Source organism: Armigeres subalbatus, chromosome 2, assembly GCF_024139115.2.
Source record: "Armigeres subalbatus isolate Guangzhou_Male chromosome 2, GZ_Asu_2, whole genome shotgun sequence".
Classification (NCBI taxonomy): Eukaryota; Metazoa; Arthropoda; class Insecta; order Diptera; family Culicidae; genus Armigeres; species Armigeres subalbatus.
This window is the reverse complement of record NC_085140.1, coordinates 300,319,152-300,391,032: the sequence shown is the minus strand read 5'-3', so window position 1 is coordinate 300,391,032 and position 71,881 is coordinate 300,319,152. Positions and strand designations below refer to the sequence as shown.

Here is a 71,881-nt window from a genome sequence, read left to right as displayed (position 1 = left end):
ATGACTACTGATACCCCGCGGCGTGGCAGAGGAGTGTGGGTGAGCATCCAAGTCAGTCTCTCATGGTACGAAAGGAATGAGTTGAGTCGAGTTGAGCTAGTCTCATATGGCATGAACGAGGTGAGTCAGACTCACATGGTATGTCAGAAGTGGGAACCTAAGCGAAATGTCCCACAAGGGATGCCAGAGGGAGTGTTAGGTCGAATGACTCGAGTAGTATGTGTCAGCGCGAACTGAATGAAAAAGGTGAGCAGTCTCACATGGCATGAGAAGGGTGGGCACAAGTGTCAGACCCACACGGCATGATAGAGGTGAGCACACAAGTCAGATTCATAGAAGCGTTAGCGTGTGTGCAAGCATGGAGTGCATGAGCGTGAATCAAGGGTTTGGGTGGGCATACAAGTTAGACCCACATGGCATGAGAAGGGTGGGCACACAAGTCAGACCCACACGGCATGACAGAGGTGCAACAGAGTATGTAGGGTGTGTTTGAGGGTGCGATAGAGCGAGCACCCAAGTCAGACTCGCATGGGACGGGTGCCTGTGTGAGCGAGAATGAGCGAGTACGTTTAGTACTGCCATCCCCCAGAAGTAGTACTGAGAGGTAGTTCCTGGGGGAAACGATGGTGGAGTCCAAGGGAGTTTAGTCGGTATTACCGGTATGGTCGAGTCCGACACTCCAGTACACTTCCGTGTGGTAGTTTGGCAACTACGATGCACGTGTACTGGGTTAGTGTGTAAATGCATTCTCCCTTGTAAAAAAAACACCGACGTCCACGATGTTGGTCGATGTATGACGCCAAGCTGGAAAAGGCAGTCGGGACGGCCAAGTGCGAACCCGTGAGATCTGTGGTGCCAAAGTCTACCCAGACTAAGGCTCAAGTATTCGCGGGCACGTCGGGGTGACGGAGCAGACACAAAAACGAGGGAGACAGTCTCCAGGAGATGAGCTCCCTGGGGGCCGCTCCAAAACGCGGAGGGCTACTACCCCGAACAAGGGCCAGGTACCTCCAAAACCGGGGGAGTAGGGACCTGGAAGGGTCCGTCCACCCAGGAAAGACGGTGGTAAGGCGTTACGGCAGGCTGAGAGCTCTCAGCCGCCCCAGACCAGGGAAATAGAGGGAAATGATGCCTCCTGGACCCTGGTCAAGAACAAGAGGAAACCGAAGACGTCAAGGGCCGAAAAGAAGGCCCAGGCGAATGAGGGTAGCAAGAAGCCTAGGGTAGGCGCCAATCGCTCCAGGGGCGACGCCCTAGTCATCAAGACGGACAAGGCTAAGTACTCGGACGTCTTGAAGGCAATGAGGAGTGACGTCAAGTTAGGTGAACTCGGCGCCGACGTCCCAGCAAACCAGCAATCGTATATGAATGTACAAAATAAGTTACATATATTCACAGATCAAATCGTAATCATATATAGATTTATCAGAAGTTGTGAAAAATTGTAGAAAGGTTACATATAATGCAAACATACAATCTAATTGCAATCTTTATCATTAGTTGTAAATATGCTAAGTTAAACTCAGAACGAAATCATATATCGTGCATAATTGAACAATTGTATATATGCGCATATGAAATTACATTGCAATTAATATTTGATTGTATAGTCTTTTGGAATAATGATTGCAAATATACAAACATCGTTTCTGGTGTTCGTTGAGTCTTTCATAAAACATTTTTATTAGAAAATGCCCTCGTTCGTCATGGAAAACAAATTGAAAACGAAAAAGCTGTACCCATAGGCGTTTCATACAAAGATATTCTGCGGCTAACCGCAAGTCAGATTAATCTGGATATGGCTTCCATATACAGATAAGTCTGACTTGCAGTATTCTTTTGTAAAAGGAAATCTTTCCGCACCCATGGATAATGCCACCATTTGTAGTCTATCATCACAATTTAATATAACAACTTTTTTAGAATGCCTTTTATGGAACAGACAAGCGACGAATATCCGACAAATTGTTTAAATTAATCAACATGCATTTCAACGATAAATTTCTTGTACTTATATCCTTTGTATACATACACGCACTCTAAAATATAGAATTTGATATTAAACAGCACTTGTAGTCACTTAATTTGAAATTTTCTCGCATAACAACAACAAGATGAAATTCAACTACTGGAGAGTGCACTATTAGTCGGCTTCAACCAACCAGTTTTTTTAAAAATTAGATTTATTATAGCAGCGATGTCTATAATATATAAAATAATCTGTGATATCGTGTTTATGGAAATGAGCTTTTGGGAAAATTTAAATATATCAGCAATATTGTATATTACCTTTTAGAGATCATATAGGGGAGAACGGTCCAAAATGCACCCCTTAAGCTTTTTCGATGTTTTCGCCCATATAAACAAAAATACCCAACGATTTCAACGTATGAATGCAAAATTTACAAACCCAGCTACATTTCACAATGATCTCCTATTCAAAACAATAAGGTTTTCGTGACTTTCTAACGCATTTAAAAAATGTTTTAAAAATAGGCCTGGGGCAAAACGCACGAATGGTGGTCTAAAATGACTCATTTGCATGCAAAATGATGGTGAACGCATGGTTGTTTGTTTTTTCTTAATGCATTGAGCTAAAATCTTACGGATGTGGTGGAAGAATAGCAAATCGTTAATTTTAAGTGAATATGAAGGGATTTAGCTTAATTTTTCCAATGGAGCTCAGTGATGGATAACTAATTATGAATTGTAATTGTAATATTCGTTCATAAGTGTACCACAACAGATTATATTAGTGATTTTATGAGTGAGGCCATTTTGCCCCAGGGTGTATTTTGGACCGTTCTCCCCTACACGTCAACATGAAATTGTATATGTGCTCAATTAAATCGCATATGCTGCTTCAAGAAATCATTGCTGAGGATGTTGTACAAGATGTAATACAATGTCTTTTCCAAATTGTATTTGCAGATGCAATAGTATCATTAAGTATAAATAATCGCTTAACAGCTGTGTACATATGGAGGAACAGATAGCTTCTAGACTATGAACTAGAAGGTCAATTGATCGAAACTGGAAGCTAGAGGTTAAATTTATAACATAAATATATGCATCAACTGATAAGCGACTAACAGCATTTTAACATGATGATAGAATCCAGTTCCGACCTAATAAATATTTTTGCTGTAAATACAATGACACGTTAGTTTATATTAATATAGTCGATATATTTTGATGCACGAATATTTGAAACTTTTCTTGCCTCTTCTAAATTTGAAAGTTGTAACAGGCCAGATATATAACTTTATAACTGAACATGTGCGATCTCTGATAAAAACAAGCATGATTGTTCAAAGATTCAATTGAAATCGGGATACGTCGTATAACTCGTTATGCAATAATATTGATTTGTACGTATATGGCCTCCACTTTTGTTCACATAGAGGGAATCTATGCATTTTATACAATCAAGATACATCGTATATGAGTGCATTAAACAGAACTGAAAGTTTATTATGTGAATCAATTTGTTGGCTGGGGTACGTCGAATAAGGCGTATCCGGATGGGCGAGATGATCCTCGAGCTAAAGCGGGCGTCTCGCAAAAGGGCGCCGCCTACAAGAAGTTGGCGGAGAAAGTCCTAGGCGAGACGGTCAAAGTGAGGGCACTCACGACGGAGGTGAATCTAAGGGTTAAAGACCTGGACGAGATCACCGAAGTCGAAAAGCTAGTCACGGCACTGCGGCGACAGTGTGAAGTGGAAGCGCCCACCACAGCCGTTCGGCTACGGAAAGGTCCGGCAGGGACGCAGGTAGCATTGGTTCGGCTATCTGCAGCGGACGCCTCCAAGGTAGTCAAGTTAGGGAGCGTCAAGGTGGGGTGGTCGGTATGCCCTGTATGGGCATATATGAGCAACCCGAAGTTTGTTTCAAGTGCCTGGAACTGGGCCACAAGCAATGGGACTGCAAAGGCCCTGACAGAAGCAAGCTCTGTCGACGCTGCGAATTGGAGGGACATAAGGCACAATGCTGCACGAACCATCCCAACTGTTTGCTCTGTTCGCACGCACAGAAGAGGAGCGCGTGGAACGACGGGTGGCGTTCGTGGCTGCTAGAGCCGCTCTGAAGACTAAGATTAGATCAAGTAAAAAAGCCTGCTTCGAGGGCCTGTGTCAAAGTGCCAACGCGAATCCATGGGGTGACGCCTATAGGGTCGTAATGGCCAAGACACGTGGGGCGATGGCCTCTACAGAGCGGTCTCCAGAGATGTTGGAGAGGATCATCGCGGGGATCTTCCCACGTCATGACCCAAGTCCCTGGCCTCCCTTTGTGGAGCTGCCAGGGGCCAGGGTGGCCGACGAGGGAAGAGTAACTGTGGTGGAACTTGCGGGGATTGCACAGTCCCTTAGTGTAGGTAAAGCGACAGGACTGGATGGTATTCCGAACCTGGCCATCAAAGCGGCCATTGCTGAGGCTCCCGAGATGTTCAGATCTGTCATGCAGAGATGCCTGGACGAGGGAGTCTTCCCTGAAGCATGGAAAAGGCAGAGCTTGGTCCTATTGCCAAAGGCGGGAAAACCAACGGGGGATCCGTCGGCATATATACCACTATGCCTACTTGATACGGCGGGGAAGGTGCTCGAGAAGATCATCCTCAACAGGTTGTTGATACGCACGGAGGGTGCGGATGGTCTATCGAGTAACCAGTTTGGCTTCCGAAAGGGTAAGTCGACCGGAGACACTATCTTGTCGGTTACCAAATTCGCGGAGATAGCTATCCAGCGTAAGAGGAGGGGAGTTCGCTATTGTGCAGTAGTGACTCTCGACGTGAGGAATGCATTCAATAGTGCCAGTTGGGCAGCTATTGCAAATGCGCTCGTGCGTCTTGGAATTCCCGAGTACCTGTACAAGATTCTCGGAAGCTACTTCCAGAATCGAGTACTGGTATACGACACGGAGGCGGGTCGGAAGTGCGTTGACATAACCTCAGGGGTTCCGCAAGGTTCCATACTGGGTCCGGTGTTATGGAACGTCATGTACGACGGTGTCTTGAGGTTGAAGTTCCCGGTGGGCGTGGTAATCGTCGGCTTCGCTGACGATATTACGCTGGAGGTCTACGGCGAATCGATCGAAGAGGTGGAGTTGATTGTTAACAACCGAAAGTCGGAGCAACAAGCGGTGATAAGAGCAAGCAACTGCACGGTCACTTCTGAACGCTCCATCAAACTCTTGGGGGTAATGATCGACGATATGCTCACCTTTGGTAGCCACGTCAATTACGCCTGCAAGCGTGCCTCCACAGCTATAGTGGCATTGTCCCGGATGATGTCCAATAGCTCTGCGGTTTATGCCAGCAAGCGCAAGCTTCTGGCTAACGTTGCTCTGTCCATACTGAGGTATGGGGGGCCAGCTTGGGGCACGGCCCTGCGGATTAACTGCTACAGAACGAAGTTAGAAAGTACGTATAGGCTCATGTGCCTAAGAGTTGCGAGCGCGTACCGTACCGTGTCGCACGATGCACTTTGCGTCATCATCGGTATGATGCCTATTGACATCGTTATCGGTGAAGACATAGAGTGCTTCGAAATGCGCATCCGTAGGACTGTCAAGTCGGCCTCAATGGTCAAATGGCAGCATGCGTGGGACAGTTCCACTAAGGGTAGATGGACACATCCCGAGCAGCACAAGTCAGACTGATGGTTGCAGCAACTTGATAGTGACCAAATCTAGTCGCATATCCGTTGCAGTAATCTATGTGGGACATGTGTGCTACTTGGGATAGGTTGATACCGGAGATAGGTACGTGGGTCAAGAGACGCCATGGGGAAATCACTTTCCACCTGACCCAGGTCCTTACAGGCCATGGTTGCTTCAGACAGTACCTACACTGGTTCGGACACTCGGCCTCGCCCGAGTGTCCGGTGTGCGTAGGTTTAGAGGAAACAGCGGAACACGTGTTGTTCGTGTGCCCGCGTTTTCGCACAATGCGCGACCACATGCTTGCCACATGTGGTCTGGACACTACCCCGGACAACCTAGTCCGGAGGATGTGTAAAGATGAAGTTGGCTGGAACGCCGTTTTATCGGCTATCGTCCAAATCGTCTCGGAGCTACACAGAAGGTGGCGCGGGGACTCGAGGAATGGCTAGTTCAGGCGCAAATAAGAGGTGGTCCAAGGGTTCGGAGTCGGCTTCATGGGTCATACCGGTGCCCTATGGTCGAACTCGATCCTTTTATCGAACAAGTGGCCGCGTGAAGAACAACATGGTATCGTCGCTTTCGCGGCGTCGGTCAACCGGGCGGGTTCCGAGCCCAAGGACGGAAAGGGGTCCTCGTCAAGGCTGGGGCAGGCTATCGCAGAGAGGTCAATTTGGGGTGCACGCGGCATCATCATTCTTGATACCAGTCGTGCAGAGGGAAGCAGGCGCGAATTCGACCCTTTCCACCTTCCGAGGACATAGGGCGTGGTAAGGCCACCTGGAAAGCCGGCAATGCGCTGGCACGATACCATGGTGTTCTTCTAAAAAAGCGAGTCACGATGTTCGATGCTGCAAGGACACGCAGCTAACCTCGAGGGTGCGTTATGCACTGGCCCCCCTTTGAAGCATTACTTTCTGGTTGTACCGAAGGGACGATGGGCTTGGCGGCAATGGAAACGGTTTAGCGGGTCGGGGATGCAGTCCTGCCTCCCTCGTTTGCACGTTGCTTGGTCGTTGCTTTGCTCGTTTGCTTGGAGGTGGCCCCTAACCCCGCACTTCCTGGACAACCCAGGATGTCTGTTGAGCTGATTCCCACTCCATTGTTTAGGAAGAAAAAAAAACTCCGACGTCCACGGTTCGAACCCAGTCTGCCGCACTTCTTTTTTTTATGAAAATCATCATTCATAACGCAACATATTGAAATTCATACCAATTTATTGTGGCAATTTTCCATAAGGCGTTTTATTGAAAATCGTACGTCCATTTTCCTCAAGGATACCCTCGAACTGTTTCTTATAGAAATAGAAAGTACCTACCTATCTGTTTTGTGCTCGTATGTTCGTATTGCCCCTACTTCCCCTATAGTCATTGGCGTAAATAAAGGGGGGCCTAGCCCTCGCCAGACCCACTTAAATTATAAAACTCTCACAATGATTAAGATTGCATTAAATGTATTATGGACCCCACAATTTCAACAAAAATCATCTTTGATTCTACCTTTATTATGTGAAGTATTTTCCTGGACTTTTCAACTCACCGTCTCACAATGTAATTTTTTTTCTTTCTGCATATGTTTTTTTATTCATATGGACCAGGATGTCGCAAAGTGCTCTGAAAAATCGGAATATCATACAATTATCATGAAATTGGGAAGAAAGTACGTACCCTTTATGAAAACGTTTTCAAAGCTTTCCGCATACCATACAAACGTAAATAAAAAGATCCAAAAACTGCAGAGCTTCCATGCGTTGGATATTGAAAAGTATCGTTCTGTTATTTCTGGATAATCGCGCCAGATTTTTTGCAACTACAAGGTAGTGATCCGAGTCAATGGTCGGGCCCCTGAAGAACCTTACACCTATAAAGTCCGAGAAATACCGTCCGTCGATCAGCACGTGGTCTATCTGTGAGCAACTGTCGCCACTCGGGTGTTGTCAGGTGTTGCTTATCAGGGTTGCGTTACCTACATCGCGTGGAAGGTGCGGCCTTCTCGATGCAGCACAGTGTGCAGTTTTGATCAGAATCCCTCGCTGGCGGTCGGGCGATTATTAGCCGCCCCTAACATAGGAAATAGACGCTATTGTGAGCTGCTACTAATATACAGACTCCGTTCCCTGTCAGCATACGACCATAGCTCCCGCCGCGGATCGATCTTCCCTAAGGTTGCTCGTATTTCGGCCAGCACTACAAGGAGGTGGTGATAAATGTTGGTGGGTAACAGACCAAGGACAGCGAAATGGGGTCTATTTTAGTCCTTCAGGCACAAATAGCAATCATTATGCGTTACGCATAAAAAGTGAAATTATAGACACTTTTGTACGATCCAAGATGAAGGTCACATTTCTCTCAATTTCAATAGGTACATAAAACTAAGACTGCTATCGCAGCTGAGCATTTATTTTCTATTTTATTCTTTTCACCCACTCTAGCGTTTTGCAAAATTATCATTCATAGCCCCACCGGATCGCTGGATATTATTTCTGTTCGACTTGATACGTTTCTCGACCGTTTCATTGTTGGCAGCATGTTTGAACTGTTTGTTGACGAAATCCTTGTCGTACTTTCTCGCATGATCCTTCTGGTCTTGCCTTCGTTCTTCGTCTTCGTATCGTTTCACATTTTTCTTGCGCTCCTTGTCCCTCCAGCTGGCATTGTCTAGCATTGCATTGCGCTGGGCTTCCATTTCCTGTTCGGTAAGCGGCTTCTTCCGTTCCGGTCTGGTGTATGACGGTTTCTGACTCGACTGATGAGCTTTGATTTCCTCTCGCTTGTACAGGCGTACCTCATCTCGCTTAGATAATTCCAACTTTTTGCCGGATGCGGAGACTAAGCCGAAATTCTTGGCCGCAGGCGGATGTCTTCCGTCATCAGAGTCATATTTCTGACGGTTAGTAGCAGAATCAGAGCTGGAGCTTGATGGCGAGGGCGATTTACGACGATGTTCTCGATCTTTAGAACGAGAACGATTACGTTTAAAATCAGGGGAACGTCCGCGTTCACGACTCCGTATCCGGTGTTTACCTTCTCTATCTGCCACATAATGTTTACGGCTATGTTCCGGACTTTTTGAGACATTTCTGTACCTTCTGTCTCGGCTGTCGCGGTTTCTGTCGTGACTTCTTGATCTACTTCGACGTTTCGCAGCATACGCAGGCCTCCTATCCTTTGTAACAGACTTTTGTTTTTTAGTCTGAGAGTCGCAATCAGAATCTGAATCGGAGTACTCGGAGCTATTACTTTTACGTTTCTTTTTCTTGGACTTTTTATGCTTGGCCATTTTGTTGAGCTCCTTAGACAACTTTTGGTATTTCATGGTCAAAAGCTTGTCTAAACCGACTTCTTCGCCTTTTTCTTGCCCCATGGCATTCTGAACTTTCTTATATTTTTCGGCTAGAAGCTTATCAAGATCTTTGCTTTCATCATCTGAATCTGACCCTGCGCTAGACTCAGAATGCTTTTTATTTTTCTTGGATTTTTCTAAAATATAAATAGTACAGAAATGTTAGCAGATCTTTGCAATCATAAGGAAGTGTATAATATTGCATTAAACTGTATAATAAGGCAATTTCATTTTCAACAAAAATTACTCACTTTTTTTCTCCTTCTTCTCTTTCTTCTTGCTTTTTCGATTTTTGATACTTTTGTCGCTCTTCAGCAGCCGGTGGAGTTCCTTTAACTTGACCGGATTTTCGAGAATTTTTTGCCTGCTCTCAATTTCTTTCTGCTTAATGGCCATCAGTGGATCCTCCATCAGTTTGCGGGTAATATCAACTTGGTCCGTTCCCTCCAGGCCCTTGTACTGCCGGATCGAAAACGGGATGCACTCATGCTCTACGTGGTTCTTGGGTTGCGTTATTCCAACACTCGGACCCGCTTTCTCCTGTGCGTCCAACTGTTCGAAGTTTTTGTCTACCGTACGACCGAGCAAATACTCCTCCCGATTGACCTGCGGTCCTTTGTACATCCATTCCAGCTTACGATCGCCATCGGTGTCTGCTATCAGGCCGGATTTCTTGGCGATGCTTTTCAACTCCTCCCGATTGCGCTCCTCGTTTAGTTCATGTTGCAGTTCAGCCAGTTTCCGTTTTTCAGCTGCATCCGCTTGTTCTGCTTTCCAGACGCGTTCCTGGTTCTTGAATGTATTTGGGTGCCAAGATTTTTTGGTGTTCTGTTTGTGACGACGGAAAGATACGCTTTATTTTGAGAAAATTCATACATACATTATAAATTATTTATTATCCTAGAGATATACATACCAAATCACCCCCACCCATGGTGTGCACTTTTTGAGAAATCGAAATTAAGTTATTGTAACAAATTTTCCTAATTTCCTTGATTTGCTTGAGAAATTATCACAATATTTTGTTTTGTTGTCGCGCAAGCAAACTCCGACAGTATATTGCGAGAAGATTGAAAAATTGGAAAAATTCGAACCGGGATCCGACGGTCGACTGTCGGAAAGGTCGGAAAGCTGTTCCGCAAATAACGTCAAATCACTTGTTGCACGGTAAAAAATTTTGGTTTATTTTTTCGGTGTGAATGTTAACAATTGATTATTAAAATCAACGGGAATATGCATCTTTAAACGAGTGTTACAAGCCGCTATATTTTTGAAACAAGTTTTATGATACTTTGAAGGCATTTTGTCATATATTGTCGATGCAGATAAAATTAAGAACATGTATGAACTTGTCTCAACTACGTCGCTCGACTGAAACGTCGCTGGTCACTCCAAAAAGAAAGGTTGAGGATGTTTATTTGAATTCATCACGATTTGACAGTTGTAGGGAAACTTGAATAAATTTTAAGTTTTTCCCATACAAATTTCCATATAAACATAAATTGACTTCGCGCCACCCCTAAATGGCCACCGAATTGCCTGAATTTTTGCCAGGACTCCTATATTATCCAAATAATGCTAATAGACATATGGGAGTAGGAATTTTCGAACATTTTTGAAATTTGAACTGCCCTACTGTGAAGCTATATCTTAGAGCAAGATTACCGGTGGGGAGTTTAAGCCGTTTGGCAGCGCAGTATCATTACTTGACACTTTACCGGTCGCTACTAAATGCGCTGCTATGACAGTAGCGCGACTGACAGGTGACCAAATTTGGTAGCGCGATAAAAGCGCTGCTATTTGATGAATTGTCAAACGTCACCGGTACGGAATACAGTAACCAAGTTGAAAGCCGAAAATAGTGACCGATACGGAAACGAGTGACGAAACTAAAATGAAATCGCTGCGCGGGTGATTAAAATGCTCGCGACCGATAATGATGCTCGCGATCGTAATAATGATTCTGACCATATAACATGTTGTTTTTTATTATGCGGGCAGTAAGTGCTCCAGCGACGCAGGCAAATTCAATGCGTCGCTACAGCACCAAACTGGAAAGCGCTCGCTGGTTGAGCGACGCGACGGTCCAGCGATGACCCGCATAGACAATATTTATTGTCAGATTATCTGGATGTGATACACTGCGCGGCGTTTGTAATGTTCCCAAATGGGTACTTGCACAAAACTTCACGCGGCGAATGACTGTCGAAAGGTACGGCCACGCCAAACGATACACCGCAATGCTATTCACCCATAAGAATCAAGTAAACGGGGTGCAGAAAGCGCAGCGGTACCTTTCATGAAGGGTTCGCCGCGTGCAATTTTGAGAAAATCAGGCAATATGTGATTTTGAAACATTTAAACTAAAATATCTTTTGGGAGCCCCGACGGAAAAGCTTTCTTGGCAGTGTCACATGAAATGGCCTATTGCACTTAGAGATGTCGCAAATTGATCGATTATTTCGATTAATCGATTAATCGTTGTGATAATCGATTAATTTTGAATCGATTATTACCCAACGACTAATCGATTCAATAATCGAGAAGAATCAACAGTAATCGATTATTTACTAATCGATTAATCGGGATTTTACGACATCATAAGGATGTCGCAAATTAAGCGATTACTTCGATTAATCGATTCATCGTTGTGATAATCCATTAATTTTTAATCGATTACTACCCAACGATTAATCGATTCAATAATCGATAGAATCGAGAGTAATCGATTAGTTACTAATCGATTAATCGAGATTTTACGACATCTCTAATTGCACTTTTACTTAGCGATGTCGCAAATTAATCGATTACTTCGATTAATCGATTCATCGTTGTGATAATCGATTAATTTTGAATCGATTACTACCCAATGATTAATCGATTCAATAATCGAGAAGAATCGAAAGAAATCGACTAGTTACTAATCGATTAATCTGGATTTTACGACATCATAAGTATGTCGATTACTTCGATTAATCGATTCATCGTTTTGATAATCGATTAATTTTGAATCGATTTCTACCCAACGATTAATCAATTCTATAATCGACAAGAATCGATAGTAATCGATTAGTTACTAATCGATTAATCGGGATTTTATGACATCTCTACTTTTACTCCGACAATCTGCCAAAACGGTCGACCGGACCGATTTTATACAGGTTCGATGGATTTTATACAGGTTCGGGCGAGACAGCACAAACGTGTTCGTGAAATATCGGAATCAGTAACAGTGTTCGTTTCGCACGACGACGGCGATGGCTTGGGTGCCGAAAACAAAAGAACGGTGACGTCAATCTCACACCTCATGAATGAAATTTGGTGTGAGTTTGACGTCACCAATCAGCTGATCATAAATGTTTAACCCTGGCTTACACTTTTTGAGCTGTTAATACGAACAAAAGGCACGCTCAACCGGACCTGTATAAAATAAATGGCATTGCGACCGGACGAGCAGGACGAGCGACAGTGCCGACAGTCGAAATTCAGTAACATTTTGGTACTGTTAAAAGAAGGTTGAGGAAAGTTAGCTCTTCGGTGGTTTCCGCCGAGATTTGTAGTTCTGTTTCCGATTAATTAAAGAGGTATATAATATAGGTGATGCTCAACTTTCTAACTGCAGAAAGTTATATACAACATCATTATTAGTCACTCGAACCGATTAACTTCGCATTTGCCTTGATCAAAGGTCATTGAAACGAGAGCAAAATAAAATCATTGCATCCCCTTTGTTGCAGTTTTTTTTGCACAAAATGGCCTGTTCCAAGACGATTCAAGGCTCAGCTGTTTTGTTTAGGAGTTCGGGTGTTTTGAACAGTTGCATCAGCCAACGGGCAAGGTAAGTACGACATTTTTTTTGCGAATGTCCCAATCATGTGTGCTGGAAACGACCTTATACCGGCATTCAAGGTCATCGTTATCTCGAAGACCTCCCAGTGCCGCCTAATCTGAAATAAATAAAAACTAGAAGCATTATGAGATTGACCTTTAATTTTAATGGTTTTTCGAAGCAGAATTTCACCATTTACTCTGGCTTCACCCTTACGGATGCTTACCTGGCAATCTATTGTTTGATAGGTATGAGAAAAACAGAACAAATGACAGGCATTTAACGCATCGATTATCTAACATTTCAATTCTCAGAGTTGATTGTTTGTTGAATAAATCTAAAAATAGCCCATACGAAAGTGGAAAGTTTGAATAAACAAGGCGTAAATTGAGTGAAGACAAGATTCGATCATATCTAATACAAACGAAAGAATAAAGTAATCTTAAACAAATTCTTCATTTAAATTTCAAATCAAATGCACCAGCTGAATCGAACTGAATTTTTTAGCGAAAGTTCAGCTTCAAAACATATTTCTGTCTGTTTTAACTTCTATGTTTGTCTCGGTTCATCCACTAGGCAAAAAGGAATATGTATTGTGATGGCTATGTAATAATTAATATTTTATGCATTTTTGGAGATGGCGTCGAGAGCTCTCTTGCAATAACCGTGGACGTTTGTCTAATATATGAAGGTATAGTGAAGAGAAAAACAGACTGATAGACAAACATCGATCTGTTTATTTTATTTTATTTTGGCATACACGCTCAAATTACATATTGCTTGTACATATCCTGAACAATAATTAACAACCTGCCGATTCTATCGTTCCAGCTCATGGTGGGGTGCCGTGCAGATGGGTCCGCCGGACGTGATCCTCGGCGTGACCGAAGCGTACAAAAAAGATACCAATCCGAAGAAGATCAACCTCGGCGTGGGCGCCTACCGTGATGACAGCGGAAAACCTTTTGTGCTGCCCAGTGTCCGCAAGGCCGAACAACGCATGATGGACAAACAGCTGGACAAAGAGTACTCGCCCATCAGTGGAACGGCAGACTTCTGCAAGCACAGTATTACGCTTGCCCTGGGAGACGACAATCAACAGGTGGCCAACGGACAGAATGCCACCGTACAGGCCATCAGTGGAACCGGTGCTTTGCGCATTGGAGGAGCCTTCCTGAGTGGGTTCTTTCCGGGAACGAAGGACATCTATCTGCCAACTCCATCTTGGGGCAACCATGGGCCTATCTTCCGCCACTCGGGGCTGAACGTAAAAGCCTACCGTTACTACGACCCGAGTACGTGCGGATTCGATTTCAAGGGGGCGCTAGAGGATCTGTCGGTAAGTCCATTTTGGTATACTTTCTTTATCTGGATAAGCAACGACAGTAATTAGTTGGGTAAATATCCCTACGAGTCGTAATTTTTGCCTTGTTAAGATAAGAACAAACTGGTTGTATGTCAATTAGCAGAGATGTGATAATTTGAGTTGCGAAGTAAACAGATATGGCCAATTTCATTCGTATTCTGGAGCATTTGAAAAGCTCAAGACAGTTTACTTATTCTGTCCTATTATGAGATACATACTCGAATTATATAGGTAAGGACAAAGGAGCGAGAATACAGTTGCTGCGCAAACCGGCAGGGAGGGGGGAGGGGTGGGTTTGGGTTTGGTGGTGTAGTGGAATGTTCAATACTATCTAGAATACAATTTCTAAGAGCATCTGAGCTCACCAGGGACACAAAATATAGAGTCGATGATAAGATTCGAAGAAAAACAAACTATTAGTGCTTACTATCGATCATTGATGACGCAGTTCAATAGCATGAATAACAAATGCATGTTGCCAATCGTTGAATGAATGCTGTTCTCAATTGTTCGTCGTTGTTGTTGGTATTTATTTTTGTTATCAAGTTGTTGATAATGATGGAAAACTATTATTCAATAGCTAGTCGTACTCCCAGTATACGCATGTCAATCCCATTAGGGTTTTATTTTATTAGTTATCTTCCTTATTAGTGAGTGTTTCTCAGGCCTGATAGCGAGTCACTTTTTAGTGACTTGGTCACTATTTTGAGGCTAGTCACTAAAAAGTCACTATTTGCATCCAAAAGTCACTAAAGTCACTATTTTTCGGAAAATGTTCACTAAAGTCACTATTTTTGCACCGCCTATTGGAAAAAGATCAAAATAAAAATCATTTGTACCTACTTTTATTATCAAACGAATCAAATGTAAATCTGGTAGCAATGTATAAATTTGAAGTATAATGCCAAGTGTACACCCAAAATGGGATGTCAAAAATGTCCTCGATTGAATCGCTAGAAATTAAGACTTTGATCCACAAACCCTCAAAAAAATTTCCCTCAAATAATAAGGTCCATAAAAACGTTCCTACAGATTTTTTACTGCACGAAGCCACAACTCGTAAATCAAATTATTGTATTGCAAACAAAATATCAGTTAAGTTAGACCTTGTATGCGAGAAACAGAAATGTTAAATTCGTTGAAATATTAATCGATAAAGATTCTTAAACTTAAAGTAATTTGGAGCTCAGAAAATAGTTCCAACGAGTTCCACCCTAAAACATCAACAGAATCGTTGTTTTCGGTGTACCCTATGAAATCATGTCACTATCCGCAACTTTGTGAGTTTCAATCAGTTGAAGTTGCATTAAATTAACTTCCTATTAAGAACTCTTACAGAGACCGAGTTACTTTTCACACGAAGTTCATACAAATACCCATAAAAAACAATCGAAAGGATTGGCCGACCCTACCTAAGCAAAGACTGTTTTGATGTCTTAGCAATACCGTTCTTTTACCTCATACAACAGTTAAACAATATAGCTAGCCGATTTCATCTTAAAATTTTAAAAAAATCTCAATTATATTGATAATAACATTAAAAAATGGAATGTGTTACGTTGCCGGAAAACTCATGAGGCAAACCGCCTTTTAGTTGGCAGCTCTTAGGGAACAACGCAACACGGATCGGCGGATCAGCATTTTGGTATGAGCCGTGCATGGAGACGCGTATTGCATTGTCAACTCCTTCACCCACTTTAAGCTCCTACTGTTATTGGAAAAATCGTATTTTAAAAATTTCTTCATTATTTTAATTTCTTTAAGTTTTTTAACTACTAAAGATTTAAGAGCTTTTTTGAGTTCAAATAATTCTCTGTCTAGGAATCAATTAGATCATTGTTTTTGCAGTTTCACGGAAAACTTCGAGCTCATATTATTATATTAAACATTATTACCACAATGCTGTAATTGCTTCAAAATCGTTGCTGAAATTATAAACTTGTAACTCACTAACTTCCCCAATATCCAACTTCGTGGTACTTATGAGGGTGTCGCTAAGGCGTTGGCCTCTTGCTAATTTCCATACTTTTCAAGGTTATCGTGAAGATAGGCGTCGTAGTAATCTTCATGCTCTTAATTTTTTTAGTTTTTGTCTTTTCTTGATTTATGATAGCATTCTAGATAAGAATTAAGGATGAATATGAGTATCGCTACATAGTTTTTAGTCTACGAATTACACCGTAACAATGCTAATGCAACTTGTAGCTCACTATCTGGCTATAAACTTTATACAAAAGTCACTATTTGGTCACTTTTCCTGAAACTAAAAGTCACTATTTGGTCACTTTTTTTTAGTAATCGTTGGTCACTAAGTCACTATTTTGAATGGCATTCATCGCTACCAGGCCTGGTTTCTGCATCCAAGTTCCGACAACAATTTTCACTCGCTGATAGTGCAAAAACCTATCAAACAACACACAATCAAGAAAACGCAATTGCGATTGTGGGCATTGTAGATGATCAAATACAACACACCGGCGGTGTGTCATCTATCTCTTTCCGTTCTTCGAAAAAATATGATTGAGGTAGTGCAACACCGAGAAATACCACGAATACTCATTCAAAAAATACGGATTCATGTAGTGGTTTGATGCCAATCTTTGTTCCCCCTTAATACCGTGACATGCCTGATTCCGCACATCGCCTATTACCGTGACTAACTGAAACTGGTTATCACCACCATCACATCCAAATTTATCGGAAAAAGCAAAAAAAAAAAAACGGGAATTTGAAAATAAAATTTCAGTGGCCACCTTGGAATCACTACTGATCGTTTTCTGATTCTTCTCGATCGCCTTAGTAAGCCAAAAAGCGCTACCAGCAATCTTTCACTAATTTAGCATTTGATGAACATATTGTATGTTTTGTTGATCTCATCTGGTAACAGCCAGACATCATTTAACTCCTCCATGGTTGGTATCTCGCAGCATTACTCCAGTCTTCGTCAGCCAGCACCAACCGACCACTCTCGGCTTCAGCAACAATCAGTAGCAGCCGACAAGTCTTAACTTGAATCGATGATGTTTGTAGATTGGTTGACTTCCGTGCATTTTTTACCAACAGCGGCACGAACAATCAATTTATTCGACCAACAATATCCCACACGAACGACCGAAGCGCCAACTTGAGCACCAACCATCAATAAGGGTCTTCCACGAAAGGCTGAATCACATAAGGCTGAAAACTCGTAAGGCTGAACACGACAGGCTGAAAAGTAAAAATCTCACATGAGGCTGAAATAACAAAAGGCTGAAGCTCGAAAGGCTAAAAAATCGTGAGAAACCAATATTAGTGGAAGAATTCACATTTGACGTTAAAAGGGGCACAAACTAAAATGATCCGCAACCTTCTTGAGACTTCTGGATGTCTTTCAATTTTTATACGGAATTCTTATTTTGTAGTCTATACAGCTCATAAAATTTTGAGGTACTGTCGTCGGGGGTGACAATGGGTCAAATGGGGGTGAGAATGGGTCACTGAATGAATGCTTGTAGAATGCTTTGAATGTATCTGAGGGCAAGAAGACTAAAATATAAGAGACCTTTTTGAATGATTTTTCTCTACGACCTCCAGACTGCCGGTGAGAGCGATGACCCATTGTCACTCCCGATGGCGGTAACATAGAACATCCTTCCTTCTTCCTTGTTTCTTATTGCTGCATCCTTATTTCTTCTTTCATCTTTATCTTACTTTTTCCTTCTTCCTTCTTCTATGTTCTTTCTTCAATCTTTCATATTTTTTCCTTCCCCTTTCTTCCGTCTTCTTTCTCTCTTCTTCCTTCTTCTTTCCTCCTTCCTTTGTCTCTGTAAATTTTTATTCTTTATACTTTATTCTTTATTTTTTATTCTTTATTTTTTATTTTTTATTCTTTATTCTTTATTTTTTTCTTTATTTTTTTTATTTTTTTTTTGGGGTATCCAGCTGGAGCTACCTGGTAGCTTAAATTGTCAAGACTGGACCCGAACAAAAGTTTTGCTTCTACTAGGACCAATACTTAGAAGAACCAGAGTCTATTATATAGAGTTGCGCAAAGAGGATCTTCTTATTCTTATTCTGAATGATGCTCTTGTTATTATGTTGAAAACTTTCATTTTTGTTCAACCCTTCAAGTGACTTCACGGGAGTGATCACTTCTAAAGCTTTTTAATTCGATAACCAAAGTCACCTACAGAGTGCAAACACGTGAGTTTCTTGTTGCAACTTTATTGGGGGGTGTATTGAAGTTTTTTGAAGCTGTTTCTAGAACAAATCTAATACATTTCAATTCATGAGTTTTAATTCGCCATAATAATCATCAGGCGATAACAATACTTCCGCCTCACCAACAATCATTAAATTTTGTTTACTTTGCTCGATAGGTAGACGGTTTGACAGTTCAATAGGTAGATTTGGCTTCACTCTTTGCGTAACTCTATATATCGACACGGTTGTTTCATAAGGGCCAATGTCGCAAACGTAAACAATGCCTTTTCCTGCAAATTCCTCAACAACTAGGACCGCTCCCAGCTAACAGCCACTTGGAACTGGTGGCGCTCCGCGCCTTCTATCGAACGGAAGTGGAAAATACCACCAGAAGTCTCTAATCTTCCTGAAATCAGCAGAAGAAGTCAATGTTTACGTTTGCGACATTCGCCCTCTTGAAACAACAATGTCGATATATATAATAGACTCTGGTTCAAACAAAGCAGCAACCGAAGCGTTTTCTTGGGGGCGGAGTCAATGTTTGTCAAACTGCTTGACTGGTGTGTACGTTACATTAGTAACGATTTTGCAATGATTCGGATAGGTGATAGTTGTCGCTTAATTTCCAAGCATTATCTGTGAAGAATACATTTTGCATATGATTCCAGAGGGTAGGGTAGAATACGGCATTGGCAGGGTGCGACAGTTGTTGGCATCCTCAACAATATTTGCGTTTTCCAGCAAACATACACTATTTATGAACATAATTTTGATTCATTCAAATAATTTCAAGTCTAAGCTTTCATTTGAATAAGTTGTTTGTGTAAAAGTAGCAAGATTTGATGAGTTAATCACCGAAAAAAAAAATTGCACCTTCGAAATCCTTGCCATTATTGCATTGCCAAAGAAAGCAGCTGTTACTTACTTTTTTGGATGGCCTGTTTCTCCTCTTTATTGCGTTTGTCACGACAAATAAAGTACGTACACAACTTTTTACACTTTATCACCACTTGATTATTACCACAAAGAGCAAATTTATGCAATATTTGCTCTATGTTTCACTAAATAAAATCGGTACTGTTCGTTTTCTTTGACAGCAGCACACTTCGGAATAGAGCGAGAGAATGTGTTTGTGAGTATATCAAACACACGCTAAAAGATACCACGCACAATTCTATGTGATTTGATTTTAGCAAAAATACGAACAAAGTATCCGGCGATGGCATTTATTTAACAAAAAAACTGTTAATATACAAATGTTTCTATTCGGATTTTTACGCAGACCATGGATTATATTAAAAGTCTCGAGCAACATATGATTAGGGCCGAAAAACCAACAAAGCTGAACCGAGAAAAATGAGGTTCGAATTTTCTATGACTAATTTAATTCATTTATTGAAGTAGAAACTCATTTTATTGCCAAAACCATGTCAATACTATACGTAAATGGTTATATTATAACAGCAGATCAAGATTAATTGAAAAACCACTCGAAATCTACAAAATTTCAGCTAAAACAAAAGTCGCGCCGTTTACTTGCATCACCGGCAACACGTCTGGTTTTTAAGCCGTTTGCTCAAAGCTACAAACACCATCGGATTTGTTTAGATTTGTTAGCCAGAGCAGTTCTGCTATGCGATATATAGAAAACCTAGTAAGAATATACATTTTAAAATAACTTGAAGCTGGTTTTTCTGAATAAGCAATATAAAGTGAACGGCCTAAAACTAAAGCAAACATTCCGCATGGTAGTTAAGGGCGGCAACAAAGGACTTAAAACCCACTATGGTGCAAATGGTTCATGAGACGTTCTCTCAAAATAGCAATAAATGTGTTTCTTAAGAGATATCAAGTTCGGAGTTTTAACTAGCATGAAGAATAATTTACAAAGCAATCGTTCATGCCAGAAAATCAAAAATCATGGTTTTGGTTTATAAGCCGTCATCATATGTTACGCGAGAAGTGATAGCAACACCGTAGTGTTTTAACCCTTATGTGGCTGACAGGACCGTTTTCCTTTTGCAACTTCAATACTTTCCAAGCTCATCAAAAAAATTATAATCCTTCCCGTTCCTACATAGCGCCTTTCAACCATAAATAATTGCCTACTTTTAGGGTATTATCTGTTATTCAACTGTGAAACGTAGTGTAATCAAGATTTTTTTATGCTAGATTTATCAAGATTTTTTTTGCGCTATTCAAATTAATTCATGAAAAAAATGTTACTTAGGTCCTTTTGAAAAGTTAAGCGAGAAATGTATACTTTTTACCCCAACAGTTCTTTGCATGAATTTGCTTTTAAAAATTTGTAAGTTTTTTGAACTTAATTTATTTTAATAAGAAAACACAGGGCAGTGACACATTAAAAAGTATTTTTATTTGAGTATATTCATATTTCTTGGTGACCTAAACACTAAACAGATTCCATTGAGATGGCGCCTGCTTTTGCTTCATTGAGGCAGGTCGTTGCGGCCAAAAAATTGCACGTCGGAAAGCAGATTGGTGAAAATCGCGGCCGTGACATTTATTATTTTCTTAAACTTCTTTGGGCTTCAGTACAGGGGCGCTTAACCAATACTTAACGGTGTCCTTGGCTGTTTTCGACTGTAGTCCTGTTTTCAAACCGGATGCGACTGGAACGACTTCCAGAGAATTCTAGCGCTGTAACGGAACGAGTCCAGGTTGTTGCCGGCGTTTGAGCAGGAAAGCGTTAAGATGACAAATGGCCAACCAGTTAAGAAGAGACTATGAGGGGGCAAAAACATTTTCGATTACCCACTGTTGGCTGGTGGTGTGCAGCTGTAGTTCTGAAGGCATGATTCCTGATTCAACAGAACAACAATGTAAATGATCTGATTTTTGGGAACATTTAAAACATATAACATACCTGCTTGATACGCCAAACTGTCTGCACTACTTTTGATTTCTACAAATGACTGATTGCTAAAGTTGAGCTCAAAGAAATTTTCTTTTCTTTTTAGAGACTTCTTTTTACTCATTTTAAATTCCATTCGTATTCCACAAAAAGCGTAAAAAATACTCCCCCGCCTGTAGCTAAAAGTACGCATATTTTGACGTATAGGCAATATTCTCAAAAGTGATTGAAAAATACTCCTAAAATGAGTATTCTGGTATTACCGTGTACCAGTTAAGCTGTATACCTGTGTTTTAGTGTAATTATTAATTATTTTTATCATTCAATTTGGCGAATGTCTTAGACTGCCAAGAATAGGTATTTTCCCCTAGTTAATGTTGGAAGGATACGAAAGACAGGGTGTGTTATAAAGATGGTTTTCTTTAGTTTCGGTTTGTACAGAAGACGGGGAGCGAATCGTGGGTGCACCAAGTGCAAAATAACTTGGTAAGTGTTGATCGCAGCCAAGTTTGGAGAGATACGAACCGAGTATTTTGCGTCAAATTTTTGAATTAGCGTTATCTGTTTAATGGGGATCAGTACAAAAGGCCGAATCACAAAAGGCCGAACCACAGAAGGCCGAATCACAAAAGGCCGAAAATGTTCTAGCATACCACAAAAGGCCGAAAACCCAGAAGGCCGAACCACGAAAGGCCGAATGATATAAAAGGCCGAATCTCAAAAGGCCGAATAACACAAAAGGCCGAATCATTACAAAATGTTTCAATCTTTCAATTAAGAGAACTTGGAATATTCACAAATTTACGTTTACTTTTATTATGCTGCCCCATTAAGAAAAACTTGTCCACGTATTTTGCAACTACAAAATACCAACAACAAGTTGAGGTATTTAACGTCAGTTCAACGTCGAAGCTCAACCTTTCAATTGAAAGAAGTTGTATGACGGTGTTTACAGAGTCAATTTGATTCCTTATATATTGCATAATAGATCAATCTTCATTGCAGTAATGAAAGCATGAACATACGTATAAATATTATCACTTTAAAGTAACGGAGTAATCCAAGAGCTCTCTTTTTTCTTCCTTTGTTGACGTAGTAATCATTATCAGTAGTATTGGGAAAAGTTAAATTCCCAAATCGTGCCCCTGGAGCCGATGTTCTGATACTACTCATGATCTAATTGCGACATCAGAAGCTAAACAAAATAGACTTTTTCAATTCTTATGCTTTTGACCAAAAGCTGTATAACTTGCGGTAACGCGGTGTTCCTCAATGCATATCATTTTCTCCCAATTTAAGAGAAACGAAACTGACTTCACAAGACTTCACTGAGAAATCACAAAATAATCCGAATATTCTAAATTATATTAAGTATTTGAATAAAAAAAAGTCTGAATAAAATCGGCAGACCAACAAAGTGGACCGGAGCGAGCGCGCGCGCGCTCCGGTCCACTTTGTTGGTCTGCCGATTTTATTCGGCCTTTTGTGATTCGGCCTTATGTGATTTCGGCCTTTTGTGGTTTCGGCCTTTTGTGCATTCGGCCTTTTTTGCTTTCGGCCTTTTTTGCTTTCGGCCTTTTGTAATTCGGCCATTCGTGATTCGGCCTTTCGTAGTAGACCCGTTTAATGTAAGCTATTAAAATGAATGAAACGGATTTAATCCTATTATGTAGACGTGTAGATTTTAAACCATTTTCTCTTTTCTTCACAGAAAATTCCAGAGCGATCCATTGTTCTATTGCACGCTTGTGCCCACAACCCGACCGGTGTCGACCCCAAACCGGAACAATGGGCGGAGATATCCGCCGTGGTCAAAAAACGCAATCTCTTCCCCTTCTTCGATATGGCTTACCAGGGCTTCGCCAGCGGCGATGTCGCTAAGGATGCCTTCGCCGTACGTGCCTTCCTGAAGGACGGCCATCAAATTGCGCTGGCCCAGAGCTACGCCAAGAACATGGGCTTGTACGGTGAGCGAGCGGGAGCGTTCTCGTTGATCTGCGCCGACAAAGACGAAGCCGCCCGCACCATGTCGCAGATCAAGATTTTGATCCGTCCGATGTATTCCAATCCGCCGATCAATGGCGCCCGGCTGGTTTCGGAAATCTTGGGCGATGCCAGCCTGAAGAAGGAATGGCTCGGCGATGTCAAACTGATGGCCGATCGGATCATTTCGGTACGCTCGAAACTGCAGGACAATCTAAAGAAGCTTGGCTCTTCCCGCAGCTGGCAACATATCACCGACCAGATCGGCATGTTCTGCTTCACCGGAATGGACCAGAAGCAGTGCGAACAATTAACAAAGGAGTTTAGCGTGTATTTAACGAAGGATGGTCGTATTTCGATGGCGGGTGTAACGACGAAGAATGTCGACTATCTGGCCGAGGCCATCCACGCCGTGACCAAGTAAATGTTAGGAATAACTAAAAATCTTTTCACTTTAAGGTCCCTCCTCATTGTTGAACAGCTAGGAAGGGATCCATTTAGATGGAGGCATTTAAAACCAAATTTCAATCAAAGTCTGTGGCAGAGCTTTTCTTTTTTGTTTTCAATAATAATTAAGCCGTACATTGTATTTATATTTACTATGATTAGAGTGCACGAACACGATAAAAATATTCTCAAAAAGTTGCTAGAAATATACATCACTTCTGCTAAACAAAAATAGGAAAAAGAGAAGAAAAAAACTAGGTAATTATTTTTTGAGAAACTTTCCTTTCTATTCTATTGTGTACCCATTATGTGATAGCTGAGGCTGAAAGTAGGCCAAATCGACTAGTCGAGTCGTAAGAATAATATACATCCACTATCTTGGCCAACATACCTAGGTCTGTTATAACTGTCGAGGATTTCGCGATTTTACTATTCCAGTCGCGAAATTGTGATTCCATCAAATATTCTTCTTCTTCAATGGCTCTACATTCCAACTGGAACTTGGCCTACTTTTCAACTTAGTATTCTATTAGCATTTTTCAGTTATTAATTGAAAGCTTTTCTATGATGTTGAACTTTATAATACTAAAAACCACCTAAATAAAGTTATAAAAAAAATGAAAGCTTTTCTATGCCCGCCATTGCACGATTGGCCACGCCGGGAGGAAAAAAAAATTTCACTTTGAAGATGATATTTTAGGAATAAAGTGTCTTCAGCAAAGTCAAAGCTTATTATTCAAGCTTTATGTTCCGTACGGAATTATTTTACCGTGTACGCCACAGTTGAGTCAGCCAATGCAAACGTAATGTATATGCGTTTCAACATGAAGCGAGAAGTATTCGAGACGAGCCAGCCTAGGGCTGCAAGTCTCGTTAATAAAGATACAAAAAAAATGAAGCGAGAAGGACGAGAAAGGAAATTTTAAAAACGGTGCAAAAGCGCGCACAAGGAAAAGTTACCGAAAAAGTGAATTCAAAATGTGTTGTATGGTGGACTTCTAGTGCGAAGGTTTTTTTTACAACTCTTACTTATGGTTCGTTGTTAGAATTCCACTAATAACGGAGTTATAGCGCTAGTTGCAGTAACTTAAACTAAATGATTGGAGTTTTGCTATTATTTAGTCTAAGTTACTGATACTATAATGATTAATTATTTTAGAGCGTCTTAGGGGAAATGCTACAAGGTTAAAAGACTATTATTCTTCCATTTACTTCCACTATTCACTTTTTATGTATCAACAAACAGATACGTATTTCGTTTCCTACTTGGAAACTTCTTCTGTCGATAACAAAACACTGAAGAAGTTTCCAAGAAGGAAACGAAATACGTATCTGTTTGTTGATACATAAAAAGTGAATAGTGGAAGTAAATGGAAGAATAATAGTCTTTTAACACTGATACTATAGTTATAACTCCGTTACTAGTGGAATTCAAACAACGAACCATAAGACAGAGTTGCAGAAAAACTTACGCCCTAGAAGTCCACCATACAACACATTTTGAAATTCAGCTTCTGGAATGAGTTATCGACAAACTACTAAATTATTGAACGCGAATTACTAAGTGATCGATAACATCCTTGTCTGAAATCAGGGAAGTTGCAAGAATATCGTCGCACGATCGCCTTTCTAAAGTCGCAATGTCAAGTGCTGGAGAGGTGCGAAGCTGCTTGCTTGCAGTCATCAACTAGATGGTGCTGTCTCTTGGCTTGATGGTGCTTGAGGTGCAAATAATAAACGATCAGCACGTGCGCGGTACTGGACTGGAATGCTCATACAAGCTCGCTTGTGTTGTGTACCGCCAGCGTGGTATTTTCGTTTGTGTTGTACAAAATACAACAGCGCGCGTACTCGAGTGCGTACGCTCGAGTGAGTTTCTCTAGGCGCGTGTTTGATAATGATTTCATCAATTTAAAGTGAGCTGCTGAGCTGGGGTTCTTTAAAAAAAGATCAATGGTTCATCAGCTCAATGTAAGGAAGTGAATCTGTCGAACAGCTCCTGAGCGGAGCGCCCATCTCTATACACTGAACTCGATTTTTTTTCCGACCGAACACTATTTTGAGGCTTTTGCAATAGGGTGATACACACCCGCTTGAAACGTGAAGCAACAAAAGTTGGACTGGTGGTGAATGCGTCAAAGACAAAGTACATGCTTGTGGGCGGTACCTAGCGCGACAGGGCCTACCTGGGCAGCAGTGTTACGATAGACGGGGATACCCTCGAGGTGGTCGAGGAATTCGTCTACCTTGGATCTTTGCTAACGACTGATAACAATGTTAGTCGTAAAATACGACGGCGCAGTCGCAGTCGGGCCTACTACGGGCTCCAGAAGAAACTTCGGTCAAAAAAGATTCGCCACCGCACCAAATGTGTTATGTAGGTACAAGACGCTAATACGACCGGTAGGCATCTACGGACACGAAACATGGACAATGCTCGAGGAGGACTTGCAAGCACTCGGAGTATTCGAGAGATGGGTGCTTAGGATCATCTTTGGCGGCGTGCAAGAAGACGGCGCGGCGAATAATGAACCACGAGCTCGCCCAGCTCTACGGCGAACCCAGTATCCAAAAGGTAGCTAAAGCCGGAAGGGTACGATGGGCAGGACATGTTGTAAGAATGCCGAACAGCAACCATGCAAAGATGGTGTCCGCTTCCGATCCGGCAGGAACGAGCGGCGTGGAGCACAGCGAGCAAGGTGGGCAGACCAGGTGCAAAACGACTTGGCGAGCGTGGGGCGCATTCGAGGGTGGAGAGATGCGGCTTCGAACCGTGTATTGTGGCGTCAAATTGTTGATTCAGTATTATCTGTTTTAGATGTAAACTAAATAAATGAAATCAAATGAAAAGGGTGGTCCCACTACATTTTGAGATAAAAATTTTAACTTCTATATTTTTTATTTTTTCACTCGGTTATGTAACCAAAACATGCATTTGTCTATGCTCCAAAACTGTGTAAAAGATGTATCGATAAAAATTAAAACCTAAAAGCAATCAAAATATTGATTTTTGTGGGTCACCCCAATATTATTATTTGAAATTATCATACAAAATGATACAAACGACGTACAATAATGTTTTTCTCAGCAAAGTGCCTCAAAATTAAATAAGAAACAACTTTCTGAAGATACTTTGTTCCTAAAATATCATCTTCAAGGTGAAAATATTTTTTTCCTCCTAATTTCCCGGCGTGGCCCATCGTGCAGTGGACCGGTGGAGAATTTTCGGATCACGAAAAGTTTCCTCCTTACCGAGGCGGAAATCGAACCCACGCTCCATAGCCCATGCGTCTAGACGATTGACGTCGCTAACCGCACAGCCACGAAGCGGTGATATTTTGTTCGTAAAAGGAAAATGGAAATCATTTCACATCTATTGATACGTACATCCTCATCCTCAGTTATGGTGTTGAGAGATATCCGATACGAATTGTGATTGATTAAATCTGTTAATCGAAAGCTTGGACAGAAAAATGGGAAAATTTTCGTTGGCGTGAATAAAATTTTCTGGAATGTCTCGTCGATAATAAAAAATACCACTGATTATCATTAATTAAAATTTTATTTCTTTTCAAAAAGATCAATCTAATGTACAATAATATCCACTTGCCTTTACTATAATGGTTTCATACATCTTTTTTTTATATCATCCACCTCTACTTGTAGAGTTTTGTCACAATATATAAATATTTTATCCCGAAATATTACTTTACATATAATGCTTTTGCTTTCATTGTTTGGTTTTTGAAATTTGTATTCGTAACCTGTAACTGGTGAGCTTTTTTGATATAATCATCACCGGTTTTTTTTTGTGTTCACGAGGCATCAAACGATGTTTCTAGGTCCTGAAAAGGGGGGTTTCCAAAAACGATTGATTCAAAAATGTTCTCATCTGCTATTGTACAATTTTGTGTAGGTGTGTGGATGTTTGAAGCAAAACTAGATGCTGATCCGTTCGTGTATTTGTTTCTATTTCATGTTGAAAATTAAAACTTTTCTTACGTCTAAAGACCTTACGCTTATATAAAAACATGTGTACATAAACTTGTCGCTGTTCCTTAATTCAAACTTTTTCAATAGACTTCACTGCGAGGAAGCTATTCCCTCATTGCCTAAATTGTACGCCCAACTGTAGTTTGGGTTTTTGTCCTCTGCATAAAATTTTGCAGCTCTTTTTTTCGACAGCTACTTCGCTACTCTACGCAACGTTATGAACATCCGCAAAAATCACAATGAATCAATTAATAATATGTCTAGAATTTATTAATTTTGTCTCGATTCTCGGTTTGCAGTTTGCGAAAGGTGTGCGTGGAAAATGAAATTTCCAAACCGACGACGACGCCCACAGTTTTGTTTCTAAGTAGTGTAATAATGATACTTCGTATGAGATTTTTTTTTTGCTAATTACAACCGACAATGTTCGAATAACTGACACAAAGCGTGGTACTACTTCGGATTATGCGTGCGGGCTTGATGGATTTCTTGCCCAATTCATACCGCTAAATTGATACCTAGGAGTAAGTATGTATATATGCACTTGTTGACATCTACGGGTGTATTGCGCTTAACTACAGCTTTTTGTTACGCTATTTTGGTGCTTATATTTCCTCTACTATTTACAAGAAATTTACAATTCAGTTTTTTCTTAACTTATTTTCCCAACATTTTAAACTACAGTACTATAACGCGCGATCATTCCGACTGGGAGAAACCAATGAAGTTGTTATGCGTAAAATGTTGAAATCTATGTGTGAACGAAGTATAGGATAAATGTAATTTAAAAAATAAAACGTCCTTCGACCAACAAAGTTTTTCGACAACAAATTTCTCCAAGTTTATTTGAATCGAGGAATCTGAAACAGTCAGAATAAGGTACCTACCGTGTTGTATCTTTCTATCAACAAAAGAACAAAGTCGAGATTTATGCAAATCACGGCTACCTCATTTGATACTCATCATACCATGCGGCATAACGAGTTGGATAGCCATTTACTCTTCTGAGTAATAAGACGCAAATGCCTGTCTTAAAACAAGGAATCATATATAATCTTCTTCTTATTGTTAGCATCACCATTGGGACAGTGTAATACTCTGTAATGAGGCACTTCCACAGTTATTAATCACGAAGTAGTTTCAATTCCTGATATTTAGAAACGCTCCTAAGTAAAATAACCGATTTAGATGTACAGCAAAATCATCACCCCTATTCCTGTTTACGGACGAACGAACGCATCGTTTCCCCATTTGATTTTGCTGGCGTAAAAGAGAATGCGCATCAGCTTTCGTTCGAAAGAGCGTTCGTACATAAACAGAAATAAGTTTTTTATTAAAATATGTAATCCATCAAACGGATCAAATATTAAAAACAGGACCCCCAGTAAGTTAACCGATTTTATACTGTACACTTTTTTATTGTAAATCCGATGGTTTGAATATCTTAAAAATGGTTCAAAGGTCGGAGAAAAAAATGAAATATCGTGAAACGGAACGTCTATAGATCCAAAACAAAACATCAAAAAGTGTAACCATAATACCCAATTCATCTCATGAGCGATAGAGCGAACAAAAACCAGTGAATTTAAATTTTAGCATCGATCACATCGGATCGAATTATCCCGAGCTTTAGATTCGCTCAAAGCCAATCTCCTGTCATCTCTGGGAACCTGGACCCGGCAATTTTTCCGTGTTCCATCGAACGCACAAGAACGCTGCACTTATAAGTATCAATTTCCATCCCAAGTTTCTGCTATCCATTCGTCCAGTTTTCTCCTGGGATGCACATTGCAGCCGTTCCGGTCCTGTGTTTGAGTTTGGAGATGAGTCCTTCCACAATCGATTTTCTAGCAAGTACGACTCCTCTTCTAACAATTCCTGCCGTGAACCATTTCTTGGTTCCAGTTGCTACAAAGAACCGTTTAGTTACCGACTATCGGATTCCCGGTGCCTATGCCTAAAACAACCCTTTCGATAATCTTCCCGCCAACAAGCATCAACCATCCCTCTTGGCACGGGTCGTCGGAACTGACGATTAACTCCACGACAAGGATGTCAATTATCAACTGTTCACCGGGATGAACGGGATGCTAGCGCAATGGAAGCCCTCAGTCTGCACATTAGAGTCGAGCCACTCCTGCCAACGCTCCGCGCAGTCATCCAGGTCCTGTGGTTGAGTCGGAAGTGACACGGAAGGCTTCCAAACCGTTATTGCAGACAGGTTCAATATCGCCTCTAACAATTTTCTTCCGGTAACGAAAGAATTTAAGACAAAATTTTCAAAACGACTTATTCGCTTTTGTAAACAAATATTCAATCGACGATTTGACGAATCTGATAGCTCTCCCACGCAAACCAACACCATCAATAGGTAGGTGAAAGTTTCCGCTTCCTGTTGATGGTGTCGGTTTGCTTGTGAGAGCTGTCAGATTCGTCAAATCGTCGTTTGAATCTTTGTTTACAAAAGCAGATAAGTCGTTTTGAAAATTTTGTCTTGAATTATCTGCCGGTATCCAGCCAGTAGACACTGATTCCAGCCCCGAGCAGCCTACCATTATATCGACACAGTTGTTTCATAAGGGCCAATGTCGCAAACGTAAACAATGCCTTTTCCTGCAAATTCCTCAACAACTAGGACCGCTTCCAGCTAACAACCACTTGGAACTGGTGGCGCTCCGCGCCTTCTATCGAACGAAAGTGGAAAATACCGCCAGAAGTCTCTAATCTTCCTGAAATCAGCAGAAGTCAATGTTTACGTTTGCGACATTCGCCCTTTTGAAACAACAATGTCGATATCATCCAACGTTTCTAGCGATTGCCTACCGATCAGTGCAGCCACTTCGTCCAGTGAACTACCTGCTCAAGCCTTGCGTATCTACTACCAAAATGTGCACGGGCTTCGTACTAAGGTGGACTCGCGGAGGAATTTTGATAGCAGTTTCAATCCAATGGACGTTGATTCTACATTGACAAGCACAGCATTGGAGTAATTAAGGATTAGAATTTCTTCGACACATCGATTGGTTACCATTGGAGTAATTTATCTACCTCCAGACCATCGTTGTGACATGAATTGCATTCAGTATCACCTGATCTGTCTTAGTTCCAACCTAGATTTAAATGACTTCGTCTTCCAACTAGGAGACTATATTCAACCGAGCTTAAAATGAGTTGCATCGAAAGACGGGTTTCTGCAAGTGAATCTTCAATCTGTTTTGTCCGCCAGTAGCTCTGCATTGGTCGATGGTTTTTCGTTGAATGGCTTAACTCAGCTCGATAGAGTTTCCTATAAAAATGATCGGTTTCTAGATCTCGTCCTCGTCAATAATGATGCAGCTAAATCAAATTGCACTGTTTCCGAAGCCATCGAACCTCTCATCTCCATGGATCCCACTCTGGACATAGTCATCAATCTTCCGGGCCTGATTGCGTTTGACGATGCTCCTGATGTTTATCGAATGACCGAATACCGCCGAGCTGATTATGATAGTATTTATCTGGTATTTATGATGCTATCTCATGTATTGACTGGACACACATCAAACTATAATACGTCTGTGTAGATGACGCTGTTAATTATTTCAGCCGCCAAACTCGTCGAATAATTGCGGAGCACGTGCTCATGTGTCGTCCGAAGCATATGCCTTCCTGGTCAAACAGTCATCTGCGTCGGTTAAAGTGATGTAGGGCAAAATCATTGCAATAGTACTGCAGAATCGCACGCTGATTATGAAGCAGGAGTACTGCATATGCATACTAGACCTGTGCGTCGATTGAAAATTTGTCGGCGGCGGCGTGATAGATCATTTTCAGCCAGTGGCGGCAGCGCGGCGGCGTGGGTCGGCGTGAGCTTATTTCAAGCATTAGAAATTTTCCGAAATTCTTCCACACATTCCTCCGTAAATTCCACCAGGAAGTGCTGTGAACTGCTCCAGGAATTGCTCCGAAAGTCCCTCCTGGAATTCCTCCGGAAGTTCATCCAGGAATTCCTCCGAAACTTTTTCCAGGAATTCCTCTGGAAGTTCTTTCAGGATTCCAAGAATTCCTCCGCAAGTTTCTCCAGGAATTTCTCCGGAAGTTCCTCCAGGAAGTATCTCCAGGAATTCCTCCCAAAGTTCCTCCAGGAATTCTTCCGGAAGTTTCTGCAGGAATTCCTCCGAATGTTCATCAAGGAATTTCTCCGAAAGGTCCTCCAAGAATTTCTCCGGAAGTTCATCGGTAAGTTCCTCCAGGAATTCCTCCCGAAGTTCCTCAGCAAGTTCCTCCAGGAATTCCCCCGCAAGTTCCTCCGGAAGTTCCTCCGAATGTTCCTCCAGGAATTCTTTAGACAGTTCCTCTGGTCCGGAAGTTCCACCAGGAATTCTTGCAGAAGTTCTTCCAGGAGTTCATCCGGAAGTTTCCTCCTCATAATACCTCCGGAAGTTCCTTGAGAAATTTCTCCGAAAGTTCCTATAGGAGTTCCTCCGGAAGTTCTTCTAGGAGCTCCACTGGAGTTCCTTTGGAGGTTCCTCCAGGAGTTCCTGCGGAAATTCCTCCAGGAGTTCCTGCGGAAATTCCTCCAGGAGTTCCTATGTAAATTCCTTCAGAGTTCCTGCGGAAGTTCCTCCAATAATTTCTCTGGTAATTCTTCCAAGAATTCCTCTGGAAGTTCCTCCATTCGTCCGGAAGTTCCTCCAGGATTTTCTCCGGAAGCGCCGCTTGAGAATTTTCCCGGTAATTCCTTTGAAAAAATGTCAGGAGTTCCTTCGGAAATTTCTATCTGAATGATTTAGGATGTTTGCCCAAGAAAACCCCGAGAAGTCCAGTAACTTCTTAAAGAATAACTCATAGAATTTTTCTGAAATTCTTTCTGGAGTTTCTAAAAAAACTCCCGAAAGAAAATTTTATAAATTATTATAAATTATAAATTACTTCGCAAAATGTACATAAATTACCACGAGGGCTCTTCAGATATTTCTTCTGAATTGCATCTGAAATTTAGAAAATTGTCCAGGATTTCATGAAGAACTTTTTATGGAAATTAGCTTGTGAAATCTAGATCTAGAAAATCTTACGCGCATTGCTCTGGAAATTCTTCCAGAAATTCCTACCCCAAAATTCAGCCAGGGATTCTCCCGGAAGGTCGTTTGCAAATAAATTATTCTGGAAATAATTTCTCCGGAAATTTGTTAAGAAATTCTTCGGATTTTTTTCCAAGAACTCCTTCTCAAATTCCTTCAAGAGTTTCCCAAGCAATTCCCACAGAAACTTCTCCAGATTTTCTCCAAGAACTCGCCCAGAAAACCTTCCAGGGTTTTTTTTTCGGAAAATTCCCTTGAAAACTCCTCCGAAATACCATGAGGAAAATACTCCGAAAATTCTGCCGCTTTTTCTTCACACTTCTTTAGAAATTCTTCAAGAATTCTCTCAAAAATACCTACAAGAATATCCGCGAAATTTCACTAGAGAATTCGCAAAGGAACTTCTCCGGGAATTTCTCTTTCATTTGAAACTCAGAAGAAATTTTTATAAAAAATCGTTTCCAGATTTCCCGATGGGCTTACAGGAGAAATTTCCGAAGTAATTCCTAACAGAGTTTCTGTGGAAATTTATGAAGTAGACGTATTAGTAAAGAATTTCAAAAACAGATTGTCGATTAACCAAATTGTTTTTTAATGAAGTTCTGAAATATCTCCAAACTGAAATATTCTAGTACGTAGAAATTCTAGGAGCAATTCCTTGAATTCCTGAAGAACAATTCCCTTATTTTTCTGAAATATTAAATGTCAGGTGCATTTTGTTTGAACAAATAATGTTTTGTTTGACCGACGTACGCTGTACAACGAGGTATCTAGTGGTTCCCCAATAAACATTTCAAGCTGAATAAGCTACTTTTTCAGCTGAAATAGCCTATTTTCAATTAAATTTGTCCTTCATCAACTTTCAATTTTGTTGGGTCTAGACTTTTTGGAAATGAAAATAACTGCTGCTTATTTGCAAAGAAGATAAATATGTATTTCCGACAGAAGCTAGATAAATCTAGACTTCGCAGATAATATTCGTCGGCGTGGTAAATTTTCATACGGTGGCGCGCCGATTAATTTTCACGGCGGCGTGGGAAAATCGTCGTACCTTCGTTAAGGACCTGCAGACTTTCCTTCCAGATACTTCGGAAGGTAGCAGAGCGTAGAATACCAATGCACTGCAGAAAACGATCAAAATCAGAAGAGCCAACGTTTTAACTCGTCAACAATAGTCGGCTATGAAGAAGGAAATGAGGCATTTACATATGTGAACCTTCTACTGAAAATATTATTATCATCTTTTGTTCTCCCCCTTGGAATTTGATTATTCGAGAAGGAAGTTCCTTGTTTTTTTAAATTTATTCATATATTATAAATTTGAAAACGCATTAATACCCTTCAAGGATTCTCATTTGAGATCTAACTATTCAGAAGAAATTTGGGACTGACGCATTACCCGTTTTAATTTGAAATCGAAATTATTGTTATACATATCGCCTTTGAGAATCCCGAACGGTAAGCACGCTAACAACTTCATTGGAATACAACTCGCGTCCCGAAACGACTAAAAGGAAACATTCATGCAATCTCACCAAATGAGAAATAAAAGTTTTCAAGAGTATAAAGTCTGATAACACGGAAACGAAAATAACAAATCAATAAAATTTGCAGTTTTGCCTTATCATATTATTATATTAATATTTAATAGCAAAAATCATTTATATTTTCCGTCGTTTTAAAAACTTAACAACATGTCACCAGAACTTCTGTGCAATATTTTGTTTTATCATTGTTCTTAAACAAATTTAATCCTTAATGCCTATCAAGCAATGCTATCAAACTGAATACGTATCATTAGAGAAATAATAACTACAAGTAGTCATAAAGGACACACGCTACAATCGTTTATCAGTTTGTAAAAAAGAAACCTAAACCGGTTGTAGAAATATACTCAACACTATTCGAAGTAACAAGATTTTCTCTGTGCCGGCTCTCAATGAGGTGTTGTAAATTTTAGACTTCCGATCGAATAATAAGTTCAAGCAGAACATGTGCTTGACACGTAAAGCTAAAATAAATATAACCCCGACCCTGCATCGCTGGCGAGGAGTTCACTGCCTTTGCCAGTGCAACAAATATGGCCTGTTCCTGATGATGAATAATTATCTACAATACGTCTCCGATCCGTACCTAGGACGTGGATTTCGTCTTACCCTTGACCACCGTCGTCCCCGTTCCCGATGTGCTACTTTTGACCGGTTGGTCCGAGGCGGCCATTATCTGGCCCTCGGCCAGTGCCTCCTCGTAGGACATCGTCCGCGTGTGCTTGTTACCGTCCTCGTCGATTTCCATCATTTGGAACATTATATTCTTGCTATTGCCTGTCATTGCCGCACCCGGCCTCGTGTTGACCTCCCCCTCAACGGTATCGTCATCACCTTCCGTTTCGCCGGCCTCCTCGATATACTGTTCAAAGTTCATACTCGATGGGTTTATCTCCACATTGCCATTACCGGCCTTGCTGCCGTACACTATGGTTCGACCTTCCTGTACGATCACAGGACTGCTTGCTCCATCCGGCCCTTCCAGATCGGCGATAAGTGCCCGGGATGTATCTGTAATGTTGTTATAAATGGTTGATTAGTGGATTTGTGACACATAAGACAACTATCTGCAAACTTTCTGGTTCTAAATGTTGCACTTTTACTTTTAACCATGGATGAATAACCATCAACTACTTTTCCTGTTTACTGTTACTCACCGTAGCCAACGCTGACGATCTCGACCCGCTCGCCGTGGATGTCCTCGTTGAACGTCTCATCCGGGTCCGGGTCCTCCTCGATCACCTCGTTGAAGTGCTGCTCGTCGATGATCATCTCCTCCTCGATGGCCACACAGTCGTCGTCTTCCTCCACCTCGGGGTCTTCCTCGGCGTCGGCCGAATCCGTCGCCGAGGTGTCATCGCTTCGTTCGTTCGGCGGCGATGTCGTCGTCATGAGGCCAGAAATAGGGACCACCGTAGTTTTCGGGGGCGGCGTGGCCATTGGAGCGACGATCGGTATGGCGGCGGCGGGTGGTATCGTGGTCGGAGTAGTAGCGCTTGTCGTCACCGGTCGATGCAGAGGAAGCCTCGCCGTATCGGTCGGGATTGCGGGGGTGGATGTAGAACTGATGGAACTGGACGAAAGGGGTTGCACCACTTTGCGGATGTTGCTGTTGGGAGTTGCTGCAATCACAGGTTTCGGTGCGATTGGGATTGGTACTGTTGGGGGATTAGATTTTGATGGAGCTTTGTGAATTGCCTTTGTTGTGGCTTTGTTCGATTTGAGGGTGTTGGCCTGATTCGCTTGGTCGAGTTCCAGTTCCCAGTCGGTTGAGCTCATTGTAGCGGGTGTTCGAGGAGGGGCGGTGCCAGATCCAACGGTGGTTGAACTCGCTGGGGAGGGGGTTGGTTTTGTTTTACTTTTGCTATTTTGTACGGTTGTGGCGCTCGGGTTTCGTCCCTGGTGGTTTGCCTTTGACTTTTTGGTCACGGTGACCGATGGTCCTGGGGCCGTACTATCGGCTTCGAATTTTGTCGTCCTCGCTAGGTTAGCACTATTGTTCGAATTATTATATTTGCCTATTGGCAATGCTGTAGTCTGCTGTTGGGGCTTCACCATTTTTTCCGTGATTGATGATGCTATTGAACTGTTTGATGTGGAAGTCGAAGCTGGGGAATGGAACCCTTTAGAGAGCTCCTGCAATTTGACAGCCCCTGTCACTACGTCTATCGGCGTGGAAACTATATCGACCGGAGTGTCTTCAGTAATAACAGATTTGCCTGCGGGAACTGGTTTTTGTGGCAAGACAGTTTTCAACTTCTGATCCGCTCCGATGTCCAAGACTACGATGTTGTTTATATCCGGTTGCTGCTGTACAATTACTTTGGGAGGACTCAATATGTTGGCACCAGTCGTCAAAGCATTCGTTTCGACAACGCTCTTAGGGATGGTTATCTTCTGGCCTGGATTCAATGTGCCACCGCCACCAGCTTTGGCTGGTAGAACTATTACGTTGTTTTTGGATCCGGGGGCTGCAATCGGCATGAGCTGCAGTTTATGCACGGACAACTTACTGCCACTCTTCACCGGTGTGAATCCTGCCAGATTGGGTCCCTTCAACGTGACCACCTTGTTAGCGACAGGTGTAACAGGGGTAGGGACTGGCTTGGCTATCGGCATATTCAGTGCCATCGTGTTCGTGATCAACGCTGGTGGATTGGAGGTTATGGGGGTAACAGTGGCATGCTGAGACGACGGAGGGATGATGGTCACCCCACCAGATGTCGATGCTTGTATTATCGTGTTCGGTGGATGCAACGTTATCTGATCCAATATTGTAATCTGGTTTCCTGGAGGTATGTGGCTCGATGAATCGTGATGGGAAGTCGGAGCCGATGTGGAAAATATTATTTTAGGATTGGGAATATCGGCGGGATTGATGATACAATCCGATTCACGTGATTTACTTATTGAATCCTTTCTTTGGATTGTTTTCGGGATTCCCAAGCTTGCTAATGTAGCTGCCGCCGATGATGTTGGAATTAGGATATTCTTCGAAGGGGATTTCTTATGATAGTTCAACAACGGATGCCCTTTTCCCGATATAATCGAAGGACTTCCAGGCTTCAAGGGTATGTTAATGTTGTTCTTCATCGGTATAGTATTGGTAGGGTTGAGCTTGGTGAGGTTGTATTGAATGTCTTTCTTAGACGACGGAAGTATCTGCTGCTGACCGAACACAACATTGGGAGGCAGATTGTTGCTTGGTTGACCCTGCGGTTGTTGAACGTTGTACGCACCACTACTTGAATGTTGAGATTTGATCGGAATCCCTGGTATGACGCCATACATCGCCTGCTGCTGAGCTGATGATTGGGTTTGATAGACGATGTTCGACGTGAGATGTTTCTGCAGCTGCAACGGCTCTTGTGGCAATTCCGGACCACCATGGAGTTGGGGAATTTCGTAGGGAATCAAGGGGCTCGCATAGGAGTGAATTAGATGCGGACTGCCCACATTGTTTCCTTTAGAACCAGTGCCTCCTGCCAAGGGCATCTTCGACTGAATTGGTACTGGCTGCTGCAACTGTTGCTGTTGAGCCATATTTTTGGCCGCTTTCGCCGATTGTTTTGACTGATATGGTGCTTTCGTTTTGTTTTGATTTCTCTTGGAAGTCCCAGAAGTCTTGCGCTGCCGATCCGTGTTTTTATTGTTGGCTTTCGTCGGTTTATTAGCTAAAGTGTTGTTGTTGTTGTTGTTAATCGCAACTGGCCCAAAAGTGCTGGGAGTCGGTAGGTTTTTATTAGGCGACAAAAGATGTTGTGGGAGTGCGAAATGTAGCGGCTGTTGCTGTTGATGTTGCATAGGAGAATAGGGTTGAGTATGGAAAGTAACAATAGGAGGGGGATGAAATGATGGTTCCTGTTTTTGAAGTTCTTGATACAATTGTAGTTTCTTTTTTAACGGGGTATCATCGTCAACTGTATGTGATAAACTGGGTGTCGAACTCGGTTCAACCGGATACGACCTCTTTAAATCGTTATTAATGTAACTTTTGTTAGCAGCCTCTACAAACTGAAAAGAGAACAAAAACATTAGATTCAAAAGCTATTCGATTAATTTTAATTAATTTTATCCTACCGGATCTTGCGTTACCAGCACAGGAGGTGGTGAAATTTGTTTCATTGGTTCCGTTGTGTCTAACTGTGGTTCCTCTTCCATTTTGTGAGACGGCGGTGCTACAGAAGATGCATTCTGTTCTTGGATTTTTTGTTGTTCAAGTTTTTTCTGCCTCTCTTCTTCCTGTTCTTTTTCGAGCCTGTTCTTGGAGGTTTCAAAGGGATGCGGTAATTTGGCATTCTCCCTTGTGATTTGCTCGCAAACAGTGTTGGCTATATATGTTAAAGCAGTATATGGAGTTGTCCGGGGAAGTATGGGAAAAGTGCGACGACCTTCTCGACACCAATCCTGAATGGTGTTAGGGCCAGAAATACTGAAATAAAAAATAAAATGTAGATATTTTAGGATAGCAATTGTCTGACCGGTTGTAGGTCAATGCCCAGAATACCAATCCCCAGAATCAGTTCCCCAGAATGGTATTTCCCAGAATTCCATTTACCAGAACGACCAATTCTCTAGAATAATATTCCCCAGAATGTACTATTTCCCCGAAAAGAAATCCCCAGAATGACCCATTCCCCAGAAACCAAAAACCCAGAAGTTCCCCAGAAAAAAGTATCATTCTAAAAAACTATGTCTTTCGCTGTCATTTCTATAAATTATAAATACCAGATACTATATTTCTATTCAAAAATACTTATATTGAAGCACGCATTTGCTCGGAATAAGGCAAAACGACATATGCTGTCTTCTTTTGAAGCACGCATTTGCCCGAAATGGAGCCCATTTGATTTGTTTGTTAAGGTTCACATATAATACGAAGGAGCAGATAATTCATTATGTTCATTGTTCATATTGGGGGAAGACCATATGGCATAAAACCGTTTGGCATAACGACTTAAATGTCTAAAGGCCGTTTGACATAATTTGTTGGGTACCTCGAGGTTATTTGGCATAATGAACATTTGGCATAATCGTTGAAAAAAGTATCAAATGCAATGGGTCATAAGAATATATGATTTCCATTCTTAGAAGTAGATGACTCCTTCTTTAAAAGTATGCGTTTGCCCGGAAAAAAGGCAAACGAGTAGATAATTACTTCTTCAAAAGTATGCATTTGCCCGGAAAAAGGCAAAAGAGTAAATGACTCATTTTTTTTAAAGTACGCATTTGCCCGGGATAATGCAAAAGAGTAGATAACTCCTTCTTTAAAAGTATACATTCGCCCGGAATAAGGCAAATAGTAGATGACTCCTTCTCTAAAAGTACGCATTTGCCCGGGATGAAGCAAAAGAGTAGATTACTCCTTCTTTAAAAGTATGCATTTTCCCTAAAAAAGGCAAAAGAGTAGATGACTTCTTTAAAAGCATGCATTTGCCCTGAAAAGGGCAAAAGAGTAAATGACCGCTTCAAAAGTACGCCTTTTTCCGAAAGAAGGCAGAAGACTAGATGATCCATTTTTTAAAAGATCGCAAAAGTCGAAATGTATATGATTTCTTTTCAACGCATACGAACCGAATAAGATAAATGACCTGATGATTCCATCTTTTAAAGCTCACGATTTCTCCTTATAACGAGGAAGCATGCACGCATTTGGTTGGAAGAAATCCTAGAGTTTTTATGAATTTTTCAATTTGTATGCCAAATTGTCATTATACCAAATGGTCGTTATGCTAAATGTCCCTAAAATCATTATGACTATTTTTCTTGTCAAACGATCGTTATGTCAAATGGTCTTTATGCCGAATGCCATTATGCCAAACGCACTTATACCAAACGGACTTATGCCAAACGGCATTATGTCAAACGAGTATTTAGTATATATTTAGTATTAATACGAACTTTTTTTAGTGGTATTTAGTCAAATCTAGAAAATGGTGCATTCTGGGGTATGGTATGCTGGGGAATGTCTTTCGGGGGATGGGGGCATTCTGGGAAATGTCTTTCGGGGATGGGGGCATTCTGGGGAATGTCTTTCTGGGGATTGTGGTATTCTGGGGAATGGTTTTCTGGGGAATAGTGCATTCAGGGGAATTAATTTCTGGGGAATCACTTTCTGGGCAATGGGTTTCTGGGGTATGACATACAATCGTCTGACCCACACCCCTAACATAATGCTTCAACAATTTTTTTTAACAAAAGTAATACATTGTCGCTTTTAACGTGTTTTTGACGTGGTTGGTTGGTGGTTGGCGACTATTTCAATTTTGGAATATTAAGCGGTTTTTCATTATTGTTAGAAGTAGGAGAGGGCGGGGTAGATCGATAACCGGGGTAAGTGGATATCCTAAAGTTTTAATCAAAATTAACTGATTTAAAGTGTTTATACGTCGGATTTTTAGCAACTACATGATACTAATACTTATTAACCACCAGTTCTGTATTGAGTTGAATTCAAAATATGGAAATTTTAATCAAGTAGAACGATTTTGAAATAGTTCATTTTTTACTACTCTCGTGAAGGTAACGGGGCAGATTGGACACCCCCATGGGGGCTGTATAGACACCCTTATAAAATATGAAGAAAATCATCTAACTCATAATTATATGCTAACGTAACGTATTTTATGGATCATCCAACAAAAATATTACCCAATTCTTCTTCTTCCTATCATGTTTTTGCATGAGCCACCTAAAAATATGAATAGATTATAAACATCCGAAAAACTATTTCCCTCTTCTTGAGCGACGTCATTTATGGACGGTTTCTATGAAGTAAATTTTAATTCCATAATGAATAGATGAAGATTGATTACGCAACGCAATTTTTTTAACCTCTTTTACCCATGTATGTTGCACTACAGTGATTTAAATTTTGACTTTTTCGCTTCTCTTTGTTTAAACGATGACATTTGCTGTTTCATTATTTCTTTTAAATTTTGAGCTAATTTGGATGTAACTAGACTAAGCACGCGCAGATTGATGTTTACTTCAGGGGGGGGGGGGGGGTCTTGGTCTACCCCCCTAGATCTCTCCTCTCCTTTCGCATTGCACCGAGCAAACGCATGCTTTAAAAGAAGCAGGGGCGGATTTAGCTAGAGGGGGGCCCCGGGGCCGAAAGCCTGTGGGGGCCCTAAAATGTACAAAAAAGGTTGGTTTTGGTACATAAGATTTGTGGAGGCCCGGGGCCACGGCCCCCCCGGACCCCCCCTTGATCCGGCCCTGAAAAGAAGCAACATAAACTCTTTCGCATTATCCCGAGCAATCGCGTTAATTAAAAGAAGGAATAATCCCCTCCCTGTTTGCATTGCACTGGGCAAATGAAGGTGAGGAATGGCCTGCCAATGGTAAGTTTATGCCAAACGGCGTACCCCATTCTAGGGGAATATCCCATTTCAATTTCCGCTTGACTGATGGCACTTCAATTGTCGCAATTGATTTGGATTTATGATAAGATATCTTTCCTTTCAACAATAAAGCCTTCCCACCAAATTGCCTCTTGAGTTACACCCGAAAGTGTCATGTACTCAGCTTCAGTAGTAGAAAGCGCCACAGTAGGTTGCTTGTGCAAACTCCATAGCCATGGCTATAAGATACCGAATTGTTGAATATCGCACGACAGGTGAGTAGGTGCTCTTTGCAGCCAATAAGTGCTGAGTGTTACCAATGCGGTAGGAACCTCGTGCGCGCGCCCAGCTCTACTAATGCGTTAATCACTCTGCCAAGCTTCTGTGTGAAGACGAAATTTAGAACTGTTTTGTGAAGTAGCAAGTTTCTGAGAGAAGGCACTATAGGTTACCTCATAATCAAAATACTTGCCTGGGGTGAAATTTGCGGAGCGAGCGCATTGTTGATAGCTTGCTCCACTACAAAAGTTGAATCAAGCATTTTCGGGGCAGTTAGGATTGAGTTTTCATACTTATGAGAGAGTCTAGAAAAATATTATATTTTGATGAGCAATAACATTGCCAATCTCTATTTCAATCTCGATCTTTTTTAAGTAGCATAGGTAATCAACACTATACATTTTTTTAGCCCAAGTTCGACCAAAAGTGTAAAATTTAGTTGATTTATTTTAATTCAGTTCGATTATTTATTATTCTTGGCGTCCTCTTTTTCTATTATATGTTTTCAAACCAAAATCAGCGTGATCATACTAACCCCAAACTACACGTACCCCGAACTCATCTCAAAAGTGTCCAAACAATTATAGACTCTATCATATCAATTACAATCTGCCTGAACATCTATCAAGTCTATAAATATAGCCGTTTCTCTTTCTACAAACAACTATCCTCTAATAAATAGATTCCATAGCAGTCGCTAGAGTCGGAAGCGGACAACAAGCCGCTCCACACTCTCCTCCTCTTTCTTCTATTCTCTCACAGGCGGAATCACAAAAGGCTGAACCACAGAAGGCCGAATCACAAAAGGCTGAAAATGTTCTAGCATACCATAAAAGGATGAAAACCCAGAAGGCCGAACCAAGAGCGAGTCTTAAAAGGCCGAATCATTACAAAAGCTACAATCTTCCAACCAACAGAACTTGGAATACCTAAAAATTAACGTAAAGAAAAATTTGTCCACGTGTTTCCAGCTACTAACAGCGATCTAATCAATCTTATTCAGTTGAGGTATTTAACCTCTTCTTTCCCATGGTAGCTTTAGAGCTCCCCAAGTTTACACCACGAAAACTATTTGCGTTTAAGCTTTTTTAAACCAAATGTACCTCTGTGCCCTGTATTAATATATCATAAATGAAACAACAAAAAACAATGCCAAAATAGCTCAAACTGTTTGAAATTACTGAAAAGATAATAAAACACACCATTTTTTTTTGACAAATAATTCATTGCTTATTTGAACAGCCCAGAAAACAATTTTTTTTGCCTAAACTGTTTCCAACAAAAATACCTACATCATTATACAAGCTTATATATTGCACACCATTAGTAAAACTTAATATATATTTCCTATTTTTGTCAAAAACTTTAAATTAATAATGGTGCACCACAGCTCCACTGGGAAGATGAAAGCCAAACATTTGGAATGTCACTTTGTCACTATTGTTATTCTGCTTACCAGGTTACTTGTGTTTACATTCTATTTTTTTTAAGGAAAATCACTATTATTATGTAAAAATGAGTGAAAGTGAAGATGATTTTCTCGGTTTTTCCGAAGATGAATCCGAGTGCCTCATTCAGTCGCTGGAAATTACAAAAGTCGATGATCTCATCTTTTCCAGGCGGATTCCGTGCTACTAAGAGATTGAACATGGTAGGTGTTGTTTTGTAGATAAGGTGCAATGTTTTATAGAAACCAATTCAAGTGGAAGGAGATGAATCCGAAGTGGACTTCCTCAGTGAATCGGAAGATGACGAACGCGAATGTTTTGTTCCGATGCTATTAATTGTATTTTTTCACGAATGATTAGACCCGCTCAACGAAATTCAAGAGTTGTCAATTTTGTCTTTGAAGTCATTTTCAGTAACCTTCTTATAGATTACCTTCATTCATAAGCACGTGGTCGATTGAGAACAATGGGACTGAATGTAAACGAAATCTGAGAACGTCGAAATTGATTCATGAAAGTTTAAATGGTGAAAAAAATCGCAATAATTGATCCTACTCGTTTTTGCAACATATCGGATGATGAATCGGACGGAATCAATCAGTCCGCAACAATATCGAGACCTCTCGCCAAGTCAAAAACAAAACGTTCAAATAAATCGAGTGCCAAGATATCAAAAAGGACAAGGGTAACAACACGGAAAACACCATCAAAGAAAAAAGGCAGATCCATCAGGGGCCCTCCTTAGCCTAGCGGTAAGACGCGCGGCTACAAAGCAAGACCATGCTGAGGGTGGCTGGGTTCGATTCCCGGTGCCGGTCTAGACAATTTTCGGATTGGAAATTGTCTCGACTTCCCTGGGCATAGAAGTATCATAGTGTTAGCCTCATGATATACGAATGCAAAAATGGTAACTTGGCTTAGAAACCTCGCAGTTAATAACTGTGGAAGTGCTTAATGAATACTAAGCTGTGAGGCGGCTCTGTCCCAGTGTGGGGATGTAATGCCATTAAGAAGAAGAAGAAGAATCAGATGGCATCGGCTCAACAATGACGAACGGGAGGCCCCATTTTGCCCTATGACTTGTTATCAATATACTAAAATATTTATCACTGAATTAGATAGTTAGAATTCGGAAATCGGGACTTCCGAACCGAACTTTCTCCTGAAGTTTTATTTGCCAAACTAATTGATGCGTTGTTTAGCGCATCTTCAGGAGAATCCAGCGCACTACTTCCGAAGTTGGGAAAGTTGCCTGTATCTGGAGAAAAATCCAACTTCGGTATAAAAAGCGTTATAAATTTATTCCGGATAGACAATATCCAAATATTACCGAACAAACCAATTTGTACTCAGAACAGAATCTTGGTGAAGGAAAATCTATCGATGTTACTAAGCATGAAATTGAACAGTTCTTGGGTATCTTAGTGTCGATAAGTATTCACCAAATCCCTAGTTACAAGATGAACTGGGCAACGCAACTAGATATGCGCCGATTGCAGATGTGATGACCCGGAATCGATTTGAGCAAATAAAAAATATGCTGCATTTCAATGACAATACGCAAATGAAAAACCCAAATTAATCCACCTAGCGGTGATGGCGCCTTTCTCGCGCAAAAAAGTAATAAATGTAGCCTTTACGCTTACACCTTGATGGTGTACAAGAAAGGCAAAATAGTTACACCGTCTAATGTTGTGATAGAAAATTTACACTAGTAGACGACAGATGGTGCTGCCAAAAGTTTCTCGAATTTCCTATGTTCGAATTTTGACTTTCGGACAATTTCATAGTACTATGAAACTGAACGAAGAGCATACTTACGCCTAAATGCGTGCAACACGAGCATCTTTATAGTACGATGAAACTCTTAATGGGGACAAGCCACGGATAAACTTTAAAAATATTCATAGATGCAAGGCATTTTTCATAACACAGTATTGTTCTATGTGACTATGTCTCATCACTATTTTAATATTATCTATTTTTTGCAATTTGCCATTATTATGAAATTTAATAGTGATCAACAGCGTTTTAGTCTCTGTCGGATGCAATTTGTTGCAAGAAAATCGGTTAAGAGTTTCTATGTGAAAATTTGGCTAATGTTTTTTATGGCATTTTGTGCACACACACACGCACACACATACACACACACACGCACACACGGACAGACAGACATTTGTTCAGCTCATCGAGCTGAGTCGAAAGGTATATAACACTATGGGTCTCCGGGACTTCTATCAAAAGTTCGAATTTGGAGTGAAATGATAGCCTTTCGGTACACCTTTGTTGTACGAGAAAGGCAAAAACGTAATGAACCTGGTTATGACGTTATGACAAATTATTAAAAGTGCGTCCTTCCATTGACGCGATACGACTCAACTTCCTCGACATGGATCTTCTTCCGGACCAGTCAATCGACGAAATAATGATTCCTTCGAAATCACACTCTCCACTACGTCGGTACAACAAAAACAAACCGCATCGTTTCGGGATCGTGAAAGGCCGTGCTGGAAAAGGAAAATCAGACAAGCAGCCTAATAGAGATTGGGGAATCAGTTGCGATGTGGTTCTAAATCTCGTTGAAACCCTTCCTGAAAATCAACAAATAAGGATTTTTGCAGACAATTGGTTTTCATCGTACAGCTTGGCACATGAACTGAATCGACGTGGGTTCCAGTATACTGGGACCATTCGCAGAGCGAGGATTCCTAAGGCAAAATTCATACCGGACAAAGAGTTGATGGCTAAAGGCCGTGGTTCTCATGATGCCTACATTTCTAATGATAACATAATCATTGTGAAATGGATTGATAATAAGGCAATTCATCTAATTTCAACATACCACGGTGTTATGCCATAAGACAACGTAAAACGTTGGTCTGTTGCGCAGAAAAATTCCATATCAGTGGAACAACCGTCAATTGTAACAGATTGTAACAAAAACATGGGGGGTCGATTCCCCCGATTGATTTTCGAAATGAAGTAGCAAACAGTCTCATATTGCACGGTAAGAACGTTATTAAGTCTAGGAGAAGACCAGTAACCAAACAAATACTTATACAAAAAACGCATCGTGCAGCCCGAAAAATCATTGCAGTATTAAAAGGATAAACACAGCTGAACACTGTAAGGTACACTGGGGGAAGTGGAAAAGGAAAAATCGATAGTGCATGTTCGAATTAGTGTAAAACCAATTTAAATGATCCAAATGCATTCAATCAAAATGGGCTATCAATTTTGCACCAACTGTGTGGTAATTCATACCATTTTAGTTGCTTGAAATTGATGGAGAAAGATTCAAAAATTAGGAGTTGTTTTTCCACTTAACCCAGTGGGATGGGGTAAGTGGAAAACCCATCCCAAGTAACATTTCAAGTTTTATTCCGCTCTAGGAAAGGTTTTCAAGATTAATTTATAAGATCTAACAATAAAACCGAATGCTACACGGCAACCTTCGGATGACCTCTATAAGAGTAAGATACTGCCAAGTGGCCCTCTCCAGATAACCACTATAAACCTATCATAAGAACATTTAGAAACCTTTTTTAAACCACCCGCAAAAAAGGGAATTTGGCTGCGGCAGCAGGCATGATACGCGGAGAAAATTACGTTTAATCATAAATTTCAGTGATATTCTTCAATGACTTCGAAATGCATTTCCATTTTCAATATGGCCATCATGGAATTTGATCAGAAAATTTTCGCTTTTTTTGAAAACCGTCATAAACTCTTCGCAATGCAAACATTCTTATGGGGGTAATTCATTTGACCACATTATGACCAAAAATTGAAGCTTTATCCGAGCGTTGAGAATTAGATTTATTACGCTCTTTATCACAACCATAGATCTGTTCATATGGTCAACGGGCATTTGACGTTTGAAGCTTTTTTCAGCAGATTTATGAGAGGTTTATTGATAGCGATAAGAGCGCCAATAAAACTGAGCAATTAGCTTGGTGATTGCTGTCATAAGTCTGCAATAAGAATTAGATAAATCCAAGAAGCATGGAAATTGTTACTTGGGATGTTACCTTGACCTTCAATAGTGATGAGTAGTTACATATAACTAAAATCAAAACAGTAATTTCTCTGAGTATCTTTTGTTGAATAATTTCATTAGCTCAATGGAACCCAAGGAATTCTCGTAATAGCTAGTGGAGGGCTGGTTTTGTCTTCTCGGACATTAAGTGTACGTAAAATCTATATATTCGAAGATGAACTTTTTATAGGAAAAATGGGGCTTACAGGTTTATAAACTAATCAACTTAGTTTAACGAATTGAGATTTATTTATTTATTTATTATTAACATCAACAGACAATAGAGCCCACATGATGTGTCTTAAAACTATAAAACAATAAACAATATTGATATTATCATATTCACTGAAGCAATAAACAATCAAAAGCTACAACAGAAACTAACACTTGTATATCTAAATTAACAATAATTGCAAAAAAATAATTAGCTAATATGCGGGATACCACGTAGTACGGTGCTTGCTTACAAATTCTCGACATCTGATATACTGGGGCCATGTAGACACATCCAGAGCAATGGATCTCCATTTATTATCAAGAACGACCTTGAATGAAATATAGTCCATTTCTTCGCACGACTTCCATCTTGATACGAGCTTTGTAACATTATGTGTTTCTCCTAATCCCGTTATTCCGAGTGAATTGCATACTAAAGTATCGATTTCTCGTTCTGTTACCCGATTATCGATGTTTGATAGCAACAGTGAAAACGATTGTTTCGCTTTAGCACCAGAGTTGATATTTGAGCCAACACTGCAAGAAGCCTCCAGTCCAACAAATATTTCATCCAGAGCCTTTGATGAGGTGATCGGCGTAGAACTCTGTCTTGGCGAAGATGTATCGTGCATTTTTTGCGCAAAGTCTTCCAATGTCTTCGCAATGTCGGAAACTTGGCATTTCAATATGCTTATTTCGCTCATTATTTGTCCTTCTTCCGTCGCTTTTGGCCCAGTGTGCTTCTTCACATGATCTCCATCGCACGCTTGGCACTCATCGGTTTGAAACAGCAATGTAGATAAAGTACTCAAACACTCGTTGCAAAACCACATGACATTATTAATCAAAACATCCACAGTAGCTTGATTGAGTCCAACGCAGTGTGCGTGGAACCTTTCGCAGTACCTACCTCCGCATACAACAAAAATATCTGTTTTGATGTTTACTGGTTTAGAGCACTTTGGACAATCCATAGAGTAGAGTGGGGCAAGAGTGCGCGTGGGGTAAGAGTACGTTTTCGATTTTTTGAAGTAATAATAAAAGATAAACTAGCAGCACTGCATCAGTTTGACAGGTATTCTGGCCAACTATTATCATGTGTAATTGTAAACGATTTGAATAAACAACAAGGGAGATATGGAGTTAGATAACTTTTTGGTCATTTTGCTAAAAATAATTGGATTTCCGCAACTAGTATTTCATTACCATATATACGTTCAATCAGGCGCACATTATATCATTTCGATAAGGGGCCGTACACTTATTACGTAAGCATTTTTCTGGGTTTTTCGACCACTCCTCACCCCATGTTAAATTTTTTTCTTACAAAGTTTTTTTTATTTATATGGCGCGTAAGATATTGACAAACCCCCCTCCCCCATATGTGTTTACGTAATATGTGTACGACCCCTAACCTATTGTATAGAGTACTTTATGGTACAGAACACCAATCCGGTTGGTTTTCCAGGAAGTCAAAACCATTACTTGAAGATTTTTTGGGACTGTGGGGTAAAAGTACGCAGGAACCGGTGGGGCAAGAGTACGCATATGACGTGACGTCATATGGTGACGTCAAACCCGTATTTCCGGCCGAAATAAGACTTCTTCCAAAGCGTAAAGATCCACAACTAAGAAAAAAGGGACAGAATTTGAAATTATCACAAGTTTTTAGGATAAGTTGAAGTAATTCGGTGTTAGAAAGGACTTAGCGAACAAAGCACTGAAGCGAAATAATAAAATTGTATTAGGACTTGTTGTACACCTAAACATAGTACGAAAACACAATTTCATCTAAATGATAATTTCATTTAATCAAAAGAAACATTCATAAATTACGCAACGTTTATCTGGGAGGGGTTGTGAGATGTGTGACGATCCATATAATTTTTAAAGGATTCATACAAATAGTGTAAGATAGGGGGGGAGGGGTGATGAAATAGCTAAATTTTACGTTACGTGATTGGTGGACTTTCTTTAAGGAAAATGCCTTTGTCTACGCCACGCGAAACGTGATATATATTTTTACCTCTATAGTTTTTTGTATATATAAAAAACAATCGTTTTTCGTATGAAAGTGCACATTTTTAGGACCCCCTCCCCCTTTAAGAGTTACGTAATCTTTGAACATTCCCTAATATATGCTCAATAAACATCAATTAAATGTTATTAACTCTTATTTGTGTTAATATATACTTAAAGCCCATGATTGGATAAATGCGTACTCTTACCCCACCCGATGCGCACTTTTACCCCACCGGTGGGGTAAGAGTGCGTTTTTCACTTGTCTTGCAATAAGGGTTCTACTAAAACGAATCTCAATAATTTCAATATTTTTTCCACTGGGTAACATAAAGGAAGAGTATATGAATCATCGACACTGATTTGATATGCAGAAGCTTGCTTCAAAAGGGCCACATGATCGATTGAAAACTAAGTGCGTACTCTTGCCCCACTCTACTCTACTGCGTGTGTGAACAGGTGTAATGGAGTCCCGGAGAGATGATTCCACAGCAAAAATAATAAATTCGAAGCTTCGGCAGAGACCCGTTCTTGAGCAGTAATTTCTATCCGCCAAACACGAAGATCATACAGCAGGGATTCTGTTGAGCGTTCTTCTTCAATTATAACAAGCGGAAAGACGGTTTTAAATCAGATTTTCTCGGCAACAGAAAAGTGAATCGTAATCGTCAGATACACAACCACAATCCTGATGATGATGTCTGTGTGTGCGTATTTGTATGTATGTGTGTGCGCAAAACACGTACAAAATTATCTCCTATTTTTAAGCGCTTGTCCTTAACCATTTTTTTTTCGCACAAAAAATTACATTTAACTGTTATGGAAACTCATATGTGAATATGTACGTTATGTGGAAGATATTGATTTGAAAAATGTATTGGAGGTAACCACTTTCCCTTCGATGGGACTCGAACCCATGACCCAACAGTACGCTAGACTGGTGCTTTAACCAACTAAGCTACGAAGGACCTCCGTCGGACTTCGCAACCTAGAGGCTACTGAACGAGCTCGAGATTCCCAAATTGGACGCATAGTCAAATCATTCGCAATCCATTTCTCAAGCCAATACTTCCACATGTGTATTGTACACGTCCACATTAGAGGAGCGTGAGTATTTAGAATGTCTGGCGGCTATACACATTCTTCATCAGCAACTGTACTGATCAAGTGAGGTTGTGTAAGCATTTGCCAGTCGGTCGTCAAGCTCAGACCCGACCGCATTGCGTAGGCAAGAGCACGCAACTCAGGTTCAGTTCAATCAAAGTTAATTGCCTATTTCCGGGGATTAAACCACCCGACTTGGACGTTAATTTACAATGTTATGGAAACTCATATGTGAATATGTACGTTATGTGGAAGATATTAATTTGGAAAATGTATTGGTGGTAACCACTTTCCCTTCGATGGGACTCGAACCCATGACCTTACAGTACGCTTGACTGGTACTTTAACCAACTAAGCTATGAAGGACCTCCGTCGGACTTCGCAACCTAGCGGCTACAACCTCACTTGATCAGTACAGTTGCTGATGAAGAATGTGTATAGCCGCCAGACATTCTAAATACTCACGCTCCTCTAATGTGGACGTGTACTATACACATGTGGAAGTATTGGCTTGAGAAATGGATTGCGAATGATTTGACTATGCGTCCAATTTGGGAATCTCGAGCTCGTTCAGTAGCCTCTAGGTTGCGAAGGCCGACGGAGGTCCTTCGTAGCTTAGTTGGTTAAAGCACCAGTCTAGCGTACTGTTGGGTCATGGGTTCGAGTCCCATCGAAGGGAAAGTGGTTACCTCCAATACATTTTTCAAATCAATATCTTCCACATAACGTACATATTCACATATGAGTTTCCATAACATTGTAAATTAACGTCCAAGTCGGGTGGTTTAATCCCCGGAAATAGGCAATTAACTTTGATTGAACTACATTTAACTCCAAAACTTGCTATAAATATAAATGAATGTGGATTTTGGGATATATTCACCCACCGGTGCTATTTTTTCTTTCTCATACATTTTTTTCATATGTAAAACATGTGAAAGGCATTAACAGGTGGATTGATCAGGCGTTTTCTTATGTACATTAGTCCAATTACCACTGAAATCACAATGATAACAAAGAAAGAACATATTAAGATTCACAACTATGCAAATAAACCCTGGAGGGAAGGAAAAATTTGCGTGATCGGAACATTTTCCACTTCCCCCGCAGTGTTTGATACCAGGGGTAAGTGTAGAATCTTCGAATTATTTGCTTTCATGGTAATAACCACTACAAATTGAATGGGAGAAGTTTAATTGTATTGTAATAGTCACCTGTGATATAAATTTACTTGAAAAAGGGACAATTGGTGCAAATAAAATATGATTTTATGAATGGAAAAATCAACTTCTCGCGAAATCTAAAGTAACAGTTCAAGCGTTAACCATGTTAGTGTATGTATTATACAAATTTGACCATAGTATTAGTGTGGGCATCAAAGTATATTCTTGCACAATGTTATGGTGTGGTAATAACTGTAAAGTATGTACAATTCCAATTTTTCAAGTCGATTTTATACACTTACCCTCTTTTTCCACTTCCCCCAGTGTACCTTATAAGTACATATAAATACAGGGCTGGTAGCGATCAATGCCGCTCAAAATACTGACTTTAGTGACCAAAGTTTGTTTTTGCGAAAAATTTGTTTTTGCGAAAATGGTAGCAATGCATTTTAACTAATGCAAAAACATGCAAAATTATCGAAAAAATGTGATCTATTCTCCTAAAGAGCTTTTTTGACCTTTGTAATGTGATTTTTTCAATATATTTTATAATGCACGAGAAAGGCATCATCACTGCAAGGTGGATTAATCTGGGTTTTTTAATAAGTATTTTCCATTCTACGATGATGATCATAACAAATCCCTGGATTTAGGATAAAAACAGTAGAAACTAGTGACTTGAGCTCGAAAAAAGAGACCAAGTCACTGAATCACCACTTTAAAGTAACGGAGTAATCCAAAAGGGCCTTTTTTCTTCCTTTGGGTAGCAATTTAATGTAACATTTAATTTCGAGGTAAATGTTATTTAAACTCGTCTATACGGCTGAATATGTCTGATATACATATGATCAAGAACTTCTATTCAATTCTTTCACCAGCAAATCTGGCAAATCTATTCAGCTGTTTTTGACGTGCCTGCACAACTACTTTACATCATGTTACACATTTTTTTCGCAATCTTCACTTTACATTGGTGCTTATTCATATTTTTTTAAATCTGTTAAATAAGTTTTGATTTGATCTGTTAAATAATTTGATTAAATATTATTTGAGAGGAGAGTAAATTTTGGATATTAGGAAAAGACAAATTCTTAAATCTGATGCAAGAGCCCGAGTTAAATTCCGCCGTATTCATGACTCAGAGAATCGATTTGCCGATTTGCCTCAATGTACGAGTGGTGACGCATGGCTGTACCAATGATGCGCACTACTCACGATCTAATTGCGACCAGAAGCTAAAAAAATCGACTTTTTCAACTATTATGATTTTAGTTAAAAAAGTATTATAACTCACGGTAACGGGGTTGTTAGGGGCGAAACTTCCTTGTGGAATAAGAATATCTCAACAGCAGCTGACTGTCTTAGCAGCTTCAACACTGCAAATTTATTTAAAGTTTTAGTTACAAATTATCCTTCTATTATATAAAGGAGATTACATTTTAGATCCTTCGTTAATCTCCATAGCATGTACCTCCTATAAGACTATCAGAAACAAATCTTATTACTGTTGTCCATCTCGCAAAATCAACTCGTACGTTATCAAAAATTCGGAGCTCAACCAAACATTCAGGAAAATCATCACATTATTACTAACAGGGGTGTTCCCAATTGTATTTCATTTTCTCCTAATTAAAGTGAAACTGTCTTTTAACAAAAAATTAGAAAATGATCCGAATATTCTTATATATAAAAAATCGTGAGAGTAAATCATCAATTTCCCCTCTTGGGAAAAAATGTTGCAAATAGCAGTTTTTTTTAACTAAAGAAAAATACAACCAAATGAAGCATTCACAAAATGAAGCACTCACCATCCGGTAATGTCTTCGCTATTGGATGATGTAGTTCTGAAACAAAAATACTTCCCCCATCCAGCTGGAGACTGCTTTTTCTCCTTGGTGGGTGGTTTTATTACTGGGGGGGTGGGTACGAGCACGTGGCTGTATTTCTCGTCGTATATCATGAGGCTAAGCACGATGATACTTTAACACCCAGGGAAGTCGGGACGATTTCCAATCCGATAATTGCCTAGCCGGCCAAGGGAATCGAACCCAGCCTCCCTCAGCATGGTCTTGCTTTGTAGCCGCGCGTCTTATGCGGCTAAGGAGGGCCCCTCGTTTATAATATTTATCCTAATTATGTATGAAGACTGTCAAGAAAATCGCAACATTTGTATCGGAATAATGTTATTTGTTCAAAGTTTCAATAAGACGTGTTTTCGGAATACCAAACGTTAACTCAAACTCTAAATTAATAAAATTTTTGATTACTGTATGTCCGAAAATGGATTTATGCATATGCACAACATGTGACAGATTTAGTTCAAAAAATGTATTCGAGGGTAACCACTTCCTTCGGTGGGGTTTGATCCCACGAAACCAGTACGCTAGACAGGTGCTTTCCCTACTAAGCTACGAAGGACCTCCGTCGTCCTCCGCAGCTTAGCGGGTACTGATGAAACCAAATTACAAGCATATTTAGAACTAACTCTTTTCCATGCATTGTTTGTACAATGCCGACCAAGTACGATGAGTATTTCTGTGCCCACCTAAGCAATCCAGCGCCTTTAATGAAAAAAGAAGATTTGCTGTTTCCATCAGTGGTGATGGATTGCGTGGGTGGGTTCAAATTAACTTACCAGCGACGTGAGAAGCTTTTTACAGAAGCAGTTTCGACCTTTTGAAATGCTGGAGTCGAAATTTAATTTACTAATCGAAGTGAATGTCTATTAACATATGACATTCGCATCGTTCAGTAATTTAGATAGGGGGAATGATGGCTTTGGCAGGTTTTGTTCTATTATTGGCAGGGGTTTTTTATGACTGACTATGCTCAAATTTGGCCGCTTAAACATTCTTTGCATATCAAAGAATATTGTGGCCAAATTTCATAAAATTTGGTCGACAAAAACCCCCCTGACAATAATAGAACAAAACCTGCTAAAGCCGTCTTTCCCCCTATGTATTAATATTAATCCTTCTTCTAATCTAATCATCCTTGACCCGAAAAATAGTTGTACCTACTAAATTTTTGTTAACACTAATAAATTACAAATTAATTAATTGGTATTTTAGCAAATCCTTGTTTACAAATGGTTTCATCGAAACACCATGTAGTTTATCTAGAATTCTTATCTAATCCAAATTAAAAACAACATCTTCAACATAAAAAAGAACGCTTATCGTTCACAGCAAGAATGGAACCGCGTGAGTGATCCGCAGGACCACTCAAGTCCCATGTTGTTAAATAATACACATATTTACTTTGAGACGTGTCTACTTGTCACATTTTAAGTTATTGTGTTGCATCTAAATCCAATTGAACTACAATACATTAAATTATTATTATTTTATGTTGGATACCCAAAAAAAGTAAACAAAAGCCGTTGAAAATGTAATAATAATCCAGCGTCCTTGAGTTTGACTTTTCGATAAGAAAAGAAGCCAACTCCGCATTTTCTACATAAAAAAATACTCACATCTCGGCAACCGTGGTTAACCGCTCGTCGTTAGCCACCCGCCGGGCTTCCGCTTTGTGTCGATCCTGCGAAATATGCAACAACTTCCGCAGGTCATCCAGAATTCGCGCTTTTTCCTTGCAGAGGCCACCCTGCGCACGAAAGGTACTCATAACACTCGAATAGGACTCCAACTCTGCGGGGAAGAGGCAAACAGAATCACGAAATTATTTTGGAGGGCAAAGCGAAAATGAGCATACTAGCGGAGAAAAAAGATGTCCCCAAAATAGCGCACTGAAAGGAAGCCCGTCCGCCAGAAGCGCAATTCTTACCAAGACGCCGCAGGACACCGCGACACTCGTCCCGGGTCATATCTAGCTTCATCGGCCACATCCTGCAGGCCAACAGATTCTTCCCAAAATATTTTTTTTTGCACAAGAACGTTTTGCACCGAGAAAAGTCAAACTTTGCGTCCAAAGTATAACACTGAAAAACCTGGCGCTTTTTTAGCACTGTCCACTTTTTCACTTGCGGCCAGCCACTAATCCACCGTGCACTCGTAAGGTTCACATAATCGATCCGATTCACGGTGAGCTGCGGTACAAAACTGGCGTTCGAATTACACTTTCGGGTCGCGTAAACAGGAAAAGAATTTCACACAAAAATTCAACATTCGCATAATATGATTTCCTCTTCCATTTCTGTTTATGAGACGTCAAAATTTTGATCGCGAGCAGCATCCACTCTGCGCTGGCAACCCGAGGGCTTCGCTTTTTTGCACCTCGATGCCGCGTCGCCGCGCGTCTTCCGAAAACTGCAAGCGACGCTTCCAAAACAATCCTGAACGAGGGGCTTTTGTTTTGAAAATAATTTCTCGGGTACTTATTCAAAAGGACGTATATGTGATTTTGTAAACAAAAATTCAAACATCGATTTCTCGCTTAACTTTTCAAAAGGACCTAACTTACTTACTCATGGATCCTGTACACCTCCGGTGGTGCAAAGGGCCGACTTGAAAGATCTCCATCTTGAGCGTTGCCCGGCTATCGCTTTAAACCTGTTGCCAGGTTAGATTTCGGTCGACGTCTTTTATTTCTTTTTTGAGGCTTCGTCGCCATGAGCCTCTGGGTCTGCCTCTGCTGCAACCAACTTCGGTGTAAAAAGCGGTATAAATTTGTTCCGGATAGACAATATTGTCGGCGTAGCACCAAGTTAGAATTCGGAAGTCGGCCCGCATAATTACAAACTGTACATGGATATTTTCCCGTGGTTTGTGGTACGGTTATTTGACAAATCTCGCTTAACTTTTCAAAAGGACCTAAGTCACATTTTTTTCATGAATTAATTTGAGTACTGCAATCAAAAGCTTTCATGTTGTTCTGTTGATTGCGCGCTATTCAAATTAATTCATGAAAAAATGTTACTTAGGTCCTTTTGAAAAGTTAAGCTAGAAATAACAATATGTTGAATGGGTTGTTAAGTTATGTCACCATAAAAAATCGTCTGTTTTCGCGTGCAAAATTTTCGCTCAACAGTATGATAAAATGTTGACATATAATGCAGGAAATAAAGAACATTTTAGAGACAGCATGTTATATATTGACATTTAGTGATGATGTCGAGCAGTTATGGTTGAATCGATCGAAAAGTATTCGATAACCGCAACGTAAACTGTGAAGCTATATCTTACATCGTAATAATGGTTCTGACCATATAACATGTTGTTTTTTAATTATGCGGGGGGACTTCCGAAGTTTTATTTGTCAAACTAATTGATGCGTTGTTTAGCGCATCTTTGGGCTAAGGCTAAACTTTTCCGAAGTTGGGAAAGTTGCCTGTATCTGGAGAAAAATCCAACTTCGGTATAAAAAGCGGTATAAATTTATTCCGGATAGACAATATCTCCCCATAAGAATCGAGTATACGGGCAGCAAAAAGCGCGGTGCGTCGTTCCCTTTTGGGAAAATGCGTTAATTAAGAGTATAAGTATTTTCGAATGTTTTTTTGCCATAACATATAAGGTTTTTTTTTACGTGTAGTGTCAAAAAGTACAGTGACCGATTGATTTTTACACACCGACAAGCCGCCATTACCGAGAGTGGAAAGCTGGATAAGGTTATTTTTTTACGTGTAGTATATAACTTCCCTAATTGTGCTAACCTCGCACCTAGTGACAATGGTCCGATGGTCACGTTGTCCACAGTGGCTGCATTCCTTAAGGCTCCGTCAGACGTTGCAAGCAAATCACTCGTGCGAGCGAATGATTTCTGAGAGCACTCGCAATTGCAGTCACACGTAGCAGTTTTTTACTTTAAGCAAATGACAGATTTACTCTCATGCAAATATAAACAAAAACGAAAAACTTGTTTTTCGGCCACAAAATCTAATTGCATTCCTATTTTTGCAGTGCAACACTGCCACCTGAAAACGTTTTCACTTTTGCGAGCGAAAAATTTGCTAGTGCTGCACTAGCAAGCGCAATTTCATTTCTGCGAGTTGAAAATTTTTAACGCTTAGCAGTCACACATTGCAAGCGAGCGTTTGCTTACGAGTTATCATTTGTTTGCATATAATCACTTTCAGTGTAATCAAACAGGCAAATTTTTGACAGTTGTCACTTTTTGCGAGCAAAATGCTCGTTGCGAGTGATTTGCTTGCAACGTCTGAGGGCACCTTTAGGTGTCCGATGTCGTCTGGCGGTGATAGTATCAGGTATCAGGTATCAGAACGTCGGCTCAGGAGGCACGTTCCCCTCAATTTGGGAGATTTGTTCCATCGCCTTCACTGGCCTTTCTCATCATTTACCTGACGGAAAAGGAAGTGAAAACGGAAAGGAAGAGGAAGTGAAGTTGGAAAGGAGAATGGAACCATTTATAGGAAAGCCAATTATGTAGACTCACACGCATTCAGCTAGGGACTAAAGAGAGATGTCACAAAAACACAGAGGACGTAACCATGGACGAACGTCAAAGACGAAACACAGAGTGCACTGTGAAAAACGCATAATGCGAATCCATTTAGGTGACAATCACAAAGTACATTGTAAAAATCGCATAATGCGAATCCATATAGGTGGCTATTTGTTGAAAACTAAGTAAAACACATATTCATAACCCCTCTCTTATTTAACCTCACGTTGAGATTGAATAAGAGTAGCCGAAGCCATACGTCAAGGACGTGACACAGAGTACACTGTGAAAAACGCATAATGCGAATCCATATAGGTAACATACACAAGCAACATTGTAAAAAACGCATTATGCGAATCCATATAGGTGACAATTTGTTGAAAACTATGTAAAACACATATTCATAACCCCACTCTTATTTAACCTCACGTTGAGATTGAACAAGAGTAGCCGAAGCCGAACGTCAAGGACGAGACACAGAGTACACTGTGAAAAACGCATAATGCGAATCCATATAGGTAACATACACAAAGTACACTGTGAAAAACGCATAATGCGAATCCATATAGGTGACAATTTGTTGAAAAAAAAACTAAGTAAAAAAAAAACATTTCAATAACCCCACCCTTATTCAACCTCAAGTTGAGATTAAACAAGAGTAGCTGAAGCCGAACGTCAAAGACGAAACACAGAGTACACTGTGAAAAGCGCATAATGCGAATCCATATAGGTGACAAGCACAAAGTACATTGTAAAAAAAATGCATAATGCGAATCCATATAGGTGACAAACACAAAGTACATTGTAAAAAAAAAATGCATAATGCGAAGCCATATAGGTGGAAGCGAGGGTGGAAGTTTATTGAAAAACTAAGTAAAACACATATTCATAACCCCACACTCACGTTGAGATTGAACAAGAGTAGCCAAAACCGAACGTCAAAGACGAGACACAGAGTACACTGTGAAAAACGCATAATGCGAATCCATATAGGTGACAATTTGTTGAAAACTAGGTAAAACACATATTTATAACCCCACTCTTATTTAACCTCACGATGAGGTTGAATAAAAGTAGCCGATTATCTCGGAGAAGTAAAAAGTCAACTACGCCATAGCTCCGGTTAGCGCAGCGAGGGCTAAAATACTGTGAAGGGGGCCCTGGTGCTTCACAGGCTCCGTTTGCGGTTAGGTTCTTATTAGACCCCCCTAACCATTCATTCGTAGGCACGGTAAGCATAAAGCCGCATCACACCGAGAATTAGGGGTCACCTGTATGGTGGACTTTTACCACTGGAACAGGCAATCCGTAATGTTATTCTTAGCCAGATAACCAGCTGCCGACATCACACGGCTATCTAGGCTGTTCGTGGAGAGAAGTTGATATTGACTTTACGTCAACTCTCAATGTGGCCGAACAGCCGATGAATATAAACAAAAACGAAAAACTTGTTTTTCGGCCACAAAATCTAATTGCATTCCTATTTTTGCAGTGCAACACTGCCACCTGAAAACGTTTTCACTTTTGCAAGCGAAAAATTTGCTAGTGCTGCACTAGCATGCGCAATTTCATTTCTGCGAGTTGAAAAATTTTAACGCTTAGCAGTCACACATTGCAAGCGAGCGTTTGCTTACGAGTTATCATTTGTTTGCATGCAATCACTTTCAGTGTTATCAGACAGGCAAATTTTTGACAGTTGTCACTTTCTGCGAGCAAAATGCTCGTTGCGAGTGATTTTCTTGCAACGTCTGCGGCACCTTTAGGTGTTCGATGTCGTCTGGCGGTGATGGTGCTAACTCAGTTATCATGGCGCAAGTGCACTTTCTTTTAGCTGCGTCAGGTGATTCATCCGTTGAAGGGATATTTGAAGCCTCGTGCTTAACTTATATAAACGTCACTCATCTCAATAGGCCTTTTCATGTGACACTGCCGAGACTGCACTTCCCAAGTAACACCAAGCATTACAATATTGCACATATATCAATCACAAATCGGCATGCTAAATGCTAATTGCATTAGATCAGTTTTAACGATGCGAAGTTGCATTTATTCATCAACTGTCATACAACGATACTCTAAATCAGCATTACAAATGCCGCGATGCATTACTGATGCTTTATTTCAACATGTCAAAGTAATGAGCCATTAATTCGATCTTATAATTGCCCTTTTCCACTTTAAGTCAACTTTTAGGGCTGTGTTTTTTACAAGCATATATAGCTTCATGGTTACTTGGGTTGTTTACAACCGCTGAACAGGCCCGCAAGTCCGAAGCTGTCAGTTTCATAGAAGAACTGTCAATTGACGATAAAACCAGCTGATTTTAAACGTCTCGTGAAAAGGCCTATTAGGGTCTCGCCGACCTTTTTTACCAACACGACCGCACGGTTCGTGGTTGCAAACAATCCCATTTGATTTTTCCGTGACAGCTGCTCGTGGTTGCAAACAAACTGAGTAAAAGTCTGAGTGAAATGTGCGTGTGCGTACACGCTCGCAGAAAGCCTAATAGGCCTTTTCATGTGACACTGCCGGGACTGCAATTGCATACAAGCGCTGAACAAACCGTTCAAATCCGATGCTGTCACTTTCATATGAGAAGCTGATTTTACCGTCAATTGACAATATTCTTCTATATGAAAGTGACAGCTTCGGACTTGCGGGCCTGTTCAGCGGTTGGAAACAAGTGCAGTCTCGGCAGTGTCACATGAAAAGGCCTATTGTTGTCCGTTGCCCGAGCACATCAGTCGCAGGGTTATAAATAATGACAGTTCACAAAAAAAAACAACTTTTCATGACAAGAAAAAAAAAAGAAAAAACATTCGACCCAAGAGTGAAAAATATGTCGCAATCTGCTGGTCGCTGAAAACATGAAGATATTTTCGATAGTGGCCGATAAATAATTACAAATTTACCGTTTTTCATTAAATTTGAACATGAGTCTAAAATTTGATGTAAGTGAATTTACGCGTCGCCTGAGGCGTACATTCGACGGCAATGTTTCCTACCGGAAACTATTTGCTTTGCTGTTCATTGTAGCCGTGTTTCTCCTCTACATTGGTCCGTCTTTTCTCCGGTGGCTTTTTGGAAGTGTCGAACCTATCAAAGGTGCATTCACAAATGGAACCTAGTTTGTAGCTAAATAATATTGAACTCTTATCTCGATTCAGATCACACGATAAGATGCATGGATGATCGCTTGACGCCCTTTTATTTGCAACATCTGGAAAACAACGTCAACATCCGACATCAACCGATTTTTCCACACGAATACGATGCCATTCCGTATGTCGGCAACGGGATGTTCGGGTTGGAGATTCAAGCGGATGCCAATTTGAACATTTTCCGCGGGCGGGCTTTGCTCCAACCAGTCAACTTCCATCCGATTGTTAGCGTTGCTGCTGGAATGGGATCTCACCGAGAGGCAACCGTGGTAGAATATTTAAGTGGAATAGTGCACCGGTTCCAATGTACTTCTGAGGGATATTTCGCATCGTACCAGTACTACGCGCACAGGACAATGCCTTCAGTTCTGGTGCAAGAGATTCAGATAACAAACACCAAAAATCAGCTGATGGATGTGGAGTTGATTGTACCGAGGATTTCAGATTGGCCAACAGCCGTCACCCGGAGCGTTAAGTAAGTTGATAGGCTAGATGATTACTTCGTTCGTTCGTCACACAACATGAAAAACTACTTGACTACTACTACTTGATCTTGTTCGCATTTCTAAGATTTAGAGTTTTTTTTGTTTATTTTTCAGACTTCAACATGGTTCGACAATTCTGGAATACCAAGTAATAACGGGATTGGTCGAAGTTGCGTCCTCCGGAAATGACGATAAGCGAGTTCGCGTAGTTTGCATAGTTGCTCGTAAAATACCTCGTATTCTGACGCTGAAGAAGCGTGGCACGACCAAACTAGAACTGCTACTGACGATCAATTATTCGGATGCGATTTCCCGGGACAAGTATACGACCTACAAAGAATTAGTCGAGCAACAGGCTATTGAAGCGATGAACAAAGCCCTGCAAGCTGCGGAACATGGCGAGCAGAATGCATATTATGCATTCAAGCGCGACCATACTAAAGTTTGGAATAGCTTATGGGAAACTGGTTTTCATATCAGTACTTCTAAGGCGGAGAACACCTTGAATGGAAATGATATTAATGCGACCATGTATGCTGTCATATCGCAATCCAGGGCATATGAGTACGAAGTCTCCAGCACTTTACAGAAGAAGCAGGACATAGAAAGAGCTTTGACCTATGCAGAAGGTTGCTACGACAGTTATCACACGTTGCAAGCAGATAATTTGTGGAAGAAGACTAGTAGTTTGGAGGAGCTGAATGGAGTTGTAGCTTCTTGGATGTTGACATTAGAAAAACAAGGCTGTCACAACCTCATCAAAGCTGGAGCTAGTGGCATTGTGCAAGCCATGGTGCTGAGTTTCGGTGGGTTCAGATTCAGCAATCAGCATTTAGAATTGAATATTCATCCGAAATATCTGCACCGCGACTATGATTTCCGGCGACTCAACTATGGAAACATGACGCACGTCAACATATCCATAGCCGTTGGAGATGACAACAAGGCCGTCCTTTTTGTGGCTCTCGATCGCTCCGATCGAAGTTATTACGCTTGCGATGCCGGTTGCCTGGATCCGCCCGTCCAGCTTGGTCCATCTAAAACTACTTTCCCAGTGAAACTAACAGAACCCCTCACTTCAATCCTATACATTACATCGGACAAGATTCACATGGAAGACCTTCGCCATGCCCTCCATGTTAAAGAAGTAGTGGAAGCTCCAGCTCACGAGCATCACGTCATTGCCCTGCACAAACATGGTCACTCACTTGGGGCGCTTCCAACACTATTTTGGGTTTCGATCTGCGTCATCATCGTCGTTTTCCACGTATTCCTCTGCAAGCTGATAGTCAAGGAGTACTGCGAACCACCGGACAAGATGCGTTACCGTTACAGCAAACCGTGAGATGCAGAGCTGATGCTGTAAAATAGGTATCGCTCGCAAATTCTGCCCTAGTGAGACTGTATATAAGAAGGTGTTTCCGCTTTTTCTGTTTGATCAGTACACGGAGAGTGGATCGCTTAGTATTGGCAATAATAAATGCATTTGGTATATGCTAGTTATATTTTAGACGGAAGAAGAATCAAAACTATTTGTTTTTTAGTTGAGAAATACCGAATATCCAAAAATGTTTTTTCAAACTATTCCGCAGATGCTAAGAAATTAAAAAATTGACCCTTTCCTTTCCCTCCGTAATGCATTATGCATGGATGAATCAAAATTGACTACTGCCTTCTTCTGCTAACAACGTTACATAATTTGTATCCAAGCCCTTATTTGAAATCGACATATTTTTCTTCAAATAGATCGTTATTAAAGGAAATTGTAACTAAATTGAATGTATACTTCATCCACCTTTATTGATTATTATGCAAATACGGATTGAAAAGAATGCATGAAGATTTCCTCAATCAAAACTTAAAGCTAACTACGCCTGATGACGCACAAAATTACATTACCTTTTCAATACGGTCTTGGCGGAGGACCACCGCGCATCATACCGGGTGGAGGGCCTCTCATCGGTGGGGGAGCTCCTCTAGCCATACCGGCCATTTGGGCGAGTCCTCCAGGTCCGGGCATCATTCCGGGAGGAGGTCCACCAGGGATCATTGGACGCATCTGCGGAGGAGCAGAAACCTGACCGCCGCGACCCACTGGGGCCATGTGCTGCTGAGATGGTCCACCAACGCCCCGCACCGGACCTTGCAGGCCTGCTGGAACCGCGTTAATATTCGCCGGCATTCCGCGACCGGCGACACGTCCCATACCCGGTCCAGGGGCACCTCCCGGAATCGGAACTCGGGGCAGACCCTCCTCTGGTGGTGGTGGTCCTTCGACGGTTAAAGAAACTATGTTGCCGCCCCGTAGCAGAACGAATCCCAACACACGCTTCTCTTCCCGCTCGGGCAGTTTGGTGTTTTTTGGTTTTATTTTACGGAATTCCTCGCAGTCCCCTAGGATCAGATTCATGTGCTTGTCGAATGCTTTGAACGTTCCAATAAACGTTCGCGAATCCTGCAAAACAATCCGCACCCGATAGTTCAGGAGTTGGATCATTTTGTTGTTCTTGCCGATCGTCTGGAAAAGATTTGTTGACATTGCGATAAACGTTTGAAAACGACAAATTTAAATTATTCTTATAACATAGCAAATACTCGTAATTACATATAATCCGATTTTGAAACATTAGTATAATATGAATCGCATATAATTTTTTACTTCGAGTGCTCATGAAGAATTTTACCGGTCAAAATATTGGGTCCTGCCATTTTGCTTCTCGCGCGATTTATTTTTTCTAACCTCCACTTTCAGAAAACGCAGCGAACCAAACTCACCCATTCACTGGATAAACTGATGAAAATGTACAAAACTTACCATTTTGAGTCCGGATGAAAACTTTTTTCTGTCGCAGGTTGATTTTTCAGTGGTTATTTGTGTATTTTAATCTCAAAATACACGCGAAAAGAAAGACTACTGCACCCCGTAAAGGCAGCTTTTTGGACCATCGATTAGTTTACGAAAAGACGACGACCGCTTCTTCTTCGATGACAGAACGTTTAGACCGAGAGCTGAAGTGGGAAAAAGCGAAACAAGAGAAACGGAAGAAATGTCAAATTTGTCGAAAAAATATCGATAATGGATGCATGTGTTGCATATTTGAAGGCGTGGAAAATTATCTCGCCTAATTTTAGGCAGATCGCAATGCAAGTTACGATATTGTCGGGCCGCCACCAAACCGGACCGCGCGATTGAGCACTCGCGCTGCGCGGCGAGTCGCGACAATTTGAAATATTTCATTAGTAGTGCGCATCATGCACGCATGGATGTACTATCATGCGCACTAATCAGAAATGAGTTGCGACGTCTGATAACTGCAGATATTTCATTTTATTGAAAACAAATTTTCGATTTTCTACTATACACGGAATACAATGAACAAGACGATTGCATATTTCAAGACAAAATTTTCAAAACGACTTATCTACTTTTGTAAACAAAGATTCAAACGACGATTTGACGAATCTGATAGCTCTCCCACGCAAACCAACACCTATAGGATAGGACTAGCTTTATGTACCCGGCCTTGCTCGGAATAAGGCAAAGACAAAGGTGCTGTTTGAACGAGATGGCGCCACAACATTTGAAGTAAAATAAATTTCCTTGTATGGACAAATCATCCGTTCTCATTAACTACGCATCGCATCAATATGAAACCTAGGTCAAAAAGCAACAAATAATTTTTAGATTTTTTGTTCCCACGACTTGTTTTACAGTTCTAAACAATAAAATAGATTTCATTGTACCTCCATACTAAATTCTAGCTGTATACTTTCAATTTTTTCAAGACTGTTCTCCACCTCGTGTGTGTGGAAGGAACATTGAAAGCTTACTATATCGAACAGCAGATGTCACTAGTGTATATGCAATATTACATTGATACAAACACACAGCAACACCACCTGTCGCCTGATAATGGAAATATTGCAATTATACCATCAGGTGTAGTGGCTGTTGTTAAAACATTTAGGAAGGGCCTCAAGCGGAATTTTTGCTAGAATGCAACAAGGGACCGACTGTTTACTTCGATGGCATTTACTACCAGGGTGCAGCAGCCGTAAAAAGTGTAGACAACAACCTTCCGTGCACCATGTTTACGGTACTCGTCACTGAGTGGCGATACCGGCGTTTCTGTCTGTGTTGTTAAGCCTGCTACTCTATGTTCTGAGATTTTCTCAATTTTCACCATGAGCTCATGGAAGAATGGTAGTTGGAAATCGATAAAATGTATGGGCAAATCAAGTATTTTGCAAATTTATGGAAAATGGTAGTGTTTTAGGCGAAAGTAGTGAAAAGGAATGAAGTATGAGGTGAAAACATTATCTCCTGCACTTAGTTTGCACTGATTAGTGGTCTCATAGTGATGAAATTTCGATTTTACTACCATTGAAAAAACGCCATCTCTTGCATTAATCGTTTTGACTGGTACCTTACTGACGATCTCCTATTGCCAGTTTGGTTTTCGGTTTTTTTCACAATCAGAAAGAAAGATTTTTAGCGTTTCTTTTGCCAGAACGCAACTGACGATCTCCTATTAGGAGTAGCGTTCTAGCAAAATTCCGCTTGAGGCCCTTCCTAAATATTTTAACAACAGCTACTACACCTGACGGTATAATTGCAATACTTCCATTATCAGGCGACAGGTGGTGTTGCTGTGTGTTTGTATCAATGTAATATTGCATATACACTAGTGACATCTGCTGTTCGATATCGTAAGCTTTCAATGTTCCTTCCACACACACGAGGTGGAGAACAGTCTTGAAGAAATTGAAAGTATACAGCTAGAATTTAGTATGGAGGTACAATGAAATCTCTTTTATTGTTTAGAACTGTGAAACAAGTCGTGGGAACAAAAAATCTAAAAATTATTTGTTGCTTTTTGACCTAGGTTTCATATTGATGCGATGCGTAGTTAATGAGAACGGATGATTTGTCCATACAAGGAAATTCATTTTACTTTAAATGTTGTGGCGCCATCTCGTTCAAACAGCACCTTTGTCTTTGCCTTATTGTGTTAACTTGTTGATACTTCAAGATTTGATTAAAAGAAGGCTTTTGGAAACATTAAATGATGTTGAAGATGAAATCGTTTTTTTGAATAGCCTTATTCCGGGCAAACGTCAATTGCTAAAAAAGAAAAAACATCCATCGATGCTTTATTCATTCATTATTTATATTTTTAAAGAAGGGATCACACCCACCATTGCCTTATTCCGGGCAAATGCCTACTTTTAAAGAAGCAATCACATCCCAGAAGGAAAAACAATAATCATTGCTTTTCAATGGGCAAACCATGATTTCGATGAAGGGTAACAATTTTCATTGCTTTATACCCAGCAAATGCATGCTTTCTATGAAAGATTTTTCTGATGCTGTTCATAATTCATGTCGAATGACCTTAGGCCAAATAGTGTTATGTTAATGAACTGCTTCATTCAGGGATATGTCATTTTCAGGGATATGTGTATCGGTAAGAATCACTTTTGGAAAATATAATTTTCGTCATTTTTGGGGAAATGTTATTACCGGGAAAATGTTATTATTAAGGATTTGCTATTTTTGAGGAATTCGGGAAATTTGTTTTCGGAGCATTGTACAATGTCAAAAAACCTCGAATAAACTAAATAAGAGGGATTTTAATTTAAGTCGTTTTCTAAGCAAAGTCCAAAGTCCCTCCCAGCCTCTCTATAATAGTTTCCTTTGGGTAGAGAATACGTGTTTACAAATTTGGTTTGAATTGACCCATGCGATAAAAAGGTATACTAAACTGTTCGTTTAATAAATATCCTCTCTCTCATTCAGCTATGACACTCCTACCCAGTCTGATATAGTCTTCCTTAAACAGAAAATACGGGTTCCAAATTTGGTGGACATCGGTAAATGGGTTCAAAAGTTATGCTTCTCAAATGACCTACCCACATTCACTAAAATTGTTTCCTTAGGACAGACAGGGTTCAAGACTTCAATTGAGTTGATCGATTGCTGACCAATACTCCTCCCCCCATACCCTCCCTTTTTCAAAGAGCATCCCTAACCTAACTATCGTTGTCTCCTTAATATCAAGAATGTGTGTTCCAAACTTGGTTGAAAACGGCCAAGGGGTTCAAAAGCTACACTGAGTTGATCAATAACTATGCAAAGAGTATGCTTAACTACTCTATCCTCGTCTCCTAAATATAAAGAAAGTGTGTTCCAAATTTGGTTGCAATCGGCCAAGGGGTTCAGGAGGTATACTGAGTTGATCGATAATTAAGCAATACCCCAAGCAATAGGGTTTATAAAGTACACTGAGTTGATCAATAAATAAGCAATACTCCTCCCCCCACACCCTCCCCCTTTTCCAAAGAGCATCCGCAACCCCCGCGTCGTCGTCTCCTTAAGATAAAGAATGTGTGTTCCAAATTTGGTTGAAATCGGCCAAGGGGTTCAAAAGATACACTGAGTTGATAAATAACTAAGCAATACCCCTCCCCCCACCACCCTCCCCCTTTTACCAAAATACATCTTTAACCCCCCTATCATCGTCTCCTTAAGATAAAGAATGTGTGTTCCAAATTTGGTTGAAATCGGCCAAGGGGTTCAAAAGGTACACTGAGTTGATCAATAATACCCCTCCCCCCCACACCCTCCCTCTTTTTCAAAAAGCATTCCTAAGCCTCCTATCGTCATCTCCTAAAGATAAAGAATGTGTGTTTCAAATTTGGTTGAAATTGGCCAAGGGGTTTAGAAGGTACACTGAGTTGATCGATAACTAAGCAATACCCCTCCCCCCACACCCTCCCCCTTTTCCAAAGAGCATCCGCAACCCCTCTATCGTCGTCTCCTTAAGATAAAGAATGTGTGTTCCAAATTTGGTTGAAATCGGTCAATGGGTTCAGAAGTTATGCTGGAACATACATACAAACATACATACAAACATACAAACATTGAGTTTTATATATATATATAAGATATAAGATGTGACAACTCAATTATGGGCCAAACACAATTGATACGTTTGCGTGCGTTTTGACAGTTTTCCCATGGAAAAACTGTCAAAACGCACGCAAACGTACCAATTGTGTTTGACCCATTAGGCTTTCTACGAGCATGTCCGCACACGCACATTTTACTCACACTTTTACTCAGTTTGTTTGCAACCACGAGCAGCTGTCACGGCAAAATCAAATTAGGTTCTGCAGCATGACGTCACGAATGAATTCGGTCCTCGTCAATGAACTTTTTGACAGTTCAGTAGTACTTCCCACTGATTCCGACGAGGACTCCGACAAGGGTCGAGCTCGTGATTGGTTGGCCGCCCCTGAGTCCAACGAGAAGTACTACTAATTTGTCGTCAGATTGAGGTTACGTACAGTCGCTGCAAAACCTAATGAGATTGTTTGCAACCACGAACCGTGCTTTCGTGTTGGTGAGAAATATCGGCAAGACCCTATAAGCCACTGCACGGAAAAATCTTTTTCTCTTTCGTTCTTTATACATTTTGACGTTTACTGACATTGTTGTTTTCTAATTTCTTTGCAGCAAGAAAGAGACAAAGCAGTCCGTGCAGTGCCCTATTGAGACTGCCTTGTTGTTTTTTATAAAAGTCGGTTGCTCTGACGAGGTGGTCGACAGTGCAGCCAAATTAGTTTGGTAAAAAATCTTTCAAATATCATGTATCAAAATTTGATATTTTCTTTCCGTTCTATCCATTATTTATGTAAGAGAAGCGAAATTCTAACAGGTAGAAGTTTTCGCTAATGAAAATATGACTTTGAAATCGAAAATGACAAAAAAGTGAATGATAATGCTTAAAATCAACAGTTTTAAACCATTACAAACCTTGAGAATAATTTATATGGCGTTTGCATTTCAATATAAATTTATTTTTTACCAAAAAACTGGAACTCAAATAGGGGAACGGTTCGCCACTTCATCTCATAGCTCCTATTTCCATCCCATCAAAAACAAAGCAGTGGAGAGAAATTTGGTTTGTTTATCATTTTTGTGATTTTTGTCAGCAGTGAGCACGCATGTTGACAAAAAGAAGCGACGAATTTGGTGCCGTATTTCTTTGTTTATCGATGAGATGGATACATGTACAGTGAGATGGAGATCGGAACAGTTCCCCTATTTACGAATTTTGCTTAACATCAACTTTACAAACCTCACTCAGCGAACTGGACTATCGAAATTCATAACTGGCGCCTTATGAATCCTCGACAGATTATTCCACCAACAGTGCTTCTTATACGCAGTTACCTTCCAGAGTATTCAAGCGTCGATGGGCGTGTGGTCTACATACCGGCCTCCCGACCCCGGCCTCCATGGTTTGAACCCAGTCTGCCGCACTCATCTGTTTTTTTTAAATGAAAATCATCGTTCATACACTGAGAAAAATTTTATAGTAGAAACTACCATTTTAGGGGTAATATTGAGAACAGTACCGACGTTTTTCAACCGAAGTGCCAATCGTCTTAAAATGACTAAAATATGGTCTATCTTACGATAAAAATAGTATATTCAACCGCAACATGGTTATTCTTACTGAAAATATAGTAAAATTGTGTGGTAAAATCAACTATTTTGTTCGAGTCTATGGTAAATAACAATTTTTTGTGGTAAAATTGAAAATAATATCAATCAGATTTACTACACACTCAGTTTTTATTTCTGCAGCTCGGCAAAAATCCGCACAGCCGTGCGCCAGCAAAATTTAAAACTGATATTTCAGCAAAAATAACGTTTGTTAGCTGATTTTCGGCAAAATATTTGCTGATTTTCAGCTATTTTGACAGAAATCTCGGCAAAAAACATGTTTGCTGGGGCACGGCTGTGCGAATCTCGGTAAAAGCACAGAGAACAGACATGGATGCTCGAACAAAATTTCTGTAAAAACGTGTGTAAAGATTTAAATCGCACTTCAGCGCCGCCAACGCAGGCTGCCCGACATAAAAACTCAATCTCACTGAGTGATGGCGTTGGCATACACTACATAAACAAAGTAGTGCTGCCACCTAGGAGCGAGCCTAGGAGCAATTCGGAATGAACACTAGCGCTAAAAAGTAAAACACGGCAAATTTTAACCATATTTATCAGCACACTAGCACCGCGCAACGGGGGCATAACGACATACTGCAAAATGACCGGTACAAACTTTTACACAAGCACGCGAATGAAGATGAACGTCTGTTCTCTGTGGTAAAAGTTCAACATTTTGCTGAGATCCCGGTAAAAAAAATTAAATGTGTACATTTATGGTAAAATTAAGCGATTTGTCCCTTCGGTTGAAAAACGTCGGTACTGTTCTTAATTTTACCACAAAATTGTAATTTCTACTACAAAGTTTTTTTCAGTGTAAGGTAACATATAGACTTATGCAGGGGTTCATCGAATTCACTCACCCGATGGATTTTGACATTTGAGCGGGTCGTTTTCTCGAACAAAAGTTCATTTTGCGTTCATTATGCGACCCGCTCAAACGTCATAATTTCTTGGGGGAGTTCATTTTGCGTTAGTCTATTGAAATTCATACCGATTCCAGAGTCTATTATATAAATAGAGTTACGCAAAGAGGATCTTCTTACACTTATTTTGAATGATGCTCTTGTTATTCTGTTGCCAACTTACACTTTTGTTCAAACCTTCAAGTGACTTCACGGGAGCGTTCACTTCTAAAGCTTTTTAATTCGATAACCTAGTTTCCCACAGAGTGCAAACACGTGAGTTTCTTGTTGCTACTTTATTGGGGAATGTATTGACGTTTTTTGAAGCTGTTTCTAGATCAAATCTAATACATTTCAGGGCATCTTTAGTAGAGTTATAAATCGTATGGGAATTAGGAAATGAAAATGAAACTGTAAAAATGCCATCTTCAACAGGCGTTATAGTTTTAAAAATTCGATCAGTTTTGTCGGGAAATTTATAACTGGAATACCGCTCAATTGTATTTTTGCACGAATTTGCAACAGAATTCACTCGAGTTTCATTTCGTTCAAGA

At 40.6% G+C, this 71,881-nt stretch overlaps 5 protein-coding genes across 5 annotated transcripts; 2 read left to right on the top strand and 3 right to left on the bottom strand.

Moving 5' to 3' along the window:
* Positions 1-8,035: 8,035 nt before the first annotated feature.
* Positions 8,036-10,104, bottom strand: LOC134216623 (pre-mRNA-splicing factor CWC25 homolog). Its single transcript, XM_062695483.1, has 3 exons — positions 9,916-10,104; positions 9,251-9,827; positions 8,036-9,136 (listed from the first exon to the last, which is right to left on the bottom strand). Exons 1-3 carry the CDS (start codon positions 9,931-9,933, stop codon positions 8,085-8,087), a joined length of 1,647 nt encoding a protein of 548 aa, XP_062551467.1. The 5' UTR covers positions 9,934-10,104; the 3' UTR covers positions 8,036-8,084.
* A 2,332-nt stretch (positions 10,105-12,436) lies between these two features.
* LOC134212489 (aspartate aminotransferase, mitochondrial) lies at positions 12,437-23,896 on the top strand. The gene is made up of 4 exons (XM_062690392.1): positions 12,437-12,583; positions 12,737-12,837; positions 13,660-14,167; positions 22,963-23,896. The coding sequence occupies exons 2-4, from the start codon at positions 12,752-12,754 to the stop codon at positions 23,656-23,658; spliced, it is 1,290 nt and encodes a 429-aa protein (XP_062546376.1). The 5' UTR covers positions 12,437-12,583; positions 12,737-12,751; the 3' UTR covers positions 23,659-23,896.
* Positions 23,897-34,341: 10,445 nt separating this feature from the next.
* On the bottom strand, positions 34,342-56,091 carry LOC134212488 (BRCA2-interacting transcriptional repressor EMSY). The gene is made up of 5 exons (XM_062690391.1): positions 55,682-56,091; positions 55,371-55,545; positions 38,362-38,713; positions 35,439-38,295; positions 34,342-35,292 (listed from the first exon to the last, which is right to left on the bottom strand). Exons 1-5 carry the CDS (start codon positions 55,740-55,742, stop codon positions 34,868-34,870), a joined length of 3,870 nt encoding a protein of 1,289 aa, XP_062546375.1. The 5' UTR covers positions 55,743-56,091; the 3' UTR covers positions 34,342-34,867.
* Positions 56,092-61,034: 4,943 nt separating this feature from the next.
* On the top strand, positions 61,035-63,433 carry LOC134212484 (uncharacterized protein KIAA2013 homolog). Its single transcript, XM_062690389.1, has 3 exons — positions 61,035-61,363; positions 61,426-61,894; positions 62,019-63,433. Exons 1-3 carry the CDS (start codon positions 61,192-61,194, stop codon positions 63,247-63,249), a joined length of 1,872 nt encoding a protein of 623 aa, XP_062546373.1. The 5' UTR covers positions 61,035-61,191; the 3' UTR covers positions 63,250-63,433.
* Positions 63,434-63,678: 245 nt separating this feature from the next.
* Positions 63,679-64,903, bottom strand: LOC134212487 (small nuclear ribonucleoprotein-associated protein B). Its single transcript, XM_062690390.1, has 2 exons — positions 64,720-64,903; positions 63,679-64,422 (listed from the first exon to the last, which is right to left on the bottom strand). Exons 1-2 carry the CDS (start codon positions 64,720-64,722, stop codon positions 63,808-63,810), a joined length of 618 nt encoding a protein of 205 aa, XP_062546374.1. The 5' UTR covers positions 64,723-64,903; the 3' UTR covers positions 63,679-63,807.
* Positions 64,904-71,881: the final 6,978 nt, after the last annotated feature.

What these genes read in the sequence shown, in the direction of transcription:
- LOC134216623 (XM_062695483.1), bottom strand. An exon ending in AGAGAAGAAGGAGAAAAAAA is followed by an intron (nt 9,137 to 9,250) that starts GTGAGTAATTTT and finishes TTTATATTTTAG; the next exon opens with AAAAATCCAAGAAAAATAAA.
- LOC134212489 (XM_062690392.1), top strand. Translation starts at nt 12,752, where the DNA reads ATGGCCTGTTCCAAGACGATTCAAGGCTCAGCTGTTTTGTTTAGGAGT. An exon ending in TGCATCAGCCAACGGGCAAG is followed by an intron (nt 12,838 to 13,659) that starts GTAAGTACGACA and finishes CTATCGTTCCAG; the next exon opens with CTCATGGTGGGGTGCCGTGC. An exon ending in GGGCGCTAGAGGATCTGTCG is followed by an intron (nt 14,168 to 22,962) that starts GTAAGTCCATTT and finishes TTTTCTTCACAG; the next exon opens with AAAATTCCAGAGCGATCCAT.
- LOC134212488 (XM_062690391.1), bottom strand. Translation starts at nt 55,742, where the DNA reads ATGTGGCCGATGAAGCTAGATATGACCCGGGACGAGTGTCGCGGTGTC. An exon ending in CGGTGTCCTGCGGCGTCTTG is followed by an intron (nt 55,546 to 55,681) that starts GTAAGAATTGCG and finishes TCTTCCCCGCAG; the next exon opens with AGTTGGAGTCCTATTCGAGT. An exon ending in GATCGTCAGCGTTGGCTACG is followed by an intron (nt 35,293 to 35,438) that starts GTGAGTAACAGT and finishes ACAACATTACAG; the next exon opens with ATACATCCCGGGCACTTATC.
- LOC134212484 (XM_062690389.1), top strand. Translation starts at nt 61,192, where the DNA reads ATGAGTCTAAAATTTGATGTAAGTGAATTTACGCGTCGCCTGAGGCGT. An exon ending in AAGTGTCGAACCTATCAAAG is followed by an intron (nt 61,364 to 61,425) that starts GTGCATTCACAA and finishes ATCTCGATTCAG; the next exon opens with ATCACACGATAAGATGCATG. An exon ending in GCCGTCACCCGGAGCGTTAA is followed by an intron (nt 61,895 to 62,018) that starts GTAAGTTGATAG and finishes TTTATTTTTCAG; the next exon opens with ACTTCAACATGGTTCGACAA.